Genomic DNA, 72089 nt, shown 5'->3' with positions numbered 1-72089 from the left:
CTTACACATTGGTCTAATTGATATATCCCAACCTCTCTGCAGATGGGATACCTCTTCTCCCCAAACTGCTTTCTTTAGACAGAAGTCATAGCCAATGCCCTACTAAGACAAATAACAAGAAAAAATCTACCCAGGTTGAAGTTTAATCTCTCATCCTTCAGGTTTGTATCAGCTTTGCAGGTTTAGAAGTCTGCAGTTGTTACTTAGGAGTTGAATCTTCATGTTTGTGCTTTGGAATGCAAAATATTTCTTTACTGTCAGATAAATCTACTTTTTTAGTATCACAAGGATTCGTTTAGAAATATACCCCAACTACAGACGAATGGCAGCTGAAACAATTCCCACTTCCACACCAGCATCTCCGCAAAGCCCCATGGCACTTCCTGAGAACTGGCGCACTTCATCTGTGCAGAACAAATCAGAATTGTTTCCTCTATGAACCTTTCTACTTTAAGATTGGAATCAAAACTGGCTTATAACACAGTGACTATTAAACATCATCTGTGACCATATGGAATATAAATAATCATTAGTAGGCAAGGTTGCTAATCTTGTGCAGTACTCCTTTGTTTCCCTTGGAGAAACTGTGCTTGGGGCATGATCCTAACACTGCACAGATGGAAAAGAAAGATTTGCACAGTAGCTTTGACTAGAGGGTGGGTGGAGAGGAGGTATAACCAATAAAAGGAAAATCTAGATTTATTTTTTAACTCGGTATTTTTCCCTCACTATGAACTCCCCAAAGTGTTTCCTATTATTTTCCATTATTACCCAATGTGTAAGTGAAGAGGTGAAATATTGAGTTGACCTATGAACCTAGCCAAGAGCTATCCACATTTTCATATTTTAAATCCAGTGATTTCCCATTTTATCATCCTCTTGTTTGTGTCATTCGATGTGCCTTTCTTCTGCACAAATCGTCCCACATTACCTCACTGAAAACGTACAAATTAACTAAGTAAGTTTCCCAATATGATTTTCCATAGTCATCAGGAAACAGAGGCTTTCAACCTCCTCTTATGGTCAAAAGAAAATTCACGTTTTCCATTAATAATAATAATAAATTCCTGAAGTTTCATACCTGTAGCGGTGGACAGTGAATCAATAAAACTTCTGGATTATTGCAAAATTCTACAAGCTAAGATATTCAGCAAGGCTGATCCAGCTCGATTTAAGTGACTTAAATGCATTTGAGTTGCCTTACCATCTACTGCCTTTTCCTGGTTTTCAATATTAATTTTCTTGTGTGAAATGCCTAATTATCCTTCCATATAATCTCTGCTATTCTTCTCAACAGCTTGATAAGCTGAGTGATCCTTTGTGAGAAATTTCTCAGTTATTGTCTTAAGTGACTCATAGGCAAAAAAGAAAAAAAAAAGTCCTATTGTCAGTTCTTCCTAATGGAATTTATCTGGCTTCTGTTAATCAAAGAATTAATAACTTTGTTGATATTTACACATATTTTCAGTGTGATTATGGGATAGATTTTAATGGACAAACTGAATTTGAATTTGATTAGGAGATCATCACCATCATCCCTCGATGATCCCCCACCAGGCTGAAGTACGGCACAGGAAAATAATGGTGATTTAGGAGCTACGTTAAAACTGCACAGTATATTTACAGCCTTTTCTCTTAATGGACCTGAAATAGAAAATCTACCATTCTCTATCAAGGTATCCTTTGATAAATATCTCTGTGAGACTTTATTATATGATGTGTTATTGAATCATAGAATCATAGAATTATTTGGGTTGGAAGGGACCTCCGAAGGTCATCTGGTCCAACCTTCCAGCAATGAGCAGGAACATCTTCAACCAGAAAAGGCTGCTCAGTGTATCACCTTTAATTGGAGCATGTGAATAGGTATCGGTACACATGGATGTGATTTATTACTTCAAAGAAATACTTAAAAATCAAGACAAATCCAGTCTACCCCAACTTAAATCACTGGAGCAGCAGAAAAAGCAAATCTGACAGATCATAAACATTATTAATACTTACATGCATTTAATTATTGTTTGCATGCCAAAACACTTTGGAGTAAATTGTTGTTTTAAATACTTGTGTATTCTGAAATTCAAAGTAACTTGTCAATGAAACATGAAATTTGTCAGTACTTTCATTACCCCTGTGCTCAAAAATATTCATAAGTAAATAAACACACTGTCTTGATGTTAAATGTTTATCAGTCTTTCTTTTTTTTGAGAGAGAATGATTTGACAGTGCATTAGTAATGAAAAGTGGAAAAATAATCAGAATCTGAGTAAAAATGCTTAATTCATGAGACAAACACAGAAAACTGTTATAGTAATTAATAGAAATTCAGTGTCTTATCATATTATCTGTGAATCGTTGCCTGTCTGAGCCAGATGTAGGAAATATTTAAAAGAGATAACACACGAAATAATTCATGAGTTTGTTATTTTTATGAAGGCATAAGAACACTGCTGCGTTTTCAGACTGTCTACCATTTGGGTTATGTAATTCATATGAACAATTTCCCAAAGTTGCTGGTTTTCAAACCAGTGCCCTATTGTCTGTTTTAATAAATAATGCTGAGCTGCATCAGGGACAAGTGGTGTACACCCCCCTTTGTTTAGCTTGTATGCGACACATTTGTATTTCATTTATAAAAGAAGTGAAACCCCAAAATGTATCCAGCTGCTGCCTAAATTTTATTAGAAGACTTTTTGTGTGTGGACAATTACTGATTGATGGATTTGACAAAACTGAATAGGAACTCAGCTATTACTGTGAGAGAATGAACTACATAGCACTGAGAAGCTTTCATAATGCCCTTTACACTAAACTCACTGCTGTAAAATCAATTTACAGTCATGGAGCACAATTTTGGTCATGGAGGAACTCTAAATAAGACATAAAATTTATTATTGAAGTAAGATGCAAAGTGTGATTTCCTTGCCCAAATACTATCTCAAAATATCAGAGAGGTGACATCTACATATAAGTATACGTATCTTCAGAATATCAAAGTAATCTTTAAAATAATGTAACAAATTGTACCATCTAGGTTAAGTTCTACACTCAGAAAAGCACTAAATCTTACTGCTTCTGCTCATGTGAGTTATTGTTTTGGGGTAAGACAACTTTAGCTCATTAAATAAGCTGATTATGACCACAAAGACAGCATTACTGGCGTAAAAGCTCCCTTTTAATATGCTTAACAGTCAAAAAAGTGCTACCATATAATAACAACATATATGAGAAATGGCATATGCATAAGAATATTTCAGATATATGTGCCCACGTATCGTGTTGTCATACTCCTCTTTTCATTCAGACAATCCCATACTTGATCCCTATGCAGGTAGTTTGATTTTTTTAACAGCTTCCAAACAGTGATACATCAGTACTGTAGTTCCGAAAAAATATGATGTTATAAAACAGAAAGACTGCAAGAGTTTGCTTTCAAAAATTGTAATAATACAGACTATGTTTGATTCTTAATGGAAATAAACATTAAAAGATGAACACCTTCATTAAAAGACTGTTATAAGCTTAATATGCTGTATACAAATGTTTAGCAATATCGGATCTCTCTATATTGACAGAATAAAGATTTTGGATGAATTTCTGCAAACAGAAGTACGTGTTAGAAGTAAGACTTTCCTGCTACAAAAATAGCTTTTCACTTGAATTATATACTTACTCCATGGAATTGCAAATATAAATTGTTAGGATTGGGAGCCAATATTTCACCACAGTTTTAAGATCACGGCTTTGCCTTCTGTAAACAAAGATCCAGGGTCCCCCTGCTCAATTATGCTATACAATATTTGTTAAACATCTGCAAAGCTTATGCAAAGAAACCCCTAACTTCGAAACTGATGCAGTTAGATGAGCAACACAAAAGTCTGATGAGCACAGATCATTATCGTACATCAGCTCCAGAAGGATAAATTTCTGTTGCCATTAATAAAACATAAATGAGCAATAAATTGCATAAAAGACTTTGAATAAGCGTCAGGGTCGTGCGGGTATTCTGGTTTTGGTTTGTTTTTTTTTTCCTGCAGTATTTGAAGCAAAAGTGTTATTCAGAAGTCAAAAGCTGAGGACCACTCTCTGATTTGAATGTGGGTGGTAAGATGGAAAAATGCTGGATAGTCACACTGCTGTAATGGATACTACAGGCGGAATAAAGGATATGTTTGGCAACCATTGTCTTGGTGATACCTGCGTCAGTGGTTACAATCAGTTTCTACAAAATAACTAAATCTCTTCTAACTGTCCCCCCTTCCTCAAACTGGATTAACAGCAATGGCACCTTTTAGCATCCACTTTCAAATTAACCTTATTTCTTATTTCTTGTACGGTTGCTTGAAGACAATTTAAATCGCCTCTTACCCACAGGCTCTTAAATATAATCAATATCTACTAACGCCATGGCCTATTAATCAGAGAGGGGTGACATATCATTATTTGACCTTTATAAGCAAACCCTCTTAGTGATGACACTTTACTGCTTAACATCACCCATTTATTCCAACATTATTCCTCTTTGGAGAAAGCACAAGCACATGGAAATCAATGGCATAAAGGACAGAATTTCACCCTTGAAGTATGGATTCCAGATTATGCAATCAGAGCCTGCACCACCTGCAGGTTTATAAGCAGCGAAACTACATTTATACTTTAACCCAAAAAATGCATTTAGATACAAGCAGATATTTCTGTTCATCCATTTTTGACTGACCCTTATGACTTTAGTGCATTTCCTAGAGGGTCTCATGACATTTATGTGCTTTCCACACTGCTCATACAATGGAAAGTAAAAATGTATAGACATTCAAGAACAGAATTTGACCATGTTTTACTCGGTCTTTACATACAAAAAATTGCCTGTGACTTTTATAAAAACAAGAACAAAATCGCAAAGTATCTAATTCTACAATTGAGGTAGAAGAATTTCTTCAAGTGAACAACTTTTGTCTAACTTAAAAATGATACTATATCAACACAAGTACATTGTGAACGTAGGGCCCAACTGTTTCTGAAACAGTGTGCGTCTGAGCAGTTGGGGTACGTTGCTTTGCAAAAATATAGAAGAAAATATACATTCTTCCCCATGTATAAAAATAATAATAACTAGTATTTTACTTAATAATCTAAGTAGAACTTATATGGGGCATTAAACCAATATATCTTGGTTGACAGACCTTCTTTTTTAATTTACTATGGTATAACAAGTCTAAACAAACTCTTACAGATAAAGATATATTACCTTGAATTATACTTAGCAGCTTAATGCCGCACACATTATATCTTGTCCTATACTGGAATGTTTATAGTCCATTAAAATCTATTCTTTAATTTTCATTGTGTTCCAAAGTAACAAAGAATTGCAATACTTTTCCTTTCTTTGCTGTTCTTGAAGCAGACAGGAATATGTCATAGAGTCATCCAATATTTTGGATTGGAAGGGACCTTACAGTTCCAACCCCCCTGCCACGGGCAGGGACACCTCCCACTGGCTCAGGCTGCCCAAGGCCCATCCAACCTGGCCTCGAACCCCTCCAAGGATGGGGCAGCCACCACTGCTCCGGGCAACCTGTTCCAGGGCCTCACCGCTCTCATAGTGAAGAAATTCTCCCTTACGTCTAGTCCAAATCTGCCCCTCTCCAGTTTACACCCCTTGCCCCTTGTGCTATCACCATAAGCCTTTATGAACAGTCCCTCTCCAGCTTTCCTGTAGCCCCTTCAGGTACTGGAAGGTCGCTGTAAGGTCTCCCCAGAGCCTTCTCTTCTCCAGGCTGAACAACCCCAACTCTCTCAGCCCATCCTCTTAGGGAAGGTGCTCCAGCCCTCGGATCATCTTTGTAGCCTCCTCTGGACCCATTCCAACAGCTCCATCTCCTTCTTACATTGAGGATTCCAGAATTGGACACGGTCTGTGCAGGGTAAACATTTGTTTTTCACCTGAAGTGAATCAACAAAATCAGAGCATCAGATTGTCACTTGGCTGCATTCTGCTGGAGACATAAATTGAAAAAGAATAACATAAGTAAATTCGTGAAAGAATCATGCGTAGTTTTTACAATGAATATCGCCGGTGTCATGCAAATCCACAGTCACATTATACCATATTTTATGATTCATACGCTATGCAAGCTTGCTAGGGAACAAATATAATGTTTTTCACTTGCAGAGTATAAGTGGATTCACTCTGCCTGTGCACCAGTTTGACTTAAATAGGTTTCACAACTTCTCAGTTCTTTAAGAAAGTTTGACCTCATTGGGAGCTTTGCTGCTTACAAACAGACAATTCCATCCACTTCTTGTCTTCACTGGAAGACTAAAAAGTCAATAGTGCTGTATTTGTACCACAGCAGAGCAATTAATATTCGTGTGATAATGACATATCTCGCTGTTTGCACAAAGCCTTTTGCCAAGTGTGCAGCACCTGACAGACTTCAGCAATAAACAGCGGGACCAGGAACAGTGTACATGGCAACAGATGGGGGAGAAAAGCTCTCTTTTTTCTCCTTCCTAAGCTGAGGAAATTCAGATTTCCATTGATTCCTTGTGGACCTTTGCAAGAGTGGAAGAGAGGAAGAGAGCTCTGCTGGATCTGCACCATTGCTCCCTCTGCTCAGGGACAGATTTGCAGCAGTTATTCATTTGTTCCTACCCTGTGGAGTGAGGAACAGGAGAACTGCATCAAACGCATTGATGCACAGCTCAAATACTCGTCATTTGGTGAAGATACAATTTATTAAAACGTATGAATTAAATTACGTGACAACCAATATGGTGTGAATTTTATAGCAATATCTCATATTTTGCTATGAGTTCTCTTTATTTCCATATTGCAGATCTCAAGGTAATCACAGGAAGAAAAATAACCAGCCATATAAACAAATATTATCTTTTATAGCCACAAATAGATTGCATTCCTAAAGCTGAATTACTGTGCATCTTATTCTGCATTATTTTGTACAATTACTTCTTTGATTACCAGTGTGATAATGTTGAGATGAGTTTTCAACCTTTCAAAATTAGACCTTTATACACAAATATGTTTTGGAGAATAGTAAATTATTTAATAGTCCATACATAATAGTAGCAGTAAAAATTGTAGCAGTCCTATAATTGAGCTAATGGAGAATCTGATGGAAAGACAAGATAACAAAGGAGAAATGATGCAGGAAAAATTGCTTTGCTTTGAGTCCGGGTGTTAAAAGTAGCTTGAGAAGCCTAGGGTTTTATGTGCAGTTAGTTTCAAAAATGAAAGATTTGAATACAATAAAAAGACATTATGTAACACATGGCTAGAAAGAAATGGAAAAAGACATGAAAAAAGACAGGAATGTTCCACCTATACCGTCATCCTTTAAAATTACTGCTATCAGGAGGCTTTCAGCATTTTGGAAAACTTGCTTGAGAATTTGTTCTCCTCCACATAAAAAAAAGTGTCTTAAAGGGCATGACATTCTTCACCTAGTGAGAGTAATTTGAAAGGTTATTGAGCAAGCAAAAAGTATAAAATAAAGATGCCTGATTAGACATGACAAATGAGATAGCAGTAATGAGAGTTACTGTAGACAATATTCCCCAAATGAAAAAGTCTCCTGTACAATTTTAATATTAAAATGTAAAAACTCCTCCTTTCATAACTTCTCTTAAAATTTCCAATTTTCTTTATCGCTTTATCTTTTTTTTTTTTATAACGTGGATCAAAGTTTTATGGCACCGGGGATCAAATCTTTCTCTCCTTCTATAAATAATGCCATTAATTTGAAGAGACGTTAAGAAGCAAATAGACGACGTTGGTAATACGTAGGCTGGTTTTGGATATTGCTTCATTGTACTTGTGCTCAGCAGTCTGAAGTCAGCTTTTGCTATTGCCAAGCTTTTCAGAGGCTGAACTTCAATTTACAGACCATATAACTGTTGCTGAAAAAAAATATTACCTGCGTGCTAGCTTGGAGGGACAGAGGACAACAGAGGGAACGAGAGGCACTTGTCAGAGGTGGTGGCAGAATTAATGGTTTGTAGTCAAACCATTCATCTACATCCTCAATAACATCATCTTCCCCTAAATAAAAGAAATACAGTTTTGTGCACGTATGCAGCGATGCGTGTATTTGGGTTACAGTTTCTGTATCACTTCTTGATAGAGGCTGTTCTGATCCCAGGGCTACAAGAGGGCTGCGGCGATGCCGTCTCCACAGGGAGCCACAGAGTGCCTAGCCGTGCATTAGCTGCCCTGGCTGGGACCTCTGTAATTCAATTTGTTGGTCCTCAGACTTTTTCTAGATGTATGCCCTATTCACTGGACACCTTCACATAGAGATGCTCTGCTCTGGCTGGTTTAGACAGGCGCCATAGGCTTCCATTCCCCTCAGATCTTTCCCCAGCTCCAGGAGCAATGTGCAGTTATTACTATCATAGAATCATAGAATAGTTTGGGTTGGAAGGGACCTTAAAGATCATCCAGTCCCACCCCCTGCCACGGGCAGGGACACCTCCCACTGGATCAGGGGCTCCAGCCCCATCCAACCTGGCCTGGAACCCCTCCAGGGATGGGGCAGCCACCACTGCTCTGGGCACCCTGGGCCAGGGCCTCCCCACCCTCTTGGTGAAGAAATTCTTCCTTATTTCAAGCCTAAATCTTCCCCTCTCCAGTTTATACCTGTTCCCCCTCATCCTATCACCACAAGCCTTTATGAATGGTCCTTTTCCAGCTTTCTTATAGCCCCTTCAGGTACTGGAAGATCACTATGTGTGATGACAGCAAAAAAACCCTTTCGGGTCAATACTCTCCTAATCTTATATAACAAGAATTAACGTGTGGTGCAAGTCTTTCCATGGATTTCATGTCTTATATGTCATATAATTGTCAGAAACCACTTCCTCTGCAGCAAAAGTTATGTAACAGCCTTACTCTGTCACCTGCTTCAGTTTGGAAAACGTGCTGCGCTTTTTTGGGACGGCTCTCTGTGCTCACCCCCAGGCACATCACCCTTTCGCATCACACGTGGTCAGAAATGCAGTACAGCATTCCTTTATTTGCAGTGTGTCACTGAGTGTGACAAAACAACATAGTGTGAACGCACTACTGTCTGATGTGACTTTGGCTTTACAGTAATGGATTATTTTGATAACAGCTGATGGAAGTAAGAAATTACCCACAAAACACTGCTATTTGCTGCTACCTGAAGGTTGAAGTGCTGTGTGCAATGGGTAGTAGTTAACTAGGAGCACCTCTAGTTCAACGCCATGGAAATTATTGGACTACTTTCACAACCACACTGAGGATCTAAACAGGTGAAAGCATCCCAAAAAACTTCTACCCATATATATCAATTCAAAGGTTCAGCTTTTCTTTAATACATTTATTTAATCAGGCACAGGAAAGAAAAATACACAACTCCATTCTAATAATACTCAAAATAAATGCACTGTTTGAATTTTAAAAATGAAGAACTTGTTGTGTCTTTAAGTTAATCCTATCAAATATCCATGCTCTTTAGCCAATATACTAGGATGCATCACACTGAAGAGTCATTTTCATGGAAGTTCCTTATCACTGAGGTGAAATTTTACTAGTCAAGGAAGCCAAAATTATAATGTGAAGTATTTTTTGTGAATGAATTCAATAAGACTTGCACACTTCACACGCTGGTGGATGTTGTAACCGTGCTAACTAATGTACAAGATAACTTTATTCTGCTATTAATGGACCAAAAATATTGCTGAAGTGCTGGCTGGAGTGACACTACTCATTATCTCACTCATTTTTAGCAGAACAGGAGCAAAATAATGAAAAGCAAGTAGGTAATTATACAATGTGTAACTTTTGCTTTACTGTAAGCCTCCTGTAATAAAATCGCTGACGTACAGCCACAACAAGCAGCACTTCAGTCCCTCTTGACCACAGCTATGGAGATCTGGTACTTAGATGTTTATATCTTCTGGACAAATGGTCCCATATCTTTTGTAGAAATCATCCTCATCTGCTTCATAGTGAAGTGTTTTCATGCCTGCCGGCACCAACAGCCAAAGAAAGTTCTCTTCCAAATCATCACCAGAGGCAACACCGGCATGTCCAGTATGTCCACACCACAAGCAAGTCTTGCTACCAACGTGGACAGGAAAACAACACTTATTACTGCTAATGGGATTTCATCACATCAGCAGGTTGTTTGCTAAACCCTATCAAGCAAATAAACTTAGTTAAAAGTCTCTTCAGTCAATATTAGCACTATACGGCTTTTATATAAAACTTTTATAATAAGATTCTTTGCTTTAATCACAGCATTACAAAATGGACCATCAAAAAGGATGGTATTTTGCATTTTAGGACCATACAGGTACCTAGTTCCAAATACCTTTTTGTCCTTTTTTTTTTTTTTTACTTATGCAGAATTGAAAAGAACATGAATGCCCCACAGACTTATTTTGATTTAATACTTTGAAACAAGAGAGCTGTCCTATAACATCCAATGAGTTAAATGGCTGTGAGTCATCGGAGGACATCAGTCAGAGATTTTCTGGTCTAGCACAAACAATTCAATGAAAAAAACCCGAAAAATCAGTTAAAGAGGGGTTTGTGGGTTTTTTTCCCTTGCTAAATTAAATACCTCTAAAATTCAGATTTGGATGAGTTTAGTCTTTGGATTTTATATATATGTATATACACACATATAAACACATATATATGAATATATAAACACATATGTATACATATACATGTATATACGTGTATACATACATACATACACATATACAAAATCTGTGGATTTTATATATATATACACATATGCATATACATCTGTGTGTATATATGTGTATGTGTATATACATAGTTATATATATATATGTATTTATGTGTATATCTAATCCACAGATTTTATATATGTGTATATATATATATATATTGAATATATATATATTGAATGGTTGGACTCAATGATCAAATGGGTCCTTTCCAACCTTGTGATTCTGTGTGTGTGATTCTGTGTGATTCTGTATATATGTACATGTATGTATGTGTATATATACATTTATATATGTATGTGTATGTATGTATATATATATATACACTTAGATAATAAATAGAATGTCCAGGAATTATTTCGAGTGTAGAACTTTTCAGGAAAAAGATAGCGAATTGCTATAAGCAGCACTCAGTAATCAAAGAAATCTGACACATAAATGCATGAGAGTTTTTCCTGATTAACCTTTCCATGCACAGATTATTTACAGTGGTTGCCTAAACATGGATCTGACCACAAAAGTCAGTGACACATCTGAAGTTTTCAAAAGATGCTTGTGTTTTCTTTGAACTGGAAACCCACACGGAAAATACTGCCATCATACTGAGGAGCCACTTATAAACGCTCTTTCAACAGCTGCAAAATACTGAGCAGAATTTTACTGACATTGTAAGCAGTAGAAAACATTCAACCCGAATGCTACAAGCGATTAAAGCAGCCAGTTCTTCGTAATACCATGATGGTTTTTAAAAAAGTTTTTTAAAACAGTAAGAGGGAAGAGCTCGTAAATATGTTCATTGTTCTACCTTGAAACAAAGAGAAAATTCTGTTTAAAAATATTAAAAATGAAATTATTAATAATTGCTCAGAATTAATCTGCTGAAAGATAAACTAACTTTTTTTAGCAAAATAATAAGCAGTTAAACACAGCAAACACAGATTTATTCTCTAAGTCACTGCCATAGAGGATAAACTTACAAACTTTACTTCAGCTTCAACGCTGGTTGTAGTTCAAATCCAATTAATTCAGGTAAACAACATCATCTACTTTGGTTTATGGTTTTGACATCTCTATCTTCTCCTTCAGAAATAAATATTACGTAACCACAAAAACCAAGTTTTGTTTTTACTGTTAGTATTTGTCCTTGTGGGATACTGTGGTATAAGACTGTTTATCATTTTGTGTTCACCTCAATTACTGTGACTTAAGTGTTCTTCAATAAAAATGATTCGAACACCCATGGTACCATGACGGTGCATCCGTAGTTTCTCAGGAAGATGTCAGAAGGACAAGTTTCCGCTAGAAATGAAAGACCCTGCAGGGAAATAAAAGGGAACAGAATCGAGTTTTATGCTGAGCATTCTTACTTTCTCTGGTTTCTCTTCATGTTCAGAAGTGACCACACAATCTTGCCATTAGATTGACCTCTGTCAACCTCTGTTGTATGTTTAAAATCGTTAGAATTCTGATACAGAATTACTGCACAGATGCCGGGCTGTGATGAAGGTTAATAAAAAAGAAAACGTTCTCTGAAAACAGATGTTTGGATTTTGAAGCACAAATATAGCTGACACTTGGCAGATAAGACCAGATTTCACCAAGTCTAAAGGATAAGAGACAAACATTCCTGCTTTAATCTGATTTGATGTACTCACTCGTATTCAGATAAGATAAAAGCATAAAAGATCAAGGTCCTATCTTTTGAACGATTAATCAGTGGCTTTTTATTTTCTTCTACAACACCTGTGTGTCCAATAGAAGGCAAATATCTCATATAACAGGGATTTTAGGATTTACTACCAATTGCTTGTTTGAAAAATAAGGGGTTTGGTAACAGTTATGGATAGATTTGAGCTTTAATGACTTTTTTGAAAATCATTAATTAAAACCCATGAGTATATATATTCATCTCCAAAGTTTTGAAGATGACATGGCTTGTAGACAAGAATGGACAGCATTTACCAAGATGAAGTCTTGTTTCAAGCAGTCACTACGTTTCCAGGATACAAGAGAAAAGTAACTTGAAAAAGTGGATAATTACCAACTAAAATTATAACTACTAAACATCGTGCCAACGTTTTTGTCAGTCCTCTTCACATAGAACATTCTCACCACTAGTTAAGCAAAAAAACAATTAACAGTGATTATGGAATATGCAAGTGAATAGAAACAGATTCATAGAACGGTTTGGGATGGAAGGGATCATCTTCTTCCACCCCCTCTGCCATGGGCAAGGGCAGCTTCCACTAAATCTTGATATCTTATGATGCTGATACTAGAAAGTTTTCAAAATCAACACTATACTTAAAAATAAGTAAAATACATTATGACACCATCTATAATTCACACAGCCCTGTCCACGTGAAATGGGATTCGGACAGCTTACTGGGAAAACAGGTCACAGAAAGGGTATAAGCAATGATTTGCTCATGGGGTGCAGGATGAGTGGAATAAAAGTGAGTTTCTAAAGCACCCACAACGAGAGTATATTAAACTAGGTTGCAGCCAATGAGAAAGGAGTTGATTTCTCTCTTGCTCACCTTCAAGTAGCACCTTCACAGATTTATTTTTAATTTTCAACAATTGTCATGTAATACGCAAAATTATTATACAGGAAACTACATGACAAGAAATCCATAATTTGTGACGTTGATAAATAGAAAGACTATTAGCAAGCCGTCTGCGTGCTAAGTGAATGCACTTTCAGCAAAGTGCAGACATTAGAGGACACTGAACTAAGCAGAAGTAGGATCAAGCGCTACATTACCAGGGTCATCATATTACTGCTAAAAAACCTCAAGGGAATAAGGATAATGAATCATTGAGAGTAGTATATGAAAGTAACAGCAATGCCACCATTGCATCCACAGGTACATAGCACAGAACAACTACTGTAAGAGTGAACATTCTTCAAACTCCACAGATTGTAGTAGATCGATAAAGGAGAATATGACAGTATATTTTCGGCATTCTCTATACTACAATGGGGGTTTTATGGAAAGCAAACAGCAGAATTTTACGGGTGGTCAATGTAACAGTTTCTTATTGACACGATCCATAAGTTAAAAGAAAGAAAAGAAACTTAGTTCAGTTAAAAGTGTATTTGATGAGTTTATTCCAACAATTACAGCTCCCCAACCTTTATGCCGTCTGTGCATATTACACAGGAAAAATATTAATAATAAAGTGGTTGCTGGGTCAGAGGTATAATGTTCTTTAGCTGGTGGAGATCCCCTTCTAGGAAGGTCTACTGCGCAGATGCAGTGTTTGCTTTGCTTTTCCTTGGGTTGTGGTGCTGACACCTTTCTTGTGAGAGTCTATGGAAAGAAAATCAATTTATTACACTAAATAAATGACAAGCAAATCCACTGATACTGGTATGGAGCAGGTAAGAGTCAGCCACAACTCTACAGTGAATAACTGCAGTGGTTTGGAATGGAGCAGTGTCTGGATTTTCTTACAAATATCAGTTCCCAGGCTTTTCTGCCCCATATCTGCTACTATGGAGGTGATAAGTATGAAACCAGTGCCTAACCTAAAATTGTAATAATCATTCCTTGCTTGAGTTATGACCACAAACCAACTATAACCTCTCTTTGGTGTTGAGTGAACCGCTAAGCCTGGGTCAGAAGCTGCCTCTTGGCAGCACAAAGGGGGTGTAAAAGCTAGAGTATCCACCCTCACCTGTGCTCTGCTCTGCCTGGGATCACCAACCTAAAAAGCCCTCAACTAAGCTTCTAAATGAGTACTATGCCATTTCACTGATGTCGTGATCTGTTTTTTTATCCACTTTATTTAGGTACCACCTGCCAGATTTTTTTGTGTCTATCCAAGAGCAGATTACTCACAGACAAGGTTGGTCTTTTATATCACATTCCAAACATCGAAGCAAGTAATCTAAAAACCTCAGGGTTTCCGGAGTCCACAGAGGCTTTTTATCCACTTAACTTCCTATAGAAAATGCAAAGGGAAATGTATAGATAATGTTAGGTTCATTAAAAACAAAAAGTAGGGACAAAATCAGCCAAAACTGCTGATCTAAGCAAAGCAGGGGGATGCCAACAGCTCCCCTAACACTGCCCTACTTCCAACAGAGCTGCTGCCAGCATAGCCCTCAGGCAACCCCAACGATATATGTAGCTGTTTAGCTTGGCCACATCTCTGGCCAACCTGTTTGTAATTAGGCATTTTTGGTTGATATCACATTTCCATGCCGCTGGCCTTTTTAATACCTTCAGCTTTTTTTTGATACATTCCATATGATTTAATGATGCATCACCATTTTATTTTAAGAACAAAGTAGGTGTTAGAAATTAAGCATCTATGACAGGCCTCACAGTTGCGGTATTTTGTCAAGAAGCCCTCAGTTCTTATAAACAGCGATATGAAATCCAGCAAGAATTTTTGGAATGTGCAGTTCTCTCCTATGTCCTAACCTGAATTTTATATGAATTCCCATTCATATTCCTCGAAAGAAGTTTCATGAGACAGTTATAGAGAAGAAGGAGAGTTTGGTTGAGCAACCTCAGACTCATAGAATCACCAGGTTGGAAGGGACCCACTGGATCATCGAGGCAACCATTCCTAACACTCCCTAAACCATGTCCCTAAGCACTTCATCCACCCGTTCCTTAAACACCCCCAGGGAAGGTGACTCGACCCCCTCCCTGGGCAGCTGTTCCAGTGCCCAATGACTCTTACTGTGAAGAATTTTTTTCTGATATCCAACCTGAACCTCCCCTGGCGGAGCTTCAGGCCATTCCCCCTTGTCCTGTCCTCTGTCACTTGGGAGAAGAGCCCAGCTCCCTCCTCTCCACAACCTCCTTTCAGGTAGTTGTAGAGAGCAATAAGGTCTCCCCTCAGCCCCCTCTTCTCCCGGCTAAACAACCCCAGCTCTCTCAGCCGCTCCTCATGCCTTGTTCTCCAGCCCCCTCACCAGCTTCTCATGCAGACTCTGTGGTGGCACCTCGGGACAGGGACTGTGAAGGGAAGCTTGGACCAAAGCAGAGGAGTGGGACAGCTCAGCAACATGGGGAGGGCCTGCACAGCACCGACACCCTTGGTGCCCTGACAGCTGTCTCCTTCTGGCGTGAGGAGGAGGATCAACCCAAACAATAGCATCGACAGAACACTGGCTGTAAGGTGCATGGCCACTAAGCCAGCAAACATAGGCGGAGAATCAGAGAATCAGAGAATGGTTTGTGTTGGAAGAGACCTTAAAGCCCATCCAGTTCCTTCCCCCCAGCCATGGGCAGGGACCCCTCCCACTGGCTCCGGCTGCTCAAAGTCCCATCCAGCCTGGTCTGGAACCCCTCCAGGGATGGAGCAGCCACCACTGCTCTGGGCAAAGTGGACCAGGGCCCCAGGGATTTTCCTAGGACCTACTCATCTTTACCTACAATGTAGGAGATTCAGGGTGTAGGTGCACCGCTATAAAGGTGTGTTTGTCTGCAGTAACGGTTACAGTTTGGAGCTGAAGAACAACTGTCATGTCCTCATAGCCTGTACTTCGGATTTGTTCCAAATGGCCAATATTTCTCATCAGAAATCATAGCCCTCATTGTAGCAAAATGTAGAATTCTTCTAAGCAAAGAATGTAGAATTCTAAGCAAAATGTAGAATTCTATCTTAAAGCAGGTTTTATTTCTAGAGGTGTTTCCATCCCATTTGCTGCCTAGCCAGAAAAGTACCTCATAAAGCCGTATCCTTGGCTAACACTGGAGGAGAACTGATACATACCATTATGTCACACTCATCCAACATGTGTTTTGGGGCTAGATTGATAACGGAGTGCTCTCCTTTATATATATGGTTATATTTGATCTACTACTGATGAACTATTAAACAGCCAGAATAAAGTACATAATCCTCGTAATGATAACAGTCTTTGCAGAATAAAAAATATACACAGTAAAAATACACTGCTTCAAATTACTAAACCTAAATATTTATTTTCAGTAACTTGTTATTTAATTTACTGTGCACAAGGAAAATATTCTGTTAAGAGTTGTGCTCACGTATCATCAGAAGAAATAGCGAAAACATGTAATTCACACGCTAACAATGTATTTAAACTTGTAATTTGTAAACCTAGAAAAACTGAGTATGCATTTCACCAGCCCCAATTATGTATTTACATGATCCAAAGAGATTTTTTAAACTACATTAATGACACACTTTAATGGTAATTACAAATGGAATGAAATATAAACCATATATTCATATGCAAGATATTACATTAAAGTTCTAATTCAAAGAACGGCTGGCCTAAAAAAATCTAAATTAAATCTGACAAGTAATTCTTTCCTTATATAGATTTTTCCACATTAATTTTGAATTTTCATGTCTGATTTTAGAAGAAGCTTAATGAGGCATATTACTGAAATGTAGCTTTTGATGTTGCATTTCCTTCACAATGTGATTCATCAAAGAGTGCACAAATATATTTATTTTTCCTATAGCATTTTAAGAACAAGCTATTGGACTATTTCTAACTAAAATAGTGAGAATAAAATAGATAGAGAATAACAATTTTCATCATCATAATCATCATCATTGTCATTGTAGAATAATCTAGAAATAAAACAGAAACAAAAATTTTGGTTGGATTGTTTTAATATTTGTGTTTCACATATGGTGAGTGGCATAAAGGACATTTTAGATAAAATAGGTTAAAATCATAAATGTATCATCCTAGACAGCTTGGTCAAAACTATCTTGGCAAGTGTCTAGATTAATGCAAGAAATAACAGTCAGGTTAGCCAGATAAAATATTACATAAAACACATATGTAGTAGGAATTGACTTCAAATATATAATCAAGAGTTTTCTGGTTTTGCTTTTCTTTATGGTTTCATATCCAGGTACAAACTTTCAATGGATGTGATACTGATTGATATCATTATTTAATTTGATTTCCACCTTGAGCCTTGTGTGAGACAAACGCTTCTGGAAACTGCAGTCAGTTCACAAGAAAACAATTAATAAACCTTCACTTAAGATCGTCAAATTTCATCCTTGTTGAAATTTTCCCATTAAAATCTCTGTCTGGCACCAATCTAAATATTTTAATTACTTGCTCTGTTAATAGGTGCTTACAGGCTCAGAGCAGTGGACGATACACTCTGGTATGCAATGCCAGTTCTTCCCAAATTAGAAAGCAATCCTTTGATCTGCATGCAATTAAATTTATATTTAATGAAATTTTAACCAAAATCTTTCATCTCATACATTGAAGGCTTTAACTTCCTTTTTTCCTAGCTTTCCCAGCATACTCGCATTTATCTTTGTCTCATCGAAAGACCACAGTTGCTGAGTTGTGCACTATCTGACTGTGTCACCCCAGATGTCGGATATCTCCTTTCTACCTTATCAAAGTCAAAATTACAGTTCTTTCCCCGGCAATCTTCATAAATTTGTACCTTGCTACTTATGTTTTCTGCCTCTTCTAATTCCAAAACCTGATCTGCTCTCTGCTTCGGCTTCTCTCATTTATTTTTTTCCTTTGTGTAACTTCTTGGTACGCTGAGCCAGCTGCATGAAATTGGTTCATTTCTGTTCCTCTAGGTTTCTCTCCAATAGAGCCAATAGAAAAGCCATTGAAATGTAGGTGACATTTCATTCTGCTCCTCTCCTTTTATTTCTACACTACGAACATCAGGATTTATTGGATGTTGCCAAACACGTTTCAGGGGCTACTGTAAAACAGAATGATTCACTGATTTCAGCAAGCGCTTACAGCAAAATGACTTGCCATAGCATTTTCAAACGGCTGTCTCTCCTACAGGGTGAACACATGCTTGGAAAAACGTTGGAAAACCATACAAAATATTGTATATTGAATCAGCACGTGCATACACAGACACTGCATAGGTAGAATGCACTGAGGGGGCTGGAGAACAAGTCTGACGAGGAGCGGCTGAGAGAGCTGGGGGTGTTCAGCCTGGAGAAGAGGAGGCTGAGGGGAGACCTTATTGCTCTCTACAACTACCTGAAAGTAAGTTGTGGAGAGGAGGGAGCTGGGCTCTTCTCCCAAGTGACAGGGGACAGGACAAGGGGGAATGGCCTGAAGCTCCGCCAGGGGAGGTTCAGGTTGGATATCAGAAAAAAATTCTTCACAGAAAGGGTCATTGGGTACTGGAACAGCTGCCCAGGGAGGGGGTCGAGTCGCCTTCCCTGGAGGTGTTTAAGGAACGGGTGGATGAAGTGCTGAGGGACATGGTTTAGGGAGTGTTAGGAATGGTTGGACTCGATGATCCAATGGGTCCTTTCCAACCTTGTGATTCTGTGATTCTGTGCTTCTGTGAAGAGCACAGACAAGTGACTGTCCTCAAGTGACAGAGCACTAAAGAATGCTGCTGCGTGACACTATGGAATGACAGCCTCTGATTCACATATCTCTAAGCCGGGAATCAGCAGGCTGGTTAGAGCCCTTTCAGGGAGAGGCATTCCTAACCCAATAGGATTACTGGTGATGAAACGTCATTGTGATGTAGGAAGAATTGATTTGCCTCACAGTAACTGAGCTAGCTGACATTTCTTCGTAGAGATCAGCATTAATGTATGAAAATACATGGGAATACGAGGGGGAACAATTTTAAGCTGAAAGAGGGGAGATTGAGATGAGATTTTAGGAAGAAATTTGATACCGTGAGGGAGGCCCTGGCCCAGGTTGCCCAGGGAAGCTGTGGCTGCCCCATCCCTGGAGGGGTTCCAGGCCAGGTTGGATGGGGCTGGAGCCCCTGATCCAGTGGGTGGTGTCCCTGCCCAGGCGTGGAACTGGACGGGCTCTGAGGTTTCTTCCAAGCCAAAGCATTCTACGACTGTAGAAACAAAATACGAGGCAGAGAGCCTAATGTCATGTTTTAAAATCTAGCCTCTTGTTTCTTCAACAGTGTTTGATAAACACCTTGTGTTCCTGCTAAATTCGCTTTTATTAGCTAATAAATGACCATCATTATTGCCATTGCTATCCAAAGCTATGCAGAGTAAAACAGGACAGATGGGCACAACAGAGACAGTGAGGAAGATGGGGATGCAAGCCTAAGGCCATACTTCCAGAACACAGGAAAAGCTTTTGTGTGCTCAGGTACAATGACATACAATCATTTCACTGTAATAGTTACTAATATTTGCTAAACTATTACCATTTTCTCACAGCGTCTCACCCCCAATCCTCTATGAGAGTTGCAAACCAGAATTTGTCCGGCCATTCAGCTGGATGAATTTGTCAATCTACTTTTCTTGCAATATCCAGAAGCTGAATTTCTGGATTTGCTAAAGCTAGGGAGACCTTTTTTTTCACAGTGAGGGAGCAGAGCTGTGTAAAGCAGCCTGCAGCCAGCCCCAGAGCTGCGCAGGATGAGCACCGGGGCAGCTGAGCAGGGAGCTGGAAGCCACTGCTGCTCCACCTCTGGCAATGAGCAAAGCAGGTTAGACTTGCTCCTATTTCCTATTATGTACTCATGTTCAGTGAAACAGATTCCAACACCACGGAAACACATAAAACACACAGGGAGTCTTATTTTATGCTGCAAAGACCGTAATAAATGATAGAGTATTTTCAAGAACTTCAGAGGGAACTGAATGAACTTAGAGTGAAAACATCTTGACTCCTAAACCTGGTTTAGATGTGCACAATAAAAACTATGTTAAGAAGCTCATTGTTTCATAATTCAAATGCACAGTCACTGAGCTGCTAGTAGGTAGTTTATTGGTCATTAAAAAGTAGCTATTAACATGGCAGTAATAGATGTTATTAAAGTAATAAATATTCTACTTACAATGCTTATGTTTCACCGAAGTTTAACACTGTTTCAAAGATCAGACCTCTCCTTCTTCGGTCCACTGTTACAGTGTGAAAGGATTTTGGCAGAAAGTTTGTTTCTTCTCTGAGCAGAAGCTTTGTAGTTGGAGTTTGATGAAGAAAAAACATATCATGGATACTAGTTGCAAAACTGTAACTGAAAGTAAAGAGCTCTCACTTTTTTCCCCTTGAGAAGTTGTTCTGTTGTCCAATTTTGCGACTCTGAATACAAAAACAAAAAAGAAGAGCGCACATATTATTCAGTTGTACATTGAGTGAAATTTTGCCTTCCCAAACCTATCAAGGACCACAGGGCAACTATGAGCATAGCTATATGTTTCCAAGTAAGAGCACAAGCCCTTGCCATCCTTTCACGTTTAAGTAAGTATGTTTATATACTAATGAAGCAATTGAAGTGTCCAGGGTGTGTGAGACCTGGATGCATCTCCTTATCAGGGGACTGGATGACACGTGTTTTGCAACACACACATACAAACGAGCCTTTGAAAAGGAACCTAACTGCACGATGAGAAGGTGAGCATTAGTCTCCTGCTAATGGTGCAAAAGGGATGCCAGTCTAAACGTGCAAGAAAAGGACCCATAGCCCCTCTTCATGTCTTTAAAGTGACAGTTGTCGCTGCTTTCAGCGAAGAGCTCTGTTTTACAGGAGTACGGCATGGGGTCGCCAAAATTTCCTATTTGAATCAGTCCCTTAGTAAAAGTTATGTTGGAATGACTAGTTTTTTTAACTCAGTTTTCCTTACAGCTATAGCTGTACGTCTGCTGGATAGTCATAGCCTGTCCAGACGTCTCAAGTCTGTAATGTAATGCTCTTGCTCTGCGAAGGCACAAGGGCACCTAGCCAGGGGATTGCCAGCAGGTGAAGATTGAACCGATTTTAAAAGCATTCAGGACTTACACTGCGAAATTCCTATTCAATCATTTCTGCATCTGATTTTAATATCTACACAATAGCAGAAATAGTATAATTTATGGAACATACCACTAAAGATGGAGAAAATGATGTGTGACAAACACCCGAAGCCTGAACATTTAATCAGATGCAGTGCATTTCAGTAACCAAATGCAAGTTGCTCAGCCTTTGTGTGTATTTCAGCTACATTAGAAGACCGTGGAGTTCATAGTTTCTAATTTTTAAAGCAGATTACAGCTGACACATCGTTAAGACCTTACAATTATATCTGAACAATAAATTGTATTATTAATAGGATGGTTATGGCCTGTGAGCATTAGATATTGTTGTTTGTGATTTGCACTTAAAGAGGGATTTTAATCAAGTTTACCATTCTCAAAAATTCTGTTTTGCATTTAAATAAGCATCCTTAAAAATTGATCTGTTTTGCTCAATTATACAATGCCTCACTCTGAAGCCTGGGAGTAATTTATTATACAGACTCCGTGAGCAAGGAAGATGTATTGCATTGTACTTAATCTTATCAAATTTCTGCTGATTTTTGATGACAATGTCTGTTTATCATAATTATAATGAGTTGTCTGGGTTAATAAAACTTGAAAAACTATGTGGGAATTAAACTAGTATGCAATGTTAAGCTCACTGTTTATTTTAGGCTATCCGATACGAGCTGTCCTTCATGGGTCTATGAAACCATTTATTGCAGTATTGTCTCTTGTACCACCGTTAAGAGTTCAAAATGTATAAAAATATTAAGAGTATCAAAATATAAATATTTTTATCTTAATATAAAATTTTTATCTTAATATAAAAATATTAAGAGTATCAAAATGTATAAAAACTATTCCAAGTTTTAGGAATGCATAATTTGTATTTTGAACTCTTGCAGATGAAAATTTTATAAAATATATTACAACGGTGTAAATTCAAAATAAATTTTCTATCACATTTGACAGAAAATTCTGATCTCAGTAAAAATGACCCGGTCTTCATTTGCATTACGCCGTAACTTTAATAAAATAGCCTTTGTCCTCACCTGTACATAACTCATTTATAGTGCAAAGGGATTGCTTTGTTCATTTAGAGCTGTAATTAGCTTCTACATTGCAAGAAGTATTTATAACCATTTTCCATACTAGTTCCAGACTATACCATCAGTTTTCAGGGGCGCTTCCTACAGAAAGTATATTCAGTAGGAAACTATTTCTAAAACTAACATGTAAAAAAACATTCAAAGTAAATCTTGATGTAATATACCTTTCAGAAGATGTAAAATACAAAAGACCTTTTATTTGGAAAGGATTTAAAGCACTCACTTTTTAAGACTACATCAAGAGTCTTTTGTGCCTGGAAATAAAAGTCCATGTTTGCCACATTCTTTGACACAGAACTATATTGATTTGCCTTAGAATCAAATCTGTAGGCAGTAAGCAAGTTTTCAATCCAAATCCAGATCGATAATACCCCAAAATAACAAGAATGCCTACAAAACTATTGCACAGTAATGAAATACTTCACGTGTTTCAGCAGAAACAATAGAATCATAGACTTATGGAATCGTTTGGGTTGGAAGGGACCTCAAAGCCCATCCAGTTCCAGCCCCTCTGCCATAGACAGGAACCCGTTGCACCGGATCAGGTTGCTCAAAGCCCCATCCAGCCTGGCCTGGAACACCTCCAGGGATAGGGCAGCCATGAAATTCTCAGTTAAAAATGGGAGTAAACAGATTCAAAGAAGCTTGAAAAAACTATTCCATCACCAGTGTATGGTTTCTTTTTGAATACCGGCAGCATTCCTGACCGGGCTAAAGTCCTGCTTCTATTTTTAGCAATGGTGAAATGTTTGAGATCCCCTCTTTTTCACTCTGGCTCTGATTATTTGGTGACTATTCTCACATCATTCTTCAGCTCTACATTTATCAATAACAGCACCGGTCAACTTCAGAGATAAGGTATGAGCATTAATTTCCAGGATATGGCAGATGAGCTTTTGGATAATAGGCACAGTGGAAATGCAACACAGTGTTTCTGCTACAGAAACGACTTTGGAGTTAAAGTGAAGAGAGAAAACCAGTGTTAAGTAAGTTCACACTAAAGTCAATAAACTATATAATGACAAGAGTTAGTGTTGTTCTATTTCACAGTTCAATGTAATGTAAGATTTTGTCGCTTAAAGGAGAACTTTATTGATGTTTACAGATAGACTTTATGGCTTATTTATCACCATAAGAGCGTTGATGCATCTGTCTCAGTTTGTGCCCAGGAATGCCTGGACCATACACAGTCTATTTTCAAACCAAGGAGAGGAAAAAAATAGTCTAAAATTCCTGTATCAAAGCAACTTTAACTTCTTAAGATAATTGTCTTGCAATGATTGATCTATGCATGTCAACATAATAAGGTTTTTATGGTCCTGAGGAGGATTTAATCTAATTTTTGGAGAGATTCTGATCTCACTGTTGCTGCTTTATCACTTTTAATCTCAACACTTTTATTTGAATTTGCTCTGCAAAATTCAATATACATTTACTTGACAGCTGAAGACATAGAATAGTCTTTCTGCACTAAGTTTTCCTGTGTTGCAACTGTGTTTTAAATCTTGTTATCATTACTCTGAACAAATCCAATTATGGAGTTATTTTGCTACTTTAAACAGAGAATACTTGGTATAATTTTTCAAACACAATAAAAGCACCAGTTAAAGAAAAAGTAGTAACCTGATTTTGAACAGAAGGTGGCTGCTAATAGTGTCTTTAATTATTTGGTAGATGAACATCTATGATTTAAAGAAATTATATCTAAGACTGTGTTTTTCTTCAACAGAATCTACTTATAGTTTTATTGGATCGGTGTTCTAACTATATGAAGGTAAAAATAAAGTCTGTATTTAAAACAAATTGTTTAGGATTGTCTTCCTCAAGTCTCAATTTTATTAATAAAGCCTTTCTTTCTCAGTTCCTTAAGGCAAAATGTTCAGTTACCACAAATCTAGATAACTCATAAACTTTTAATTGTTTACACTGATCACAGGCACCAAAACATGGTGTGGAGAAAAAAATTGCAGCCCACAGAACTAAAATGAAATAAAACCACTATGTCAATGGAACGCAACTGGGGGGACGCTGCCAGAGCTGTTCCGGGCTGGCAAACTCCCCATGACTCTGCCTTACAGCAAGTTGAATCTTCATCACCATAAACATGGAAAAGTCTACTTAGCACTTAGTCTACTCTTCTTCTGGGATTTTGTTATTTGTTGTATTTTCTTTTTGGCTCTATTCTTTCTGATTATTTTTAGTTCTTAATCTTATTACTTTACACTTCTGTACAACTGAGCTGAATAAGCTACTTATCCAGCCTCTAAGCTGAATCTATCCAGATCGTTTTGAATGTATTTGCTCTGTTCCTCAGTATTTACTTTATCCTCCTTTCCCATTTCTATGTCATTGGCAAATCTAGGTCAGTAAATTATAAAGTAAACAAAAATGGCGCCAATGCTGTGATTTCTGACATCCCTTTTAACTCCTTCCTTATCTAGTTTTTAATTTCTAATATTTTCTCCTTCAACCAAAAGTAATTGCTTGGGAATTCATGTGTCCTTCTGCCTTATTTGTATAGAAAACACTTCTAAAATTTACTATAAAATAAACACCATGTACTGTATTGTCCTATTCTTCAGAAAAAAGACAGAAGCCTATGGGCACAGAGCACAACGTCCTAAACCAGTCTCTGACGTGGGTCTCTTTTTGATCCGGGCAAATCAGTTAACCTCCCTTGACACTCTCCCAGGAGAGGAATTCACCATTTGGAGGATTATTTTTCGCTAGGAGCTGGCACGCGCAGACGTGGCTAACACATCATGCGGAAGCACATTTGCTGGTAGTCTTCAAGTTTCAAATGCATTTGTTAACATTTTCTTGGCTCTTGATTGCTCAATATACTCTCATTTTCATTTTTTGGCCATCAATCCCTCCTGGCTTGCTCTCTCTCAAATAAAACAGTCTCCCCTAGGTGATACGTAGTGAACTGGTGTAAAGATGCCGCTATTAGACTCGATGTGGTATTTTCCAATATCCAAACTATATGATGAAAATAAATTTCCAGTGCAGCTCTCAAAATGCATCAAAATAATTGTTCTAAACTAACTTAATTCCGCATTGTATAATAATATGGGAGTTAGCACTGAATGCCGCAAGTTTTTCTGTGCGAGCAAACAACCACAGAAGGATTAGGTGTGCAATTTCCAAACAGAATTCCAAGGCCTTACATTCAGTGCACTCTGCTGAGTGTAAGGAAAGTAACAACAACCAATGAGCATTATTTTTTTTTCTTTTGGTTAGACCCCTTGTAAGAGATCCTTCTACCGTTCATAAACTGACCCCCCCAGCTCTACAGGCTGATTTTAAGAACGAATCATGTACTGAGCCACAGAGCCTTTTGGTACAAAAACTTCCAATCAGTCCATCCTTATTTGTGAGCTTTCCTGCGTACCTGCATGACAGATAAGTGAGATGGAGGGAGTGCTCTACTGAATGGTTGGACTCGATGATCCAGTGGGTCCTTTCCAACCTGGTGATTCTATGATTCTATGAAGATTATTCTTGCTACCAAGGTTTGTTCTTAAGGGGAGACTAGTTGCCCCTAAATTGTTATTCCTGGAGAGGAACACTGTGACAATTGTTTGGCGCACAGGCAGACCAGGCTGCGACCCTGCTATGCACTGGCAGTGCTGCAGAAGGATGCTGGCCATGTCAGAAAGCATGGTCAGCTTAATTTGGCTCCACAGGAAAGCATGAAACGGCTGGTTGCTGCTCCAGTTGACAGATGCCAAGACATCACTTTCTACTGCATGGAATGACACGTCGAATGACCCCAAATTCCCATGCTGGAGCAATTGAGAGGCTGGTGCCTTTGACTTCTACCACACAGGTCCTCAGTATGTCCATTACTTTCATTTCGCAAAAGACTGAAGATATCCAATTTTCTCTACTACAATTAAATAAGGGATTTCTTAAAAACTATACCATACAAACCCACGGTGTGTGCCCTTATATGAGGTACAGGATTAAAAGAAAAAAAAAGCCAGGGCTGCAAATATGAGCAGTTCTGACTGTTCAGTGAGAAAGTACGTGCAACTACGGTTAGATAATTCACTGTACCAACTTGGCAGTGTTCCCCATTTACTGTATTTATGTGTGTCTAATCCCTGGGTTATCAGTAAAAGGCGATTCAGTAGCAGCACAGGCTACACATTCATATTAGCAAACCTGCCTCCTTGTTCCATTTTTTTTAATGATAGCAATGCCTCTTTTCTGCTTTTTGTGTGGAGGTTATCTAGGTCCTCACTTTGGAGTACCAGTACTTTGAGACGGTGAAAACTCTCAGAGGTGTGAGTGGCTGATGTGAAAGTACAATTATCCCTGCATTCCTGAAGGCTTTAGTTTAAAATGCTCTCAGTAGAAAGCCTGCTTAATAATAATAATAATTAAAAAAAAAATCTTAATGATCACCTGCTTATGTGCAGGGGTTTTATTTTGTTGAATGTATTGGAAGATACAGTAGAAAACCAAAGCACTGACGAGAGTTAAAGAGTTAAACAGAATAAAGCTGACTTTGTGCAGCAGTGCTGGCGATGCTAAATCTTTTTGTTTCTGGTTTACACAACCAGGGCAGCAATTCACTGCGTCTACTGCAAGACTCTACATTACTTTGTATGGAGCAGCTGAGGGAATTGCAGTCCTTTCTTGCCATGCTGCAAACTCACATTCCTTTCCCTAACAAATAATGTCTCATGACTTCTTGTTTGAGGGCCTGGTTTCTCTCCTGAAGCAGCTACGTATATTTGAAGAGGCCAAGCAGATTTTGGAGATGAAGGGCTTTTCACACAAATGCCCAGAGGCTGCATGGGTACAGTTTAGCATAAAGAAAGTGAAGGTGTTACGATACATAAGGAAGTAAAAGATGGACTTCTAATACTTAAAAGGAGCCAAAGCATTTGTCAACAAGAAACTCAGAGAAATGCTGTTGGCAAGAGAGTACTCCCTCCCTTGGTTTCCTCTCCAGCCCCAGTCCTACATGTCATGATGAGCTTGGGGTTCATCCCTGCAGACCTTCAGTGGCCTGCAACTGCCTCTCAGTTGCCCCATGCTGCTGGTGGGACCTTCCCATCGTAGCTGAAAGATGCTTCACGTGTCCTGTGCAGGCTGTCTCCAGGCACTGGTCAGGCTGGCAGCAGATGGATGGGTCAGTCTTGGTAAATTTGGTCCTGTGTGTATCACTGGGCACAGGACTTCCATCTGAAACTAATATATCTGATAGAGGAAAAGAAAAGACATTCTTGTTGAGTTGTAGTTACACTATGGCATTTCTAGTGACTTCATGTTCATAAAAGTGGGTTTGCCTTCATGGGTGTCTAGAGCTTAATTACCCTCCCGTTAAAGTTATTCTGATACTTCTTAATTAAAAAAAGTTAATGTTTGAAGCTCAAAGAAAACCAGAGAAAAAGAGCTTTTTCCTGGAGAAATATTGTAGAAAGTTCTAATTTTTTTAAAAAATACATTTTTAACATTAAAATGTATTTTAATGAAATGTTTATGAAATATTTTTACATTTTTTCCAAAACATGTTTTTCCTTTACCAATACCCTTAACATTCAAAGTCAAAAGGAAAACCAGTTATATTTTGAGTTTAAAATGAAAGCAGCTTCTGAATTACGAAATGCTAGCAGAAATGTTTCCACAAGGAAGTCAGTAGCTCTGCAGGATAATGGAGTCATCAAATGGGACTTCCATAGGGATCAAGAAACCTCCTCTCACTGAGAAACAATCTACTTCCAGCTACTTCTCTTGGTTTCAGTATTTTTTTAATCCAGGCTTTCCTTCTTCTAAACCCTTCTGAGACTAGCACAGTTACAGCCAAGAGTCTGACATTCCTTAATATTTATAAGCAGATTTAATGCAAAGGAAAGACCTAATAGAACACAAAAGAAGTGCAGAGGTAAAAATTAACAAAAAATAGTTCTATTTTTTTTGAAGTCTTACGAGGTACTTTCCTCCATTCTTTGATATGATGCAACCAGAAGTTCTTTTATTTGGAGTTCAGCTTTCCTACCCAGAGCAGTTGCACCATGTGATGTCCGGCCTAAACTTGGGTTCACCCAAAGGTGGTGCTCAGGAAGAGAGGATGTCCAGAAGGGACAGCAGCTGCTGCAACCATCTGAGCCCCAAGCCCCAAGTTTAGCATCCCCACACTCAGAACAGAGGACATGAAGGAAAGGAGCCACTATGGAGTTATGTGACTCCTCTGGCCCCAAGAATTCACTGATCACTACAGACAACACCCAGACAAAGTTCTCCTGACTTTCAAACTCCACATACTGAAACCAAGAGGCATCAGTATGGCTGCAACACGTTTTTGCTCTTGAGCAGACATCTGGTCAAGCCTCTATGTGATCTAGCACAACCAGACAACTCAGCCTCTATAAAGAAAAAATCTCTATAATCTCTATAAAGAACTGATATGCTGGCCAAACCCAAAATGGATATCAAAAAGAGAGCTCTTGGACTGTCATTAATTGGATGATGAACAGCTTCCAATATTAGAGGACAAATAGTAGCTATGAACTTGCTACGCCTGTGAAGCAGCACCAAAGATGAGAGGCAGGCATTCTGCACTTCTAAAAGCAGGAATATTTTGTCACACTGTCATCAGATACAATTTCTGATGTATAGTTAAATAACCTTTACTTCAACCCTCCAGTGTAAAAGATGAAAATCTTTTAAAAGCCAGAGTCCCAAAGAAATGTAAATACAGTGTATTCACTACCAACATTTCAAAAGCTGTTGCCCCACCAGTGGAGACAGCTATTCTCTATTATCAGGTTTCCCGTCAGTCATGTTGATTAAACTTGATAAATACTGCAAGCCACTTGGGGTAGGCCAAAGGACACAAAAGAAAAATGTGACTCCTTTGAAAAGGACCATATTTCCTGGGGAACAGCAAGTAGACCATATTTGCCTGCATTTCTCAACTTCAACAGGAGCAAATTCCAGTATTTAATTTTTTCTTCCTAGAAGTAGCATGTACTTTTACACTGTAATTAATATAATCATGCATCGCACGGACAAAGCAGTGGGATATTGAAAAGTCAGCGCAGTTTCTCTGCATTCACGCACAATCAGGTTTAACAAACTTGTGCAATAAGTGGCAAATCACCAGAACAAGTTGTGGAAATTTGAGGTCCAACAATAGCTACATCTTAATGGAACATGAGTCCAAATGCGCTGGAAATGCTGGGAGGTGTTCTGCAAGACTGAAGTGTCAGTCCACAAAGCAAACTGCTTTAAGAAGCATGCAATTTATTCTCAATAAACATTTCATATGTAAAATGCAGAAGACCAGTTTGATGTAATTCATAGGGGCAAATCAGTTATAAAGATTCTTCTGATTGTTATTGCACAGACATCATTTTTAATCCTCTAAAAGTCTTCAGCAGAAGTGGCTATTAATTTCAGAATTAATATTAGAAAAGCATCGATTTCTGTTTGTCATCAAGGCAAGAAAAGGAACAACACTCCCACAAAATGAACTATGGGTAAGAAAAGCTGACTTATTACCTTTTTTTTTTTCAGTACAAACAAGCAAAGAAAAAAGTGTTGTGGTAAAGCAGTGAAAAAACCTGTTAGAAATGTAAAGGCTGAATCTAGGAATACTTCATCAATTCTTACCTTCCACTAGACATCAGTGGAGGTTCCAGTTCTGGAATCCTCAACGTAAGAAGGAGATGGAGCTGTTGGAATGGGTCCAGAAGAGGCTACAAAGATGATCGGAGGGCTGGAGCACCTTCCATATGAGAGAAGGATGAGAGAGTTGGGGTTGTTAAGCCTCGAGAAGAGAAGGCTGTGAGGAGATCTTATAGCGACCTTCCAGTACCTGAAGGGGCTACAGGAAAGCTGGAGAGGAGCTCTTCCTGGTGACAGGATGAGGGGGAATGGTATAAAATGGAGAGGGGCAAGTTAGGATTAGACATTAGGAAGAATTTCTTCACAATGAGAGTGGGGAGGCCCTGGCCCAGGTTGCCCAGGGAAGCTGTGGCTGCCCCATCCCTGGAGGGGTTCCAGGCCAGGTTGGATGGGCCTTGGGCAGCCTGAGCCAGTGGGAGGTGTCCCTGCCCAGGGCAGGGGGTAGAACTGGATGGTCTTTAAGGTCCCTTCCAACCCAAACTATTCTATGATTCTATGAGGTACTGACATCAATGTAGCGGAGCACCCAAATGTCCAGGAGGAGCAAGAACTTAAAATCACGAAGTATTTTCCATGAAAACTGCTATCCTTATCCTGTCAAATTTCCTAGAATTATAGTTTATAGCTTGACTGAATATTGTAATTAGATTATCAGAAAGGATGAGATGGCAGAATCCAAGTTGAATTTCTTTAAGAGAAAAAACCTAAATGCTTGAGAGAAAGCTGAAAGTTATGCTGTGAAACGTGAGATTCAACTCCTGGTAAATGAATTATATTTTTTATTTAAGAAAAAATCTTATCTTTATAATACATGATTACTTAAATTCACTATATGGCTATAAAAGTAATTGCTGACCCATACATTCTTGGCTAATAATATGAATTCTGCTGTCAGTGGTATATATGGATTTCAGCTTGTCAGGTGTGTGTCAAGCTGGCCTGCAGAGCCTTAAAAACAAAAAACTAAGTGGGTTTTGAAATTCTGAACTAGGCCTTTTGCATTAGTATTTTAAGAACATCATGCACGCATTTACCTTTCTGAGCTTATTGTTTGGCGATATATTTCGTACAGCAGCTGAAGTAGTGGAAAATTTAGTGCAATAAAACTGCATTAAATTTCTGACAAACAGTAAAAGAAAGAAATCCCATCCCACTCCTGTACTTCTTTGGCTTTAGGCTGAGGGGGTTTTATAATGAGATTCTTCTTAAAGTGCACGGGGTGCCAAAATGGGTGTGCTTATTTAAGGACCTCTCAATCCACCGTTGCAGAAATCTGGCTAACTGGGAAAACTAGCATCCCTTTACAACAGTTCTAATATAGCTACCTCGGGTCCACTTATTTGTTTGGCTGCTTATCCATCATAAAACCACACTGCACAGAATGAGATTACAAACCCTGATGAGAATTCTACATATGTGGCTAACTATGCCATTATAATTAGTTTAGTCAGAAAAGTATTATGTGTTAAGCAAAAGACTCTTCTCTAAAACCTGGTATTTTCCTTGGGCTTTAAAAAGTTCTCAATAAAGAAACATACTACGATGCAGCAATATAAAAATGTTGAAGATCCTGTGGCTGGAGCACTTCCTGCAGAAGGACAGGCTGAGAGACTCGGGGTTGTTCAGCCTGGAGAAGAGAAGGTTCTGAGGAGACCACAGAGCAGCTTCCAGTGCTGAAAGGGGCTCCAGGAAAGCTGGGGAGGGGCTCTGGATCAGGGGGTGCAGGAATGGGACAAGTGGGAATGGCTTTAACCTGAAAGAGGAGAGATTGAGATGGGATCTCAGGAAGAAATGTTTTCTTATGAGGGTGGGGAGGCCCTGGCCCAGGTTGCCCAGAGCGGTGGTGGCTGCCCCATCCCTGGAGGGGTTCCAGGCCAGGTTGGATGGGGCTTTAAGGCCCCTGATCCGGTGGCAGCTGTCCCTGCCCATGGCAAGGGAGTCGGGTCAGGATCTTTAAGGTCCCTTCCAACCCAAACCATTGTATGATTCTATTTTGCATATATTTTTCTTTATTCCTTTTAAAAAAAATAATTACATTTTTAACATGGTAGTCTATAGTTTTCAGGGCTTTTCATATCAGAATTTAGTTCATGGAGTTGCATTGAGAAATAAACCATGACTATCATGAACTGAAGCTGGTGACAGATCTTCTGCAGGTTTTAGATGAAGGAAAGGAAAAACCAGTGTTAGTTCAGAAATCAATAGAAACCATGGCAGGGAAAGAATTTATTGCAAGATATTTGAGACTAGATCACCACGTATTTTTAATATAAAATAATGGGAACTATACTAGCAATGCTAACAAGAGTTTATTTGCTCAGGATTTCCTATATGCAAGCTTTTTCTAGCAGAAACTGTTAGCTTACACAGCTCTTGATCCTTTATTGTTTATTTGGAAATCTCACTTTTATTTCAAAAGGTAGAGGATTTTTTTTTTCTAAGTAAGAATATGAAAAAAAGACTACGGAAAATTTCAGTGCTACAAGCTACTACTCTACCAAAATAGCTTAAGCCATTCATATCATAGAAGCAATATGAAGAGCACCTTGAGTGTTCAGAAGCAATTACGACAGTGATAACTGCAGATGAAATGAAGCAAAATGTGAAAAATTTATCTTCATGTACACTTTTCTACATAACAGAATGGCCTCCATTTATCTTCTTTTTCTGTTAGACTGATTAGTTAACTGGCTTCAGAAGCAAAATATGAATGAGCTGACAAATTGTTCCCTTTGACTTTTGCACAGTCCAAGAGTAAATACAAGATTTAACATTTAATCATTTAAAACAGCAGATCTGGCTACAAGTTTAGATGTGAATATATTAACCTAAATGTTTTGTCAGTGTATAGACGAGAGCTTTGCCTTTCCCATCTATTTTAAATGAATTATGAGGATAAATAAATCTCAGCACCTTAATTTTATATTACATATGACCCTACTGAACTGAAATAGAGGAAAAAAATCAGGAATCTGTTGCTCAACATTAGAAAACACGCAGACTTTTAAGGAAAAAAAATCTCTCAGTGCAGGGCATAGTAGATATAAAAACATAATCCCAAGCCTGTACCCTTTTCACCTTTATCTCCTGTTACCTAAAATCACTTCTCTGAATTTTTAAAATACTTGGACTATCATCATCTGCCCTTATTTTTTAAGAACAATCTCTTTGAGGACTCCATGTACGAACCTATCAATCATATCTTTGGAGAGAGGGGTTCAAATAAATGCTGGTCGTGTCAACCTAGAAATAAACCTCATTGCCTCAAAGATACCAGACGAGCAGTGACTGCATCACTTAACATAGGAGTCATTAACAAGGAATTATCAGAGTTTCCCCAGGATAGGATTTAGGGATGTGTGTAATTCATGACTGCTTTAATTGCAGTCCCATTTCTGTGTGCTTCATTTTAAGACATCTCAAAAAAAGCTCATCAGGTGGACTTTGTAGCTCTTAGAAATTCAGATTTTTTAACAGACAGTCACAAGAACAAACACAAAGATGTTCAAAATCCTGTCATATGATCTCTACCTTCTATTTTCTAGACATAGAATTGTGTGCAATGTTATACATTTTTAGTCAGCTTTTGACCACCATTTTCAGCCTTCTCATTTGTCAGATGAACATCGAAGGTTAACACCTCCTTCCATACTTAGTCTTCAGCAGGTATGAACCCTTAGGTTTGTCATGGTCTCATAATTTCAGTATCTCATTAGCACACTTAAACTATATTTGTCTGAATTTAACAGTAGATTTCATTCGCATATGCTCTGTATATCCAGATTCTTGGTGATATCATACTTTATTTACCATCCTGAGCACTTGAACTACTGAAGAGTTAAATCTTCTAAAACCCTTTTGCTAAGAATCTTTTAAAAAAGGTTTTTCTTGCAACCCTATTCCTTCAATCCCTCATGCATTGTCAAAAGAGCTATTAAAAATCTGTTGCTGTTCTAGAAATCTACAGGCTCTCCTGGAATGCTCTAGAGCTATGCCTTGAATTTAACTTACAAAAGATCTGTTCCGGTCTGATTGCTCGAGACGATGGTTTTCTGTATCATAAACTGAAAATTCTGTTTCTGTTTTACACATTTTATTCTCAGCTCCCCATGAGCTCTCAACTGGGCTGACTGTACAGATATTTTCCAAGCCTGTGTTCCTTTCCTTCCATTGTGTCTTGCTTGTCCAATAGTTTCTTTTTTCATCTCTTGCTATTTTCATTCACTTCCCCTGAAATTCTTCTTAGCTTCTATAATCTGATATTTAAAAAAAAGGTCACTTTGACTTTTAATATATGTGTACAGATCTCTTCCAAAACCATTTCGAGGGGAATTCTTCGAGCACCCAGATGATTCAGAGGCTGCTGCCAGTGTGGACCTCCAGAGCTGGAGCTCCTTCCTCGCTGACCTACCCTGTAGGAGATCTCTAGAAAACAATCCTGTACCCTCCTGACTTTGTGTGCTCAAGGATCTTTTCTGTAACTTTCTGTATTTTTTCCTTTTCACTGGGAGTTTGTACATTGTTTAGCACAGAGAGAGCCCATGATCCAATGGAATGGTTGGACTCGATGACCCAGTGGTCCCTTCCAACCTAGTGATTGTATGATTCTATGATTCCATGATCTCAGTTGAGGCCTGAAAGCATCACTGGGCTGAAGCACTGAGGGAAATGTGCTATAAATGGAGAAGATACTGAAAACAAGTCGACCCGGTACCACCTTCACAGAACACATCTAATTCAGGACATATCTTTTCACAAATGATATGTAGTTGAAAAAATTTGTACAACATTACCTCTAGAAAGAGCTAAAAGAAACCTGTTCCAAATACGCATGTTCAAGATTTTCCCCACCCCCCTCCCTCTTCCCCATGATTTTTTTTCTGTTTTAATGAGGTCTTCCTTTTCTGCACAGCAGCTTTGTCCTCTGGGGCCTACAACACAATGTTAGAAAGTTGATCTGGGGGACAGACAGCAAATAGATTCCTGAATTCAGGTTCCTGCTCTGCCAGGCACCACCACTGCACTCAAGAGGGAAACACATTCTGCTCATGCCCAGGACGCTGCTGTACTGAAAACTTACTGCAGAAATAACATTGGTAGGAGATGACGAAAATATGCAGACAGTGTGGATAAAAAGCAACTTCATTTCGTTCGCCTTTTCCCTTCCCATTTCCCAGCACCTCTGAAGAACTTGTGGGTTATGCCAGCAGCAATATTGATTAAGCTTAACATACTAAACTCTTCTTAACATCCATAAGATTTGTAGAGCCTATAAGCCTAAAAATCAATGGTTGAAGTAAAAATTTTGCCTTATGAAGAAATTTTTGATGCTTTTGGGGGAAAGGAAGAAAAATCATTTCATCCATCCTAACATATGCACCAATCCTCTGTAAATCCTATCAGTAAGGAAAACCCATTCATACTAAATTTTTTCTCAAAATACAATACTTCTGAGGAGCATTGACCAGTTAGTTTGGAAAAAAAATTATCCTGAAATTCCAGAGTGATGGACACCACATTGCTCTTCCACCTTTGTGTTTTGCATTGCTCTTTGGCATTGCTCACCATCCAGTCTCCCTTCTCTTGCTTCATTTTTTCCCTTGTGTATGTATTCTCTTTTCTGTCAACTACGTCTGTTTGTAATGCTTCATCGTAGTAAAGGGATTACGCGTGCAAGGAACCAAAAAGAAAAGTGACCAAGCACTTCAATTTCATCTGCACCTAAACAAGAAGTAAGTGCACATTTAAAATTAAGATGTAAGTAAGTCTTCAGACTCGAAGTGTGGTGGTGTATAGTTTTAGTGTATTCTAAATAGGAATGTGAGTATTTTAGGATGTTAAATCTATAAAGCTCTCCAGCTTCAGGTAGTGGAATATTGAATGTAAAAGACATGGTATTGTTTGAATTTCATTTGACATGTAATTCGGTGTGTAATTGAAGATATCAGGCTGTAATATGCTGCAAGAGCCAGCACATGGGCTTGGTGTTACGATATGCCACCTAAGAAAAATGCAATAAAGAACTACAGCCCTTCATATATTTTCATTTGTTGGTCCTGCACTTGGTAATATTTGTTTACAAATATTAGAAATAGTAAGAGAAAGCTATTTGTGTGACATTTTCCCCAATGACTATATATATACTTGAATATATACAATGAATATATAATATACTTTATATCAGTACAGTTGGTATGTATCATACCTTGATAATGATATAATTAAAGACCTTTTCTTCCCTTACGCAGGTTCATATTTTTAGGCTTCCGAGATCATAGAAATTTTATCACAGAATGCTATAGATTATCAGATCAACTGAAATCACCACTGTTAAAAATTAACTACACCTTTATAGCAGAGACTCTTGAGGTAAAAAAATGAAGCAGAATGCAACATAAAGGAGAAAAATAAATTTCATATGCAGTAAGAATGCATATGAATAATGTCTTTAATATGCTCTTACATTCATCTAAAAAGAGACCAAACAAAGTAATACATTTTCTGGAGAGTCTTAACATACTAATTGCCTTGAGAATGCTAAATTTATCTTGAACCTGTTTTCTCCAGTTATACTCATCCATGTGAATTGGAAAGAAATGAGCAATCCTCAGATTAGCTTTTACAGCATTTTTGTGGTCACAAGCCAAGAAAATCAAGGTAGGATGCTTTCCTGCTTTATTCCCAAGTAAAAAAGAATATAATGTACATTAATTTACAATGTACACAGTAAACATTCTAAATAGGAATATCTTTATCAAGAATTACAAAGCCAACATTGAAATGAAACCACTTTCATTTCAAGGAATAAGCCATGCCAAGACCTCTACTCCTATTGGACTTTAGTCATAGCACTGTCTGCAAAGCAGGCACAAACCAGTCCTCGGAAGGCAGCACAGCACAAATAGCATTTGGAGAAACACTTTCTTGAGCGTGCTGAAGTGCTTACATAGCAACTACCAACCTGGTGCATCAACAGCCTTGCTTACAACAGTCAGGAGGCTGTCAGATATACAGAGTCTTTGACAGTAGGTGGATTGAAGTCCTTCCCAAACATTCAGTTCTTCTCAGTAGCAGCTGAATATCCTGTTGACGTACCACTGAGACTAATAATTAGTACTTTCTATAAGTACCTTCACTGCTAAACTTCTACCTCAATTTTTTTCCTCATTCTGGCAGTAAAATAGAACACAGATGGAACAAAGGGTGATGCAGACTAATTTTAGTTTTAAGTGGGCATTTTCCAACACCCTTCTGAATAGCTAGGATTTAATAGCCAAGTAAATACGGAATACATTTTCAAAAATTAATTAAAGCCTATTCTTCTAATGAATAAATTTGAAAACACTTGGAAAGATGGAGTTACACCTTGCTTTCTTAGATGAAAAGATGGTCAATGTTAATGTCTTACTAAAAACATTCTGCTTTTAATTTTTTCAATTCAGCTGGTTGAAAAGTAGCTCAAAGTCTACAAGATGTCTCTTGGCTTTAAATAAATGTAAAAGTTCAACATTAATAAGGAAATATGGTAGTTTACTTGAGAGGAGCTTTTAAGATAGCAAGTTGATTATTTTAGAAATTTTCTTATCTACATAGTCCCCTGTAAGAACTCAGTCTTCAAAATGCAAATGAATACAAGATGATCAAATATTTTTACACACATGAAATCGTAGTGAATTTCTGCAAACAGGATTTCATTCATATAATATAATGACTTATTGTCTCCTGTGTTGAATATATGCTCTAAAATAGGGACTGTGTCTGCAAATAAGAATATTTGTACTCCATATATAGGAATTATTTTGTAGCTATGCCCATGTTTTTGCCTATATACAAACATCACACCAAATTTGGGGCTCAAATAATTAAATGCATTCTTTTAAAGCAATATAAGTTTTAGTAACATTTCTTTCCAAACATATGCAATCCATTCCTCTAGGAATGACATAATGCCATCGTAGAAATCTTAACACTGGGGAAAACAAATGGCTACAGAAAAAGAGCTAACCATGATTAAGTATTTCAGAGCAGACTGCCTGTTAATGATTCTAAAGATTAAGCACATCTGTTGCAAATTAAAAGAAAATTGTTCATCTACAATCCTTGTAATTCAAACAAACAAATTGCAGTTTTGATCATTGCTTTAGTTTGCTTAATGTATCGTATTAATAAGCATACGCTACACTGTTAACCTGGTGCAAAACCAGGGCTCTGATATGTTAAGGCCACAGAAATAACCAATCCACCATAATATTCCACAATATTCTCCAAGCCCAACAGAGTTATCATGCATCAAGACTTATAACATTTAGTTTTACCGCTCTTAATAACTGGAATTAAAAAGCCAATCCCGTGCTAGTTAATTCTGGTGATTGTAACAAGATTTCAAAACAAGATTATTTCAACCAGTAAAAAAGAAAGTAGTTGTCTAACTTCTCTGTGTGCTGAAGTCAAATTACATTTCTCAGTTTCTTATAAAATGCGCACTTGGTCATAACATCTACTTTTTATTTATTACTGCCTGGCAGCCTTAGGGCCATTAATTTATTGCTAGTGTGCCGTTTCATTGGTCTATGCAGTACACAACATCATTGTATTTTAAGAATGATACGGTCTGAATCTAAAGTCTTATTCCTTCAAGAGTATGTAATTACGGAGTATGATTAAATTAGTTTGCAATTTATTAGAGGACTTATAAAGCCAACAAGCACTGAAAAGATATTACACCATTGTTCATTCTTAGTGAGCTGTGCATTTTGTATTTTCTCTCAGTGTAGGTCTATGTGTACAAACCAAACATTGTTTTTTTCTAGACTAAAAAGTATTATTAAGAAATGAATGTATTTTTAATGTCAAAACTCCATTAATTAATATTTATTTATATTAGATATAATCGACACTGAACCCAAACTCCCAGGACTCTTATTCCACTGCTATACTTTTTTAAAAACACTGTGTGAACATACTCAGATGAACAGAACTTTCTCATCACTGTTGGCAGAATTTCATTCATAGCACAGGATGAGAAAAAAGGAGTTATACTCAAAGTCTTTCAGGTTGTGGTTTACAGTAACTAACACCCCTTATTCTATTTATTCTATTGCCAAGTTAAATAATGAGTAGACTGCAAATAATTCTGGACCGTGCTATTCTGATCTGTCAATTCAGTTTGTTAAAAAGCAGATACAATAACAAATTAGGTGTTAATCTGGATTCCTTTACAATTTCTGTTTTGTTCCATTACATCTACATAAACATAAAGTAGCATTCAGATCTAATTTCTGCTTGCCTCTACATCACCATGCTGTATAACACAAGGATCTTCTGTCAGCCAAGAACTGCAGCTTCCCCCAAAACCAAGAATATATGATCCAGCACAGGTTTTCCTGTTCTCACGGGCAAGAAAATGTATATTTTTTAATGAAAAATGTCAAAATTTTAAGTGGAAATAAGAGCAATAAGGGAGAAAAAAGGAAATAGAGTGTATAAATGAGAACTAGACAGCTCTCATTTCCTCAGGTAGAACTTGCCAAAGCTTAAATTTCCTTCCTTAAATAAGTAAAGTGTTAGTCCTGTCTGGTGCTAAATGCAGAAGGATTTAAATAGATGCAGAAGATAGAGTCTTGTCTTCTGTCAAAAACGTAACAGTTTATCCGTATACGCCTTGATTTCAGGAAGCCTTCAACCAGATGATTGATTTCAAGCATATATTATTGATCCACTTTTGTACTTAAGCAGGAACTTAAATGCTTGCCTAATTATTTTGAATTATGTCTGTGAAAAGGCAAATGAGATACAAAGACAGCCTGGTGGTGCAAGCCTGTACGTTCCGTATCTGGAGAACTCAAATACCACCATCTGTTGCTTTCTCTAAAACAATCCAAAGGTAATAAAGATACCCTGACTATTCTGATTATGTGTGATTCATACTTTGAGGAAACAACAGAGAAACGTGGGCAACAGCAATATGTCAGCTGTAATAAGCCTTTGCTATAACAACTTGTTTCAAAGTGAAAATGAAACTCATTCACAAGTTTTTTTAAACTTGCGGATACAAATGTGCAGAGACCAAGAGGTTAATCAAGATTTGCAGTCTCGTCCTTCAAACAGAACTAGTTCAAATTAGCCAAATAAAGTGGTTTAACCACAAATGTTGCTTTTAATGTACTTTTACATAGTAGGTCTCAGTTTCCAAAACAGAACTATTTGGAGGTTTTATAATAAATGAATTTTTAAGCCAAGACATTTGTATATGCACTTGCTTTCATACAATGAGTTTCTGGTTTATTGTCCTACCTTGTTTCCAGTTAAAGGCGGAGGAACCATCTTGAACGTAGACCAGAATGCAAATGTGAAGCACACAGTATTTCAAATTTGCCAGAAGACTATTTTCTCATTCCAGTTTTTCCAGCATTACTTGCTTATATTAAACAGATGTTCCAGGCTTATATCTTTCATTTCAGTGTGACTTCTTTGACCAGGAAAGTAATCTTCTAGAAGCCTAGAAGATAAAAAGCAACAGTCAGGACAGTAAAGGATTTCAGAGCAGTTGTCCCTGAACTGGAGCTGAATAGGACTGCAGACATCTCACTTTCTCCTTCTTCAATGAACTCTTGATTTTATAAACCTACCAGACCTAACAGGTTTTATTACTCTGTCTTCCTTTTTTTGACTGCTGCTGAACAGGAAGCAATCCACTGTTTCTTCACAACTCTTTCTCATTTCAAGGTAAAAAGATGTGGAGACTTTCACATTTAATTTATTAATTCATCCATTGCAGATGACTTTTGCTTTTTCCCTTTGTCATTTGTCTGCTTCCTCCTTCTTTTTCATCCCTCCTGCTTCTTCTCTGCTTTTCAAAGAGGATGTATACACGTGCTCAAATCTCAAGAATTAATGCCTAGATCCGCCGTAAATCACACAAACCCTTCTCTTGTCACATATACTGCAAATTTTAATTCAATAAGCTAAAAGGTTGCCTACAATGTACATAATACATTCCTAACCAGCTAAATATTTGAAGATTATGATGATATAATGTTTTCTCTACTCCTTATCAGAAGAAAAAGTATAAATGAAATCTATATGCACTTCAGTTAAACTACTTAATTTGGACATAAAAAAGTATAAATGATTAAATATTAGTATGTGCACTTTGAGGGGCCTCTCAGGGATTTTACATTTCCCAAGCTTCCTTCTTGTTCTGTCTAAAATAGGATTTAGAGGTTTTTAATAGAATTTAGATGGATTTAAAATCTCCACATACAAGTCATACTTTTACTGATTTATTGCATGAATTTCCTGTTGAATTTTTATGTGACACTTGATCTCCCCTGAGGGACTTGTTCAGTTCTGATTGGATAATGTAAATTTCCAATGGAGATTAAACACAAATGAGTATGAAATTGATTTATTATAATAAGTGAAATTGAGGTCTGAGGTCCCGCTTCTCTTTTCTTTTCCCACTCAACCAACCCAAAACTGTCAGATGAAGGGGGTTTGTAATATTTTGCCAACAAAGAACAAAGGAAATTAAGAGCACATTTCTCAATTACACATTGGAAATTAGATGAACTATCGTTCCAAACTTGTTTGATTTCATGTGCACAAGAGAGTTGTTGGAATAGTTTAACACAGCTATAATTACATCATTGTGGAGCCAACGTATTGTCTTACATGATTTCCTCAGAATTCAAACTCATTATCAATTTAATGGAGGGAATGGGAAATGTTTATCAAAATCTTGTGTTCACATCTCCACACTGGAATATCAATTCTATACATGTTATGCAGTGCACTGTTTTAAATGTAGATGGATAGACTGCAGTAAAGAATTTTTTGTATCCCTTTCAGATGCAGCACACAGAGGTAGGTTCACCCACAAAATACCAATCTTACCTTCAAGTTCTGAAGCGATTCTGAAGCAAGATCTCCAGTGACAGCACTCCTTGATGTACACACAAAAAATGGCTCTGTAGATACTCTGCATTTGCACAGACATAACCACTTCTCCTGCCTGGATTTACGCATCACAAAAAAATAGAATCATAGAATCATAGAATAGTTTGGGTTGGAAGGGACCTGAAGAATCATCTAGTTCCAACCCCTCAAGCCCAAAGAGTAACTATGAATAGAGAATCATTGTCAACCATAGTATGCAATCCCAGCTGACAAAAGCTCACTTCCAGAATGGCACGAACTGTCAGTGTCTGCATCACACTGTTTCTCAAACTTACAACAAAGTCTAAAAAAGAAAAAATCCTTCTTTTCTGAGTATATTTATTCCATCACTAATGCAGATGCACGTGTGTGAAGTTATGTGCACTGAAACAACTGTTAGTATTTATGCCTCTAAAAGTCATGATACATTTTCTGAAATACTTGGAGAAATGACACTTCTGTTAGAGAGGTTTAAGCAGGAATTCCTCCAATTCCACAGCACTCGGCATGCACTTTACTCTGAGCTGAAGCGAACAAACATTATGAAACACTCAGTGCTGTAAGACAGTCTGGTCTTCTAACCTGTTGTGTTGGAAGATGTTATTTAGTGTGGAAGCCTCTAACTTCAGTGGACAGACAGAGTTGCTAAGCCACAAGTCATGCATGGAGAGCGAACCTGTGGAATCTGCATTTGATTTAGCCGATTTATTTTTCGCTTGGTTTAATTCCATTCTCTCGATCACCAATAAGCCACTGGTAGTTACAACAGTAAAGATCACACTGTGACAGGGGACGGGACAAGGGGGAATGGCCTCAAGCTCCACCAGCGGAGGTTCAAGCTGGACATCAGGAGAAAATTTTTCACAGAAAGGGTCATTGGGCACTGGAACAGCTGCCCAGGGAGGGGGTTCAGTCACCTTCCCTGGAGGTGTTTAAGGGATGAGTGGATGAGGTGCTGAGGGGCATGGTTTAAGGATAGATAGGAATGGTTGGATTCGATGATCCAGTAGGTCCTTTCCAACCTGGTGATTGTACGATTCTATGATAGAGCTCCCATCCCTCTGGATGCTACCTACTCACATTGGGAAAGGCTGTGTAAAGACCATGAAGTACAATGGCTTTTGATGAAAAATAATCTGGCAAATTTACATTTGTGGTTAACTCCCTCGGCTACTGCTTGAACAAAAAAATTACTCTTTGGAAATGTTAAGTTTTAAACAGCAGCAATGGTGGGGGCACAATTTTTATGCTTCTTGTAACAATATGCAGGAATGAATACTGTCATTTCTAAATGCAAAAGACTTGTATTGAAAGAGAGATGAGAATGTAAGTACAACTCCCCCAGAATACAGCCCTTAATCTCCCTGGTGGGTTTTAAAAGGGTTTCAGATTCTCTCTTGAAACATTCACCAAAGTTAGGCCAGAAGAAGTCAAAGTAATTTAGATCCAATCTCTTTTCAAAAATGAAATGAACAGAAGTTTTATTAAAAGGAAATGAAGAGGAAATTGAACTTTCATATTTCATGGTGCAATTGTGATGACAGAAAACAATATTCGTCGACAGAAAGTTTAGAAGATAGTTATTTATATGTCTCTGCTGCTGTACTGTGGGAGTCGTGTCACAACAGAGGGCAGGTAATTTTTAAAAATATAATGGAGCTGCAGCAGAATTACTTGTTGGCTATTCCACACCAGTTCAGAATATAAAACTTTTTATATTCTTGTGATCAGGAACCAGAAATATTAATTGAAATGTGAACTTCATGAGGAATTTTCACTGGAGATAATCATGGGCAATGCAAATTTCACTTGCAGAAAAGCCCTATGACATAAAAAACTGAATCCCTTAAACCAAAATTGTGGGGCTGAGGAAGATTTGTAATACAATGGGAACATCATATTTCTGCCATGCAAAACAGCTATAATGAAAACAAGAAAACATGCAGCACTGGAAGGACTGCTAGAGCAAGTCCAGAGGAGGCCAGGAAGATGATCCGAGGGCTGAAGCACCTTCCATAGAGGACAGGCTGAGAGAGTTGGTGTTGTTCAGCCTGGAGAAGGCTTCAGGGAGACCTTAGAGCAACTTCCAGTACTCAAAGGGGCTCCAGGAAAGCTGGGGAGGGGCTCTTGAGTAGGGAGAGCCGGGATAGGTTGAAGGGGAACAGTTTTCAGCTGAAAGAGGGGAGATTGAGATGAGAACTTAGGAAGAAATATTTTCTTGTGAGGGTGGGGAGGCCCTGGCCCAGGGTGCCCAGAGCAGAGGTGGCTGCCCCATCCCTGGAGGGGTTCCAGGCCAGGTTGGATGGGACTTTGAGGCCCCTGATCTGGTGGCAGATGTCCCTGCCTATGGCAGCAGAGTTGGGTCTGGATCTTTAAGGTCCCTTCCAACCCAAACCACTCATGGCAGCCAGACACAGGTGTCAATCACAGCATGTCACCGCAGAAGAAAAAGAGAGAGATTTTCATTTAGTCCTAAAATTTAGTAGATCCATAGTTAATCGAATGATAGGGAAAGCAATAACAACATCTTGAGAAGATGATTTTAGTTCAGGGGCTGCTCCTTGTGGTTGTGAACTATACCCCCTCCACTGACTGCACATGTGGTTAAGTCACTTCCATTTCTAAACTCTCTATAAGAAACTGCTATAAGCGATCCTTTTTTGACACTGCAGAGGGTGTTTTTAGGCACAAATTTTCAGAACTGTCCAATGATTTTGATCCCTACCACTTCAGGCTACTTAGTAAGGTATTTCTAAATGCAGTAAATCAAGGTAGGTGGTCTGGATGGTTCAATCTGAGACTTTTCAAAGCAAACATCTGAAAAGACTCTCCCCCTACAGATAAAAGTAAGCCACTACTTTCCTATTATGGCAATGCAGCACAGTCAAAAAATGCTCATCTATGACAGCTGAAAGCAATGAAATTTCATTCTTACACTTCTCTGTGCTGTGCATGCAAGCAAAGCTCTCAGCTTAAAAAAAAATAGAAAAAATAGTTTGAAAGTTTCCTAGTGCAGAAAAAAACCCCTTCAAAGCTAAACTTTTTCCATAGCTTTAATACTAAAATATTGCCTAAGAAAATTAGACATAATAATAAGAAAATTATTAATGATAGAATAGAGATATCTGTTCTGACTCACACAATTCAACACAAAGCAACGTACTTTCCCTAAAACACGTGTAAGAGCATTACAGCTGATAAAGATAAGAATAACAGAATCATGGAGAGGTTTGGGTTGGAAGGGACCTTAAAGCCTATCCAGTCCCACCCCTGCCATGGGCAGCGACACCTCCCACTGGATCAGGTTGCTCAAAACCTCATCCAACATGGCCCTGAACACCTCCAGGGATGGAGAATCTATATGCAGTCACGATTTACCTTTGCAGCCTGTTGTTTATAATGCTTCAGTTATAAGTACATACCTTGAAAGAGGTCTTTGCATTTAGCAGATCTTCCAAATACATGAAATACTTCTCATATGTTTGTGTTGCAAAAAAATGCCTCTCTACTTCAAAGCTGTTTCAACTCATACTGTGGTATCTGAGTCAGTGGTGAACAAAAGAATTGCATTTTGAGGCAGTTTTTGGTTATGAAAATACAGACCAAAATGCTACATCACATTATTAGCATTCCTTCAGACAACTGTGGGTTAATTACTATGAAAATATTGGAAATCAACGTATCAGCTTCCCACTTACTTGTCCATTTAGCAGCTGATTTTTTGATAAGCAGAGGACATTAAGAATCACATAAAAATTAAGTAAAGGCTTGCTGGATAGGTCAGGTAGGCAGATGAGAGCGTGATGGCAGCTGAAAATCAGACTGACACTGATTAATAAAAATATAATGAAAATTAAGTGACAGGGAAATTAACTTGCAGAAGCCAAAGTGCTTCTAGAGCAAATTATTTTTTAACAAGTGAAAAGAGCAAGAACAGATTTTCTGGTTCCTTGAAATACAGAAGAATCTCCTATGTATCACATTGAGACATTTGAAAACCATCAGCTAGTATCTGTTAATTGCAGTTTTCCAAGGAATCTGCAGAATGGAATGAATTTTGACACACTGCCCTGTACTATCAGTGTGAACATGGCCAGCTCATGATAAGAATATTTTTCAGAATTAATTTCATCCACATGTAAGCATCCTACGTGCTCACCCTGAGTTTATTTAGCAATGATACACATTATTTCCCATTGAGTCTTCAAGAAATATTATCTTTCTTGGGCAGAGTTATAGGATGGAATTTAAGGAGATGTAGGAATTGTGACTAGAATGAATATAACCGAGTGAGAAACATTTGTCCTGTGGTGGCTGGAGAGAACAAATTTATAACAATCCCATAGCTTCTGTGAAATGGCAGGACTCCTTTCTAAGTCTCTTTTGCATGCAAAGCTTCCAAAATAATCAGGTACATATACTCAGAATCAGAAAGTAAAAATAAAAACATATAATAAATTTATCAAGGATTGAATCATTCCTTACACAATGGAAAAAGAGGCCACATTCTAAACTCCCCTAATATGAAATTAATTCCAAGCATGGGGAAGGTCTTTTAACATCTCAGTCATGTTTTTTCTATTTGTAAATCATGAGGTGTTCACCACTCTCTGGGGATTGAGCTTTTAATCACACAGATGTCCATTATAAATCCTCTGTTTGCTTAGTAGTATAATAGGTGAACTCACAGCATCTTTGTGCTATAATAAATCTGCAGGCTCAGACAGAACGCTCATGATTGCCTTCTAAATTCTTTCAAGGTCATTCTACATGATTTCATGCTACATAACATCCTTTCTCAGTCCATTTCACTCTGAGAAAAGATCATGATAAACATTGATTTTTCCCTGCTGATATACCTGAATTCCACCACATCACCCCACCACGCACACACATGCACGTTCTGATACCCCCTCTTTTAGTGATTTGATTCTAAGCTATTGTGTAGAACCTGGAAATTCAAAACCCAAACGTGATAAGAGAAAAAGAAGCTGTATTTGGTGCAATTACTTGAAATCTAGACTGAAAAAATGAGAATAAATACGTATTTCTTCTGCTGGGAAGAGCATTACTGGAAGTAGACGAAGAAACCCTCCAGAAAATTACCCAACAACAACCTGGAAACGGAACCAGTAAAATATGTGGGGTAAAATGTCCTCTGAACAAAGGATTACTTAAAAATGAAATGTGTTCCAAGTCCACAGTTTACAAATGACAACAGAAACAGCTGAAGATTTTAAATATTAAAAAAAACAGACAAATTCAGAATGCTTGTTTAACACCTTTAGATTAGCGAACACTCTTCATGAATTACTCAACATTAAAAACCAGACACAAATGACTGCAAGAGCACAGAGTCCCAGGCTTAGATGTGGTTCCTCAAGCATTCTGGCATGAAAGGAGTGCAGAAGGTGCTAATAATACTTCTCTCAAGAGAAAGAGATAGGATTCCTGAAAGAAATATTCACAGGCACATATAGAAATTAGCTGCTTGATTTCTACTGAATCTTATTGCCTCAGGTGACTCATTATCTCCATGACTTCTTGTCTATGCAGAGACTGAAGATTAATGGATTAAATTCCCTAAATTCTTGGTGAATTTAGTAGCTAATATGATACTGCTATTCACCATGTGATTAAAAATTGTTGAGTTCACTTCATCCTTTACAAGAGACCAGAATTATCTTCTTTTAGTCCAAACAACCGTTTCTCACTGCCTGAGGGATGACAGCAACAGGGCAGCTTCCCAGCAATCAGCCTCTTGTGCTTTCTAGTGGTGGGCTACGATTTAGCCATTTCCTTCCTCTAAAGGCTACCAAAAGTTTAAGTATTCTTCTCCTTTTCCACCTGGAAGTCTTGTCTGGGCAGAATTTAAAGTTTCAAAGCAGTCAACGTGCAGAGAATGGTTTACAACAGCAGCAGGCTTCCTGAAAATTGTGCAACGCTGCCCCTTTCCAGCTGAACAATGATTAATACGATTGCTATTAACCAAGCAAGATATTGATTTAATTTGCAAAAATGTGCCATGGTGAGAAATATTTATCCCTTGATCTTTACCTCATGCTATGGCTGCACTCAAATATCCATTGCATCAGGCAGGAAACAACTCCCCTGACAATGTGTTCTCCTCATCTATTATTGCCATTACTCATGAGGAAGCAAATGCTTGCAAAGCTGCTTTGGTAGAAGCAAAATAGTTTCATTTCCATAGGACGACCTTAGGAATGGGGTTTTACTGCTTGTGTCATGCTACTCTGTTTTACTCAGTTCTTGCCGCACTCAAGTAAAACCCACTATATAAGATCTGTTGATGGAGTGTCTGGAAGACTCCTACACAGCACCCTAAGAAACCAAGCCTTCCACAGCATCTTCCTCAGCTCTGATGACAAGTTTAGGAACTCTCTGTGCTGGCATGTGCTTGTAGATCATCATGTTTAGTAGCAACCAACAGATTCTGCTAACTCATTTTTGGAACCCATTTACACTTTCAGTCTTCACAGTCTCTTATGGCAATAAATTTTGCAACTTAACAACATGCTGTGGAAAAGGTAGTTCCTTTTATCTGCTTTCAACCTGACAAAGTGGTTGACTGCCTGCAGTTCTTTCAAAGTAAGAGCTATGAAACAGCTCAGCTTCCCAAATATCAGGCTTTGAGATAAGAATTGTAAATGGGAAGGCATCACCGCTGATGGCACCAAAAAGAATAAATACTAGATGCAGTTATTTTGGTCCTTAAGAAAGCGCCACGCTGCAGTGACAATACAAAGAGCACTAGCAAGTTTCAGAAGCTGTATTTTGGATAGTCTATTGCTTTTCATATGATATTTAGACACAGATTATCAATAGCTTTAGGATATACCAGAAAACCATTCTTTTACCGAGGTGAATGGTGGAATTGCATTCTTTGGTGACTAGCAAATAATGATTTCAGAACCCCAGATAAGACATTTAACTACCCAAACTTGCCTTTGTCTCCCCTTCAGCGCAAGGGTGTGTTCTGAATAAATAGAGATGCATTTTCTATCAATTTCTACGCAGCCAAAAGATTCTGTTTTAGAGAGTGTTCCGTTGAAGACGGCAGAGCAGAGCAGACAGATCTGGGCCTTCGAGATCACAAGCCTATACAGTGAGTGTATGAAATCAGAACCCTGCCAACCACATGCTAAAATTCAACTCAGGTCTAGATGCCGATGCCGACAGCACCCAGGGGGCTGATGTATGGAAAGGGTACCAACGAGTTCCGGTGCACCACCACAAATTCAGCTTCAGCAGCCTTGGTTAATCCATGTCTTCCCCACACAGAAATCTCTACATCAGTCACTTCAATATCTATAAAGAAATCATACAAAGAAGAAAGTATTTAGTTAAACCATCTTCCCAAGAGAGTTGTTTTTCATATGATAAGGTAGATGAAAGAAATAACAGCAGAGATACAACAGAGGGAAGGTTTACATTCACAGGAAGGTTTACATTCACAGATGATCTAACACGCATTGAACACTTCATTATTTTGAGAGATGATGCAGTCAATTTAAAAAACACAAATGCTTGAGTTAAAACTGTGACTGAAAAATGCAGGACCAGGCAAATGGGGCAAGGTAACAGAATCCCGATATATTTGGAAAATCGAAAGTGATTTCAATTTAGGGCTCCAAGGATGATCAGAGGGCTGGAACTCCTCCCATACGAGGACAGGCTGAGAGAGTTGGGGTTGTTCAGCCTGGAGAAGAGAAGGCTCCGAGGAGACCTTAGAGGAGCTTCCAGTACCTGAAGGTGCTACAAGAAAGCTGGAAAGGAACTTTTTATCAATGCATGTAGTGATAGGAATAGGGGGAATGGTTTTAAATTGGAGGGAACAGATTTAGACTAGACATAAGGAGGAATTTCTTCACTGTGAGGGTGCTGAGGCAATGGAACAGGGAAGCGGTGGCTGTCCCGTCCCTGGAGGTGTTCAAGGCCAGGTTAGATGGGGCCTGGAACCCACGCAGCAATTGAGAAGAGGAGCCAGTGTGACAGGGCAAGGGGGATTAAACCCAATTCCTCCCTCACAATAAAGACTCTATAGCTTTATGAAGAGCTACAAACTGTGGATGAGAGACACCACTTGGCAATGGGAAAGAATAATTTCCTCCCTAACCAGGAATGCATCCATAAGTGAAAAAGGATCCTGCTAAAGCTGTGAGGTCCTGCAAGCCTCGAGGTCCTGCAAAGGGCGAGACAATTACTGCTGAGAAGTGGGACATAATCATTGCTGAGCAGTACGGTTAAAGCAGCAGGTCCTGGAATCCTGGAAAAGGAGTCTAGGAAGAGTTATTGGAACATGTAAGGAGGGAGAAGGGTTAACTGATGTATCTGAATATTCTGACACACTGATTCACATATTAATGTTATGCATTCTTTCCTCCACATTAGAAAAAGTTGGCTTTTGGTAGGTATATGTTTCAGCCTCTCAAATATTATGCACTGCAGGGCAAACACAGGTGGCCTCAGGAGGCAGAAAGATGGGGTCGGCAAAATTAAGCCCTCTCCTAACAACTTCAGTTCAGTCAAACCTTTCATAATAACATGAAGCTCTGAAAGTTTTAAGGGCTAAAAAAATTAAATAGTTCCCAGGAGGATTAATTCAACGAATAGCAAGTAATAAGATCACCAGCTCCAGGGAAATTCAGGAAGTTTCTTGTGTTCAGAGACTTAACAGGCCCCTGCACAGACCACACAAAGAATAGGATGTAATTTTCTAAACCTACGGTGAAATTCAAAGTGAAAACTCAACAACATTAGAAACCATGAAGCAGTTCGTGGTAAGATTTTTGACTTTATACCTTGCAAAGAAGCTTCACTGTCAATGGCTCTGAGAAAGCAAATAAAAATGTGCTTTGGAAGGCCATCCTTAGCCAGATGCAACATCCCCACATCACTTGGTGATTTCTGCCAAATGTCTGCAAGAAGTGCGATTTGAACAATTTTCCTCTAACTCTGATGACGTACAAGTACATTCAAAAAATACACCAACGCCTTTAGCAATTATTTCCCATTCTTCTTAGCGTAATCTCTGTTCCAGTCTAATCTCTGTTCCAGTCTCCTCCTAAGACTGGTCTCCCAGGTGCTTATCAGAACACACTTTACCATTTGGAACATTTATTTCAGTTATCTCTTGTTTTTAAGTTAAATATCTGTGGCTTTCGCTGCACTGAGCCCAGTTCAGAGCACAGATCATATTGATGCTATGACAACAGAAAAATGAGTACTATTAGTAATATATCTTTGCTTATACATTACCAGATGTTCTCTGGCATCAGGCTGAGCATGGATAGAAAGCAGCACAGGTGCAACCTGTCTGATACAACTACAAGTGCTCACTGGAGCAGCTGTGGTCAGTTACCAGCATTATTTCTGAAACAATTTCACGGTGATACAGGGAAGGTTTTTCTGCAACAGGCAAAGTTTTTCTAATTTTTCAAGGAAGGAAGGTGCAAGAAAAGAATTTTTATCTATATTTGTGCCTCAAACAGCATAAAGTTTGAGGATATTGGAGTCTAGCTATAAAATTCAGCTCCAGATGACCATCTAAGTTTATAGCAATGTCCAGTTTTGTGAAGCAGCTGTACGGAAGTAGAGCCTGTTTGGATCCTTGTTCTTTTTATTTCTCAGAGCTAAGAAGAATTGCAGCATTATATAAATGACACCTCTCTGGCTCTTAAATCACTTTCCTGTCTATAATGGATATAATAAATGTTTCTTATCATAGTACTACAAAAAATGGTCTAGATGGTTTTATCCATTTGGCTGTGGAACTCACTTGACCGTGATGTATGGCACACTTGTTATTTATTTGCAAAGGCTAGAAGGCAAATACGCTATATGAGAATAGTTCTTTAATGTAAAGCATTAAATTAAAAGCTCACCCTCAGGACTTTGACTTCCAAGAGTAGTAACTGGATGCCCAAGATAATACAGGAGCTGTTACTATTTAAAAATACGCCGCTTGATATCAAACTTCTTATTTAACAGCAGACTTCCACCCTGTCTTCCTTCCTTCAGCTTTATAGACTATATATTATGTCCTTCCCACGCAGGTTTCTGTGAGTGCTGGGAATAACATTTGTCTCATTCATTAAATGCTTACAATTTAAAACGGTCTCAACCCACCAGGGTAGTTCTGCTCTCCCCACGTATGGAGAACAGCCGAAGCACAGAAAAGATAAGGTTCTAATTTTTAAAGACAGCCTTGCTCATCCACCAGCTTTGGGATATTTTTTTTCCCAGGAGCAACTCAGGACTTGAAAGATTGTTCAGGAGCATCACCTGAACTACAAGTCTGCCCACGCAGCTCACAGCTAATCTGCTCCACCCAAATGATCTCAGAGCCAAGAGCAGACTCAAGTATTCTCAACTCATGAATCACAGCAAAAGTATCACATCCATTCTCATCTTACAAACAATCCAAATAATTCTTTTCACCTGTACCTTTTCTTTTTACCATTTCTGTAGGACCTTTAAAGTTTGTCAAGGGATTCCAGCAAGCAGCAAATTAGAATCTAGTACTGTAGAAAGAATCATAGAATCACAGAACGGTTTGGGTTGGAAGGGAACCTTGAAGCCCATCCAGTTCCAGCCCCTGCCATGGGCAGGGACACCTCCTACGGGATCAGGCTGCCCAAAGCCCATCCAACCTGGCCTTGAACACCTCCAGGGATGGGGCAGCCATGATGTAACTCTAACCTTTATTTAATACATCTTTTACTAAGTCCTGTAGACAGTGCTATTTTGCAAATGTATTCCGATACACGTACTTCCCTCTGTCCCCTTCAGTTACCATAATAACAACTAAACAAATAAACCAACCCCAAACAACAAAAACCCGGCAAAAGACCGCAACAGTTAACCTTTACAGATCATTCTAGAATAGCAAAAGTTTTTTTCTCTGCTGCTTTGCAGGTTAGGATGAAACTGTTGAAACAAACAGCTATAATGTTGTTAAGACTATTAAAGCAAATATATTCCTATGACCACTCCCCACACACACACTTTGTGTCCTTTCAAAACTATATATCAAGCTCTGGAATTAAAAAATAACCCAATCAAAAGAACCCCAAACATGCAAATAATCAATTTTTTTAATAATTTCATTATTTCTCTTACTAATTTCTTAAAAATACCCACAGTACACAAACTGTAAATCAGCATATATATAAACTCAGTTATCTGCTCTTGTCATCATGTACCACGAGGCAGTGTTCAAATGTTCCAGATGCGACTCTAAAGAAAGCCTACCCCATAATTATCACTCTACTACTAAAATACATGTATATTAACAGGAAACCTGAAACATTAACACATGCCACCATCTTCCAAAGACTGACAGCTGAAAAAGTGAAATGTGCTATTTTATTTTCCTTGTAAAAAAGCTGCAATAAAAATACAAATGTTTTCAAGTTTCTCTACAGAAAGAAATGACTGCAGAAATTTTGCCTCTTTCAATCCATTCTATATTTGAAGTAAATCTACTGTGTGTTGAAACAACTATTTTTGAGACCTGCCTGTGTTGTTGCTGCTGGATGTCTGACTACCCTTGGAAATACAGTAAAAATCTGACATTAACTAAGGAAATTTTCCAAAGAAAGGAAAAGGCAAAACAAAAGAACCTTCAACCGTTACAGACCTGTCCCCATGAAAAGGCTCATTTTTATGACCCTTTCTAAGAAGATAGTGAGCGATAGCAACCTGAGGAAGATTTGAAGGAAGGAGGTAATTTTCTGTAAGGTCATAGAATAGAGTAGAATGGCCTGAGTTGGAAGGGACCCACAAGGATCATCAAGTCCAGCTCCTGCCCCCATGTAGGACAACCCTCAAGTTCACACCACGTGTCTGAGGGTGTTGTCCAAAGCAGCCAACAGCATGGATTTCAGTCCTTCGGGAATTACTTTTTGTCCTAATAGAAGATCAGACAATAGAGATGAAGGAAGGCAAACACAATATTTGTTCCACTTGGGGACTGAAATAAAGACTCAATGTTTAAATTTCATAGCATTGTCTTTCTCCTTGTCCCCTTGTCCCAGGGCTGGTGATGCACCAAGGGATGATCTGCAGGGACACAGGTGCACCCCGGTGCAGGGCAGCGGTGTACCAGGGACAGGGATACAGGGAGGAAGAGGTGAAGGGCTCGGGTATGACTCTGGAACCACAAGCAGATGAGGAAACTGAAGAAATATTAGACCTTCTGGATATGAGACAAATCTCACCGGAGACATAACAACAGCAGCCCATGCTGACAGTAACAGACAGAGGATGGCAGCTGCAGGCATTGCAGGAGCAATTGAGGTTATAAACCAGGAAAAATCTCAAACACTGAAAACAGAAGAGAAAGCAACCAGTGATTATAGTGATCAGTGGTCTGGAAACTCTTCTCTACCATCAGCGAAAGATCTAAAGCGAATCAGAATTTGCCTTGCTGGGGGTTCGCTGTTCTTACAGATTAACTCACTTTGAGCTAGTGGGTGAATTTCTCCATTGAACCCTGAATAAAATGTTGTTTAGCAACTATTAGAGGGCAAAGCTAAATGGAACCAGCATAGCAACCAGAAGCAAATTCAAATATTTACCATAGAAAAAACATTAAAATCATCAGCTCGGTCAGTCATCTCAAAACAGCAGCAGTTCAGAAGGCAACAGGACGCTGCATCATCTCACGAGGAATAAAAGATGAGCTATATTCCCCACAAGAAGTACTCATTATTCAGAATATTAACTAAAACCTGACCACTACACCAAGAAGAGTTTTCAAACTTTCCCTTCTTTATACTACATCTTCGAAATCCATAGAAGATTTGATTCCTTTTTCGGAATTATAAAAAATTTATTTTGGTTTCTCAGGACACATACTATAGGAAACATACCATTACTTTTATAATATTTTACCACTCCATTTATTCCAGAAGGGATGGAAAGATGTTGACAATATTAAGGATAGCTCAGGGTAAGATTAGGTTTAAATCCGAATTGTGGTTTGATTTCAGTAGTGCAATAATTCCTAAAGCAGTTCCCACACAGATACTTCAAAATTACCACTCACTGGTAATCACATTACTTAAATCCATATCTAATAACATTTCTGCTGCAAATAATGGAAAAATGAAGTTAGAAAGCAGTTGATCTTGTAATACATCATCCAAACTGAATGTCAGAAATCTCGTGGGAAGTCGGGCATTCTTGCCAATTTCTGCCTATTTCTGCAAACTTCTCTTTTTTGCAAATGTACCGCAAAAGAGTCTTAGATTTAAGGTCCCAGCCAGACCCAGCCGGAGTTAGAGTTAAAGATGGAAATCTAATCCATGCAGTTTATAAATCTCTCACCTATTTGTGTGTCACTCCTTTAAATTTCTGTTATCTCAGCGTAGCTGAAGAGACGAGATTCTCCTGTGATACTTTCTATCATAAATAGCTCATCTTTCTTTAATCTCAATTAAAAGATGCTGTGGAGTGAAAAGGGTTTTCCTCTCTAGGTAAAGAGAACAGGGTAGAGACAATGAAGGAAGGAAGAGGAAGAGTGCTGCCTCAATGCAGGTCCAGTTCTGTCTATATTTTACGAGAAACCCTTAATCCAATTTTCGGATGCCAGTTTAGACAGATCCGATCCATGCAAACGTGGCAAATGGACACCACCTTTGCTCCACTTTTTAATACAGGAGGGGGCAAGAATTCTACTCCCGTGATCTCTTGTTGCTGTCAGAGTGGGAGTGGGGGATGGAACTAATTAATTCAAGTGCTTTAGGTACATTAGAATGTTAAAATTCAAATGTAATCTTAAAAATGTTAGCGATGACACGGGATTCTTAACGTAGAACCTGAAAACTACTTCAAAATCTGAACGGAAAAGGGAGGTATGTAAGGGAACCTTCTCTTCTTTCCTAGCAATTCCATTATATTTTACTTCAGTGCATTGCTAAACACCGCATTCACCTTCTACTTTAACAATGGCAAACTCAGGGGTCTCCCATGAAATAGGCTATTTCATCCGAGGTGGTTTAAGCTGGTCTAAAGAGCGGCAAGAGAATACAGCAAGCAGTCAGTGCTAATGACAGCACACCATTTTTATAGACTAAAGGTTGAGCAATGAATTTCAATTATAGAATGTCAGGCTGCCCAAATGCAGGCACCTGATAACAAGCCTGAAGCACCAAGCTTTTGCAGATTTCTTCTTGAGAATTTCAATAAAGCCTTTTAGCCTTTAGCACTGATTTTTTTTTTTTAGAAGCCACTAGACGTAATCTTTTACAAGAAACTCCATCTTTGCCTTCTTCCAAGAGAAATTGTATTCAAGTAAATGAAGCATAATTATGAAATGTGGACAGTTATGCAACTGGAAAAAAAAAGGAAAACAAACTCTTTGCTTTATTTGTGCCTGACACCAATAAGTATTTCATTCTCTTTTATTGTTGTGTCTCTTAAAATACGTTTTTGATCAAAGGCAATGACTCATGTCAGTATTTGTATTTGATCATTCTCATCATATATATTCAACAGAATTGCAAATAAATGAAATTACACAAGGATTAAAAATTTGGCCTTGACCTTTTAGAACTTTTGCACACTCTTCTGAAAGTTGTCAGTTACATCAGTCCTTCCTTTTATGATCCTATCATTTAGTTTACTCAACTTGAAAATAATTAATTCTATATTGATGTCTACATAAATGATTTTTAATATATAATTTAGGTTTTGTTCCTTCTTTGCTTTTACTTTGACGTTGTATTAAATAATTATTTCTTAGGATGTGGTCACTATTTTTAATTATTTATCTTTCCCAATTTCTTTTTCTGCTAAGTTCTCCATATTTATATTTGGAGATAATTTCTCACATGTAATTCAATGTTTTCAACGGACCAAGCTGAAGAAACTTTGAAGTTATCCTATTACTTTAAGAATATCTTGTTCCATAAAAGCATTAACATCACCTGAAACAAAGTAAGTTCAGAATTTAATTTTGAGGTCTTCCCCCCACAAATGAATAATTTCTATTTTGGAATATACTTAATTTTCACTAATGACAATCAAAACAATTAAATAAAAATCAAATATCCTTTATTCACCTGAGTCAATTTATTCAACGTTTTCAATTTAGTCAAGTTATTCAACGTGGAGACCATTATTCCCTCCCATTCCAAATACAGGAGAACTTTTCTAAACAGCTTCTGAAGAAAAATGGTAATATCACCTAATCCTGGGCATGTAATACAGGGGCATAAAAGAGGAACATGAATTTCCACTGGAGAGATGTACTCATAATTTGCTCTCTAGGGGAGATTGCCTTTTCTCACTGACTATTCTTTGGGGCTATCCTTTTAAAACCCGCACTTTACTGAAGGCAATATGAATAACCCACACAATACAATAATCTCAAGCACATAGAATCACCTCTTCACCACATGGCTGTGAAGGAGCATTATGCAAATAGTCTTCTATTAAAGTCTTCTCTTAATTGTTTTAATAATTGTTTTATCTATTTATTTATTTATTTATTTATTTAAATGATTAATTATTTAAATAATAATTAAATAATAAATAATTGTTTTAAATAAGCTTAAAAGGTGAAATACCTGCCAAAGACTTCTGCTAATCCAGGTTAATTTACGGAGGTGGGAAAAGGTTTTGTTTGTTATTCTACAAACTGTTCTAGCCATATGGAAAACCAGACTAAAATTCTACATTTTCAACTACTAAGGAAAATACATTTAAAGAAGCAACATTAATAACCTCCAGGGAGGTTATTCTCCCTCTGTACTCAGCACTGGTGAGACCACACCTCGAATACTGTGTTCAGTTCTGGGCCCCTCACCACAAGAAGGATGTTGAGGCTCTGGAGCGTGTGCAGAGAAGAGCAACAAAGCTGGTGAGGGGGCTGGAGAACAAGTCTTACGAGGAGCGGCTGAGAGAGCTGGGGTTGTTTAGCCTGGAGAAGAGGAGGCTGAGGGGAGACCTTATTACTCTCTACAACTACCTGAAAGGAGGTTGTGGAGAGGAGGGAGCTGGGCTCTTCTCCCAAGTGACAGGGGACAGGACAAGAGGGAATGGCCTGAAGCTCCGTCAGGGGAGGTTCAGGTTGGATATCAGAAAAAAATTCTTCACAGTAAGAGTCATTGGGCACTGGAACAGCTGCCCAGGGAGGGGGTTGAGTCGCCTTCCCTGGAGGTGTTTAAGGAACGGGTGGATGAAGTGCTGAGGGACATGGTTTAGGGAGTGTTAGGAATGGTTGGACTCGATGATCCAATGGGTCCTTTCCAACCTGGTGATTCTGTGATTCTGTGATTAAATGCAACCACAGCTTTGAGTTCAACCTCTTGTGCCCACACGACAATTCTTGGTACATAAAAGAAAAACCTGTCCATTTTGCTTTTTCCAGCACTGTGAAAGCAACTAATTATTCTTCTCCATGAGTAAACTGATGTGTACTTAAAACTGTCTTTTGAATTGCATTTGATCAAGACCCTGGCTTTGAGTTTTGTAAAAGCCTTTCCACAGGGAATCTCCCCAATAGCAGGAAAACCACTTGTAATGATATCCCTACTTTAATTACCATTTGACAATATTAACATGTCCCAAACAGTTAAAAAAATGAAATATAACATCAAAGATAAAAATAATACAAGTCTCACCCACCATTACAGATTCTGAGTCACGAGAGCACTGAAAGAGTTATTCTAGACTAATCCTGACCCACCCCTCCACAAAAAAACCCCCAAAGCTCTTACTCCCAAATGCTCAGTTTAATAAAAAAGAGAAAGCCAGAATATTTTAAAATAAACTCAAAAAAGAAGAAGAGAGAGCAAAAACCAACCGGCTGTGTCCTTGGAGGCATGGCATCAGCTGCAGGGTTGATTGCAATTAAGACCTATTTGAACTACAGCAAATTTAGACCTCTCTGGTCCATAGAAGGCTCTTTCCATCCCCTTTAAGGTCCAAACAGCAGCTTACTTCATCCCCTCTACAGCAGCTGCCCCTTGTCACCATCCTTTCACCGATCACAGTCCTTCCATTGCTCCAGGGATGGTGCTCCACCCTCTCATCAGAAAGGCAAGGAATCATGAAGAAATTCAAAAATAAAATAGCATAATTAGACATATTTTCATTCTTTGAGGCCTTCTGACAATGTATAGAAGTCAGCAAAGCATTGACAGAACGGGGATAAAGTGCCTTACAGGTTTGATAGAGGAATTAATTTAAATTAAGTATAAGTTATCCTATACACTGCACATCAGGAACTATAATGTGGAACAAGGCAGAATCACTTTAGTAAAGTGATGTGATAAGCTATGAGGAGAAATTCCAGATAAAATACAGATTTAATAATAGAAAATGTACTTACCTTGAAATGATTAATTGGCAAAGGAACATGGCAAGATTGTACACTATGTAAGGCATCTGCCTTCCTTTCCATTTGCACTTAAGGTAAAAAAATATCAATTAATTAAATAGGTAGAAAAATGTATATGCTAACCAACATCTTTTTTTGATCACATGAAATCTAAATTTACCCACTAAAATACATATGACAGCCTTATACAAATGAAGAATGACGTAATGCTCTTTGTTCTTATGTGAATGAATGATCAGTACCATAGTTAATTCCCCCTGTATTTAATGGGATACCCTTAAACACTAAAATAGTACCTCAGGTTCTTCATCTACCTGAGAGTGGGTAAGTATGGGTTACTTGTCCTTGGCTCATCCTGCAGGTGAGACGGAAATCACATTCTGTCTTTTAGTATAGAACTGGAATGAGAAACTAAAATGTCCCGATAGTTGCCTCTCCCATTTGCCACTGCCAGACCACACAGGTGACACCTCGGAAGTGAAAGTGTTTGCTCCTTTCCAATATTATACCTGTTATTTAATAGGTAAAAAATTTTTACTCCTTACCTTGAGATATAGGGGTGTTGCAAATAGAAAGATGCAAAGATGCATTCTTAAAAGAGAGAAGCAGCAGTATGTTTATTGACATAAACCAGAGATTTAACAGTTTGTTAGTGAATGTGACAGTGATTTACCTGGATTTGATGGCAAGGTACACTTGATTATTTACTGCATGGAGGGCCGAGTCATTAAAAAACTGTCAGGGAGACCCTCTCATTGAGCCACAAGGTTCAGAAAGGATGCTCTTGCTTTCTAAACTCCTTCTCAGAGAGGAGTTTAGGTGTGGCTGGATCCAGACTTAGCCAATGGTTTATGTCTAAAAGATTATATACGCACAGTCAATCCTTTATATCACTTAGCTAAGGTCACAAAGTTTCAGTTCACCTATTCTCAAGTCACTTACTGAGGATCTGTTGTGGCAAGGATGCTCTCAACATCGTCCATGACGTTGCATGCATCCCTTTCAAGGGAAGATCTTGATGTGTAGCCTGCTCTTGTTTCGGGAGAGCTCAAAGGGCTTTTGTGTTGCTCACTGTTTATGGAGTACGACAGTTGACTCATAGGCATAGTACCGTTTGGGTTGGAAGGGACCTTAAAGATCATCTAGTTCCTACCCCCCTGCCATGAGCAGGGACACGTCCAACTAAATAAGGCTGCCCAAGGCACATCCAACGTAGCCTTGAACCCCTCCAGGAATGGGGCAGCCACAACTTGCCTGGGCAACCTGGGCCAGTGTCTCACCACTCTCATAGTGAAAAAATTCTTCCTTTTGTTTAGTCTAAACCTGCCCCTCTTCAGTTTATACCTGTTCCCCCTGGTCCTGTCCTCACAAGCCTTTATGAATAGCCCCTCTCCAGCTTTCTTGTAGCTCCTTCAGGAGCTATAAGATCTCCTCTGAGCCTTCTCCAGGCTGAACAAGCCCAACTCTCTCAGCCTGTCCTCATATTTACACATGGGCTGCAGGTGACAGATTGTTCCAAATTTGGCTTGAGTTGGACACTGATCAGCACTGTGGCCAGGTGGGTGCATTATCATAGATCAGCCTTTGGCTGTTGTGTGTTATCTGCCTCCCTCAAAACCACTCTGAACCAGCTGCAGCCATCACGACCACCATCAGTGGTTGTCGCTTGGTCAAGATTATGGGAAAAGATCAGGTTGTGTGTAGATGGCACACCAGCACATCCAGCACCTTCCTCTAGTCCTGTACGGGTAATTCCTAAATAAGTCTACTTGTTGCTTCCTTGGCTAATTCTGCATGACCTGTTTCCGTACAATCCCACAGTTATCCACAAACATTCTCAGCCACGTTGCTGGAAAGTTCCTGATGACAGGGGTTTGCATGGGGATACAGGACAGCACAAAATAGTTCTTTGAGTGGAACTTCTTTAGCCATTGCATTAATAAGATGAGTCAGAGGAGAACTCTTGGGCCATTTGCCAGAGTTGCCTGACTTGTGCAGGATTAACAGTAGCAAAATACAGTTGTTTAGCTTCATGACAAATGAAAGCAAATAGAACTGAATCCACATGGGGAACTTATCTGCTACAGAGTCATTCCTTATAGTAGGACTGTGCTGTAAATTGTCACATCGAGCCACCGATACAACTCTTCTTTATCCCAAAGAGCATCCTATATTGATAATAATTATCTTCTGCTTGCAACTGTTGATCTTACTTAATGAATATTTATCTTGCAGAGTCCAGGAGGAAGTCTTTGTGATTATTCACACAATAAATTTTATTTTATTTAACATTAGAAAAAGTAGTATTCTTATCTGAACAACTGTTCCACATGACTATTATTATAATCCAATAATTCTTGAGTAACATTAAGCTTCAAGTATTTCCTTCACTGCATTACGAAGGCGGCAGGTTCAGATTGTTCCTAAAAATGTGTATGTATCTAAAAATTCAGGTTATCAGTTGAATACATAATATGGCAAGAGACTCACTACAAATCTCTGAATTAAAAGGAAGAAACTAATGCCTATTTCAATGATTTATTTACAGCTATAAACTTTTAAACTAGAAACCTGAATATCCACAAGTACTCTAAGAACCCCACTGGAATAATTAATTCACAGGCTTTTTTAGGTTGGAAAAGACCTTTAAGATCATTAAGTCCAACCATAAACTTAACACTGCCGAGCTCACCACTAAATTGTGTCCCTAACTGCCTTTGCATAGTATATTGTGCATTTTGAATATAAATCAATTTGTTCAATAAAATTATGAAAAACAACATGCCAGTTAAATAAAGCAGACTCACAGGACTGTGATCTCAAAATATCAGTGAATTAAGCAGTCATTGACTGTGATTTCTCCACCTCTATGCTCCAGAATGGAAAGACAAATCAAATGTAGGCTATCATGATCTGACCACTACCTCATTAAAAACAATAAACAATTATAATCTGCATCCTTTATTGTCCTACATATCTAAAACCAGTAGAAACTCCATGACCCTCTCCATCACCTTCATTTTGCTATAGGTACAAAAGTAGTCAGGACTCTACACTTCTTCATCCCAGGGTATGGATCTCTTTATTATTCTCATTGTGCTGATACTAAGCTGTGGATTTGTATCACAAAAGTATGCACATTAATATTAACTCTGAAAAAATGCATGCCCTTAGTAAAAAAATATGCAGGAAAACAATATTAACATCATAATCCACCAGGCTAAATAATAAAGACACTGGTTGCTCTATGAACACAAAATGCTAAAGGATATTGCAGTTCAGTATCGATGTAGAGCATCACTTTTGTGATTAGTCACAAATAATTCTGAGGAATTCTGAGTGCTGGCTCAGGTAATTCATAAAATCTTCGTCTTTTCACTTAGTTCAGGTCTCCTGAGAACAAGTATCCCGTTGACCTCAATGTCACACAAATAAACTGATTCAACAAATGTCCTTTGAAAGAGAAATAAGTTTGTCGTCAACTCGTTTCTCAGATGAAAATACCTGCTCTATAAAGAATGGCAGCATGAAGATCTGTTACCATTTGGCTCTTCACGATACTTCCATAGAGCAGCCAAAACTGTTCTTTCAACATTTTATATCAGATATGCTGAAATAGTTTGCCAAATCATGATGTTGTCACTGAAGTGATTTCATTTTCAAGTGCTGTATATATTAATAAGAGAAGGCTGCATGATGTCCTTATAATCAGTATGGCACATACTGGTTTAGGATCTACACACAATAGCTTTTCACATACCACAGTGAAAAACCAAGGAGCTGGTTCATCGATCCCTGAAGAATGGTATAAAAACACTTCCATACTGTTAGAAGACAAATAATTACTAATAAATCTGAATTCCTTCTGCCTGAGTCTAGGTGTGATTCAGTTACCTTGTAGATGTTTGCAAAAAAATAAAGCTATAAGAAAACATTCTACTTTGTCACAGGAAGACTTGTCCAAAATTCTCAGCTGGATTTTGTCTAGGGTTTAGAATGACAGAATATGTTGTTTTCTCATTAAATCACAAACTTTCTTGCCCAACAAAGAAACCATCATATAACCTCAGCTGCAGTGGTATTTCAGTCTCTCCATTGCCTTATTCCGTGTGAACCTTTCCTTTATCTCTTGAGAACTGATTTTCAAAATACAAAAAATATAATATGTTTGTGAAGAAGTCTTGACTAACCACTAAAAAGTTTTAAAGATCATAATATTTAAAAGAGCATACTCAGGTTATTTGTTACTTGTAGACTTGCTCCTACAACAGCCTAAGAGTTTTGGGAATTTATTTCAACAGGAGTCCAGAATAGACCAATGTCCTTTTTTAAGACAGATTTCAATAATAATAACAACAACAGTAGCAGTAATAGTAATAATAATTCTATCAGTCATGGAAAACTTAAACTGACCTTGTCTTCAAGTCAAACAGGCTACTTGCAAAATGTGTCCTATTGCACGGGTGGATATAACTTTTAAATAAATGCAACCAGGTCCCCATTTCATCCCTCCTTTCTCTAAAAGCCATTTTGAGTTCCGCAGTCAAGACAGACAAGTAGTGCTGGAAAAAAAAAAAGAATCCATAGAAATAAGAGAAAAAAAAAAAAAAAAAGAGGCTGGATAGGACCTTGAGACATGTACTAATCCTCTTCTATCCCCCAAATAAACCACAATTATGTCATTCCCAGTAGGTACTTGTCAACCTCACTCTAAACCATACCTAAATTTGAAGACTAGAACGTCCTCGGGCATTCTATTCCAACAATAGCTTACCCAGCCATTAAGAGTATTTCTTCTCATTATGCCTAACCTCAGCCCTGCTTGTTAATGCCATTATTCTTATCCTCTCCCTGATGGACATAATGGAGTAACATATAACTCCGCTTTTACAATAATAGTTTGTGAATAATAAAACTAAAAGTGTCTTGGTTTTAGTATTCATCCCCTTAGGCTAAACAACCTTAATTCATTTGTTTTTTAATTCAAAAGATACGCTCTGATATCTTTCGAAGCTGTCTTAGCAGCTTTCTTCAAAGGACCCACAAGAACGTGTCCTTCTTGAAGTGCTGTGCCCCAGACAGGACACATTACTTCAGTTTGGTCTCACTAATGCTAAACAGATTTGAAATATTACTTCCCATCTTACTCTGCGTCTACATAACTACTTGAATTTATATCTCAGTGAAGCTGAGACAGGAAATAAACAGATGAAATAACTGTTCTGCAGTTACAGACCTGCTATTTTGCCGAGATGTATCTCTTTGATTCCAAAGATCAAAAGGTATTTTCTTTTTCTCAGATCTAAAACTGTTTGGAATTTGTTGGAAAATGGCTTTTTCTCACTTTGATAGAAAATGTGAATGACACCTTTTTCTTGTTAGAAATTCTTCTCAGAAAGGATATGAAAATGCTTAAATGAATAAATTTCATTTATAACCTACTAGATCCTTACGAAATGCCCTCTTAACAAAACCATAATTATACATTTGTCATTCGTCTACCTTTCTGTTCTTTTAATATAAAACACTTATTTTGCCCACAGATATAAAATTTGTGCTTTTATATTACTAGTAATTTATAAAGATACTCACTGGAATTGTTACAAATATATTAAAAGTGATTTTGTGCAGCCTGTTGTCCACAGAAGGAATAAAAATAAGTTACATTTTAAACCTATGCTATGAATTGCAAAAGCTATTCAAATAGCTTGAATAGATGTTCAAATCACAAAAGCACGTTAATAAAAATAATTATTTTCATCCATTTCCCAAGCAGTTTATGTCCCCAGTCTTTTGGGGCTTGGTTATGATTTGAAAGTGTATAGAAAACAAAAAATTGTGCCAGGAATCATCACAGTGACTTGAATATACTTTACGCCACGCTAATTGACTTCACACATCATCTGGATATAAAGTCAGAGTAGATTACACAAGAAATATAAATATAGTTGAAGTAACGTTAATTATACTGCAGTTACATACCTGATATTTTCCTGTGAAACATTTATTTAATTCCAGAAGTCATAAGTCTTCTCTAAAAGAACACTATGGTGAGGGTCTAGAGTTGATCCAAAAGGCTTATCCCTGGTGCACATATATACAACCAATAATCCTTATTTTTTAACCCGTTACTGCTAAAAAAGAAGATTTTTTAAAAAGTATGACATACTTGTGAAAAAACAGAATATGAATCTTATCTGGAGTGCTGCTAGAGCACTCTTTCCAGGCTAACATTATACATTACTTATGATGTTCTCAGATATTCCCACTGGTGAGCAGGGACAGTGGCATAGTGGAAATATGTTTTCCATCAGCTCAGAGAATAGGAAAGGACGGGCATTGCCTGTGAGTCCCAAGCTGTGGTCAAGCCGGCCGTTGAGTATAGAACAATAACACGGTAACAGCAATAAGCATGGAATAACAGTACATATAGTACAATATGTACTACTGCACGGTATGTTAATACATAATAATTTAACTTCTTGCACGATGCCACAAACACTGCAGGCTTCTACTGTAACTGGTGTGGTACTGCTAAGAGAGAGGCACACCAGAGCTTCAGCTCCTCATTTTGCATGTCATAGTTGCAATTCTGCCTCATTCCTGGAGGTGTTCAAGGTCAGGTGGGACAAAACTTTGAGCAGCCTTGATCCAGCGAAAGGTGTCCCTGCCCATGGCAAGGGGCTGGAACTGCATGATCTATAAGGTCCTTTCCAACACAAACTATTTTATGATTCTGTGATTCTCATGTACATCTAACACTAATGTATGTATGGTGCAGGTATCTTTGTTTCTTTCTTTCCTGAGAATTGTGCTATACCAACACTGAAAGATTTTGGATGCACTTTGAAGTCCAAACGGGAGTCATGTCATATGTCTCAAAATGTCTCATATTGGACCAAACCCAGGTCCTGTGTGCAAAACACATGAACATTTTTTGAGGACAGACCTGTGAGCTGCCTTGTTTTCCCCTAAGCTGTCCCATCATAGAATCATAGAATTGTTTGGGTTGGAAGGGACCTAAAATAGTTCCTCCAATTCCAATCCCCCTGCCATGGGCAGGGGCACCTGCCACTGGGTCAGGTTGTTCAGAGCCTTATCCAGCCTGGCCTTGGACACCTCTAGGGATGGAGTCTCCAGTGAATGGAGCACCAGAGCAATACCTATTCCACAGCATGTGGCCGTGTCGAGGCCCAACCATTTCCAACTACAGTTCCTTTACTAAGCCCGTCATTCAATTGGTGTCTAGTCCTCCTTAGAGGAAGGCTGCGGAGCTTGCATTTTTTGTTAATAAACACATTTAATCCACCATGGGCAGAGTTGTGTTTTCTCCCTTTTCATAAGTATACGTGGGATAAATTGCGCACAATGAGATTTGTGTATTTTCATATCTTTATCAGGAATACTGTCATACTTTTTAGACAGGATATCCTGAGGTAAATCGGAAGCAACTTAACCCATATATTCTCTCTATGCTCATAAACTGACCCATGTGAACTCAAACTCCCCCAACAAGACGCTATGAAACAGCTGAGTCCCACACAAAGTATTGGAGGTGCTGACTATTGGGAAAACTGTAACTAGAAATGTTGCCTCAAATGTACCCTGAAAGTGGTCATAGGTAGTGGATTTCTCTAGATTTTACAGCAGATATTACATTACCCTTGAGGATTGACCTGTGGAGCTAGAAGAAGATAGACATTCAATATTAGTGTTGCTGCTTTTAATCAAAGGTTGTCAATCACACCATGTTATTTCAACCAAAATTAAAGAGGCTTGCCCATGTCAGCAAATGCTCTCTGATAATGGACAACTGTTTCATATGTTGCTTTATTTGCATTTAAATTCAAGTTCTCATAAAACAGGCCTGGGGTTTAAGGATTTTTCCTACCATTCAGTTATCACTTTCAAAGTGCATCATATCCTAATGGAAGAACTTATGAAATTAATACATGGCTGACATTCAACCAAAATATTTCCTTTGTTTCTAGAAGCTCAGAGTGAGGCAGAAATATTTTTAAAAGAAGGCAGATAGAAACGAGCTCTATGAAAGTTCATGGAAGGTGAAAACTATTCTAAAGTCGAGGTACATGCATGTGTATACATGAATCATAGAATGGTTTGAGTTGGAAGAGACCCTAAAGATCATCCAGTTCCAACCCCCTGCCATGGGCAGGGACACCTCCCACTGGATCAGGTTGTTCCAAGCCCCATCCAACCTGGCCTTGAACTCCTCCAGGGATGGGGCAGCCACCGCTTCTGCGAGCAGCCTGGGCCAGGGCCTCCCACCCTCACAAGAAAACATTTCTTCGTAATGTCTTATCTCAGTCTCCCCTCTTTCGGCTTAAAACCGTTCCCCCTTGTCCTATCCCTGCACTCCCTGACCAAGAGCCCCTCCTCAGCCTTCCTACAGGTCCCCTTTAAGCCGTTGCCTCAAAAAGTCTTTGTTCTAGACTGACCGCTAGCCACAAACAGTGAGTTCCCAGAAAACTGGTTTTGTAAGCCAAGAGCATGCCAGGGCTGCCTGTTCCCGAGCAAAGTCCACACGGGTCAATCATTTGAGGATTCCTAGCAAAGTCCAGGTGACTTTCCACTTTTCTGAGAGAGTCTCACTGAAATACTAATTTATTTTAGGCGTATGTCTATGATAATTAGTAAATACACATCTGAAAAAAATATAAGGGTACAACAGACTTACTAATGAGAAGTGTAAAATAAACAAGATAAACACCGCTATTTCCAAGTGAAAAATAACATCTTAAACTGAAGTCTATTTCACTTGTTTCTTCTATTCAGTGCTAGACAGTTTATGTACGAACTAAATAATACAAACCTTCCAACGGTCTCATTAACTTTTGATTAGTTATACTATGATAAAGTGTTCTGTACTTTAAATAATGGACAACAAATTCTACCCTTTGTTTTAAAACTGTTTCAGCTCTTCAGGTGCCTGAAATTTTCCAGCTCAAATGTATTAATTAAGACGGTTTTCCTCTTACATTAGCATCTGTTTCCAATTAAGTGATCGCTATTTAAAAAGTCAACAACAAAAATCATGTTTTTACTCTAGCAAGAAGAAAATAGCCCACTGTACAGCTATAAAAAATAAAAGTGCTCACACTGCAATAATCTGAAAGGCTGAATTAGGCTGTAGACTGTAGTTATTAAAGGAAGTCATGCAGAAACATGCCCTTTAGCATCTTACTTATTCTAAATTATACTACTCTTTTAAGTGCTTATTTCACCATGTGAATCTTTAAATTAAAAATGAAGCAGTTTTGAGTATATCCCAGAATGGCTTGTTTTCATCTTGTTAACCTGTAACCTTTTCTCCAATAAGATCCACCAAGTTCACTAACCACCCATGCAAAACTGTTGTTCTGTTTGAAATCTATCCCCTCTGCTCTTACTTATTGTTCCCTCTAAGCCTCAGGTTGTTTCCTGAACATTTGGAAATCTATGCAGTGCAATCCCAAGACACGAAGATGAATGGGAGGACAGTGGGATCAGTCCTGGGCTGGTACAGCACGCTGTGGCTAAGCCCGACCGAAGGCTATATAGAGTTGTTCTGCTTCAACTACTTCAAAGTTGTAGCAACGCAAGGCTTTTTCGGTTTAGTTTTAAAGGTTCAGTTTCTGCTGAACAAGTAGAGGCTGAAAAAGGTCAGAGCAATTATGATTATTATTATATTATCTATTTGGAATTTAAAATATTTAGGAAGATTGTGGAGCAAACATACACAAGGACCAAGGGAGAATATTCAGTCTTTATTGGATGCAAAGGGAACAACTGTGACAAAGGATGGGGACAAGGCTGAGGTACTTAATGCCTTCTTTGCCTCAGTCTTTAACAGTAAGGAAAGTTGTTCCCTGTGTGTTCATACCCAGGAGTTAGAGAAGCAGAACAAAGCTCCCATGATCCAACAGGAAGTGGTTAGAGACTTGTGTGGCCAATGAGGCACCCATAAGACTATGGGGCCGGATGGGATCCACCCAAGAGTATTAAAGGAGCTGGTGGACGTGCTTGCCAAACCCCTTTCCATCATCTTCCAGAGGTCCTGGCTGACTGGGGAAGTTCCACTGGACTGGAGGCTGGCTGATGTTATACCCATCTACAAGAAGGGTCAGAGTGAGGATCCAGGGAACTCCAGACCTGTCCGTCTGACCTCAGTGCCAGGGAAAGTCATGGAACAGGTAATCTTGAGTGCTATCATGAAGCACATGCAAGAGAACCGGGTGATCAGGCCCAGTCAACATGGGTTTACAAAAGGCAGATCTTGCCAAACTAACCTGATCACCTTCTATGACAAAATCACTCAACTACTGGATGGGGGAAAGGCTGTGGATGGAGTCTTCTTGGACTTCAGTAAAGCCTTTGACACAGTTTCTCACAGCATTCTGCTGCAGAAACTGTCAGCCTCTGGCCTGGACAGGCGCACACTCTCCTGGGTTGAAAACTGGTTGGATGGCCCAGAGAGTGGTGGTCAATGGAGTTAACTCCAGCTGGAGGCCAGTCACAAGTGGGGTTCCTCAGGGCTCAGTACTGGGTCCAGCTCTGTTCAATGTCTTTATCAATGACCTGGATGAAGGCATTGAGTGCACCCTCAGCAAGTTTCCAGATGACACTAAGCTGGGAGGAAGTGTCGATCTGCTGGAGGGTAGGGAGGCTCTGCAAAGGGATCTGAACAGGCTGGACTGCTGGGCCGAGACCAATGGCATGAGGTTTAACAAGGCCAAATGCCGGGTCCTGCACTTAAGGCACAACAACCCTATGCAGCGCTACAGACTGGGGGAAGAATGGCTAGAAAGCTGCCTGGAGGAGAAGGACCTGGGGGTGTTTGTTGACAGCCGACTGAACATGAGCCAGCAGTGTGCCCAGGTGGCCAAGAAGGCCAATGGCATCTTAGCTTGGATCAGAAACGGTGTGACCAACAGGTCCAGGGAGGTTATTCTGCCCCTGTACTCGGCACTGGTGAGACCGCACCACGAGTCCTGTGTTCAGTTCTGGGCCCCTCACCACAAGAAGGATGTTGAGGCTCTGGAGCGTGTGCAGAGAAGAGCAACAAAGCTGGTGAGGGGCTGGAGAACAAGGGTTACAAGGAGCGGCTGAGAGAGCTGGGGTTGTTTAGCCTGGAGAAGAGGAGGCTGAGGGGAGACCTTATTACTCTCTACAACAACCTGAAAGGAGGTTGTGGAGAGGAGGGCGCTGGGCTCTTCTCCCAAGTTGGCAGGGGACAGGACAAGGGGAAATGGCCTCAAGCTCCACCAGGGGAGGTTCAGGCTGGACATCAGAAAAAAAGTTTTCACGGAAAGGGTCACGGGCCCTGTCAGAGGCTACTCAGGGAGGCAGTTGAGTCCCCATCCCTGGAGGTATTTAAAAGATGGGTGGATGAGGTGCTATGATTCTATAAAGGACATATCTGCACAGATTTCAGTTAATGTACCTGAATGTTGGTCCAGATTTACCCCATGAGATGGGAGATTGAAACACTTCAACTACCTGCAGGTAAATAACCCCCTGGGAGTATCTAACTTCTCTGAACACTGAGTAAGCAGAAAGTAAGCAAGCTGTTTAAGTGCGGTAGTAATCTAAAAGCCCCTGCATCAATTTGAATACTTAAATACAGGCAAGCACATGTAAGTTGGCCAGCCATATCCTGGTCTGCATCCAAAAAAGTCTGACCAGCAGGTTGAGGGAGGTGATTCTGCCACTCTACTCAGCTCTTGTGAGACCTCACCTGGAGTCCTGCATACAGTTCTGGATACATCCCAGCACAGGAAGGACATGGAGCTGTTGGATGGGGTCCAGAGGAGGCCATAAAGATGATCTGAGAGCTGGAGCACCTCCCATATGAGGACAGTTGAGGTTGATCAGCCTGAAGATTGCAGCCTTCCAGTACGGAGAGGGGACATATAGGAAAAACGGGGAAAGACTTCTTAGCAGGGGCCTGTTGTGACAGGACAAGGAGTAATGGTTTTAAACTAAGGGAGGGAAGGGATTTCTTGGAGGGAAGATTTAGCCTGGAGATAAGGAAGAATTTTTTTACAATGAGGGTAGTGAAACACTGGCACAGTCGCCCAGGATAGTAAAGGCCCCATCCCTGGAAACATTCAAGGTCAGGCTGGATGGGGTTCTGAGCAGCCCGGTCTGGTTAAAAATGTCCCTGCTCCTACAGGGGAATTGGACTATATGACCTGTAAAGGTCCCTTCCAACCCAAATCATTCTATAATTCGCTTCTGCTCTGAAGAGCAAAGTAGGTGGGAAGAGTGTACAATGACCAGTGGCTTAGTTCAAATGACCGTTTCAGTCAGAACAAGGGTCTGCGAGTAGTAGGCTGGAAATAATTTATCACTATGCAGAAATGCAAGGACAAATCATGTTGGATATATTCTGCGTGTACTCGCAGTGTGGAGAATCCCTTTCTGCTTTGAATGATGCCTGAGACTGAATCCAGTCCTACCTCACCACCCTTGGCACAACATTCCTATAGAATCAATACTACTTCTTCCTGTGTCCCTAGGCTCTCCGGCATGTTGTTTGGAGCAGGAACCATGCCCTCTC

The 72089-nt window shown here is 38.7% G+C and overlaps 2 long non-coding RNA genes across 5 annotated transcripts; both read right to left on the bottom strand.

The window, feature by feature from the left end:
* Positions 1-13785: 13785 nt before the first annotated feature.
* On the bottom strand, positions 13786-44760 carry LOC128853522 (uncharacterized). 4 transcript variants are annotated; one of them, XR_008452105.1, is made up of 7 exons: positions 42115-44760; positions 40513-40717; positions 30205-30319; positions 27589-27789; positions 20526-20770; positions 14592-14694; positions 13786-14060 (listed from the first exon to the last, which is right to left on the bottom strand). It is a non-coding gene; the product is annotated as an uncharacterized LOC128853522 (long non-coding RNA). The 4 variants fall into 4 exon arrangements; XR_008452103.1 differs by lacking the exon at positions 30205-30319; XR_008452106.1 differs by lacking the exons at positions 27589-27789; positions 30205-30319.
* Positions 44761-45300: 540 nt separating this feature from the next.
* On the bottom strand, positions 45301-65620 carry LOC128853523 (uncharacterized). The gene is made up of 4 exons (XR_008452107.1): positions 65510-65620; positions 63941-64089; positions 58991-59595; positions 45301-49485 (listed from the first exon to the last, which is right to left on the bottom strand). It is a non-coding gene; the product is annotated as an uncharacterized LOC128853523 (long non-coding RNA).
* Between the last annotated feature and the right edge of the window lie 6469 nt (positions 65621-72089).

The sequence above is a fragment of the Cuculus canorus genome, chromosome 13, assembly GCF_017976375.1.
Source record: "Cuculus canorus isolate bCucCan1 chromosome 13, bCucCan1.pri, whole genome shotgun sequence".
NCBI classification, from domain to species: Eukaryota; Metazoa; Chordata; class Aves; order Cuculiformes; family Cuculidae; genus Cuculus; species Cuculus canorus.
This window is presented reverse-complemented; position numbering and strand designations above follow the sequence as displayed.